Genomic DNA, 71,307 nt, shown 5'->3' on the forward strand with positions numbered 1-71,307 from the left:
CACCCTGAATGAGCTGAGCCGATTCATTGGTCAAATGGCAAGCAAAAAGCAACCAATTGCGAGGCTGCACCTTATAGGCGAATCGCATGAAGAGCAGCGAGTAGCAGGTCAACGCTAAAAGAGAGGGAGAAATAATTACGGTCCATCAAGGTTATCTTATGTGTCAATTGTTTACACAAAATATGAAAAGTGAATACACTACAAATCATATGTCATGAACCGTGGGAGTTAGTATTCAAGTAAATATTAATGTGCAATTATGTTAAGGTAGGCCCCGAACTAGAAGGCTTTTTGCACAGACTGTACTTTATGGATTTTGGTCACACTCGGTACAGAACTTTCAGTCAAGTGTACCCTGAATAGCTTCTGCATTTGCCAATGAACGAATAAAATAAAAATGCATTTACCATACACATTCCAAAGTATTCTTGCTTTATTTTTTTCATATTTCTATGTTTGGGTGAGTGCATGTGTCTCACCAAAGGTCATTCTGCCACTTATAATCTCTGGGCTCTTCTTCATATCAGAGATGGCCGCAATTGGAAGACCCCAGTTTGCAATTGGACCCCAGAAATGCTGTCACACACAGACAAACAGAATTTTTTGACTTTGATTAACAAAAATATATAATTAAGTCAATGAAACCTAGTACTACTGATATGGGATACTTTAAACAGAGTAACACGTTCATTAACAGCATTTAATGAATTGTTAACTTTGTAACATAAGGCCGAAGATAAGTAAGTTACTTACCGTGCTGGTGATTGGAGTTAACATATAAAAGAGATACAGAAGAGAAATACATCAGTTGGGACATTGACCATCAAAAGTTTACAGCAGACCATTGATTTTGCATTGTTTTGACTGTTACTAAGGAAAACATCGTTAGGAATGATTAGAATAATTATTATCCTATTAATCTTCAAATGAACATACCAAGTAAACCTATGTTACCGCATGGCACTTTACTTGTAGGTCGAACGTTTAGAGAATGCAGGTTAAAGCTCTAAATAAATCCGAATCTTACTTTTGTTGTCACCATTCACCAATGCAGTAATCTAATTTCCAACAATAGAACCATGATTAGGATGCTATGCTGTTATGTTTATACGTCAATAAGTCCTCATGTAGAATCACAGAAAGATTTTAACTAAAAGTAACCATTTTAGTCACTAAGTTGTATAGTGGAGGCCGGCTAGCTTCATTTAATTCGTAATGTACTGTATCTAAATACTGTCAGTGTACAGAGCTAGTGCCCACAGATAGCACACCAGCTAGTTAGCATTTCCATCAAAATTACCTCATCAAGTAATCTCTGAAATCCTTGCTTCTCACATGGTCGATGGCTTTTCGTGCAATTACTCCTGCCATGATTAAGTTTGTCGATTGCCCAAATGAAACCTGATTTATTGTTTGAGAGAGATTCGGGCAAACCGGTTTAGAGGACAACTGGTCAAATTGTCACCCTGCCGTCGGCCTTGACGACACTGTCGCAACACCACCGTGAAAACAAAAGCTCTCATTGGTGGCTTTTGGGGGAGTCGTGGTTGCCATGGATTTCAACACCTGCCCCCTGCTCGCTGTACTCTTAAGCAAAGATAGATCAGCAGGGGTCGAAAATATTGTATTGCGGTTAATGGTGGAACTGGTGAATAAAATGTAATATTAAACAAGGAACTACGACAAAAATACAAAAACAACTATAGCCTACTGGCTCGCTCGATTATCTGCGACGTCTGTGATGGTGACTATTTTAAAGTTTACCAAATCAATTTTCTAAAAGCCTGTGAAACGTTATTTACATCCCTGCTACCGTATTGCATCTGCAGAGCTATAAGAATAAATACATGTCAAGCAAACCAATGGATGGAACGATTAGTGTGCGTTTTCTCTATATGTGGTCTCATGTGAGCTCTCTGGGTCACATGAGACACATGAGTGTCTGGGTAAAAGCAGCGGGCGCGGGGATCAACGTGACACAAGGCAGTTTCACTCAGAGATTTAAAGTTCATTGGGATACATAAAGCATAGCCCTATACTGTTAATTCAGAGAAGACTGCCTGGGTGTGAAGAGTCTAAACAGTTATCGTTAGAACGGCCACACAGAGTCTTGGGCTAACAAATAAGAGTGAAGCAAACTAGAAAGGTAAACGGAATAATACGCGTGTGACGTTCGAGGCTTCATCTCGAGCTACTGTTCCGCGAAATGGTTTCACAGTTGGCACATCATTTACCCAGTTCCAAAATCACTTTAATGGCTATTTAATTAATCACATTCATTCTCAGTCATCATGCCTTGTGATACCACTTTAATCTATCAACCACTTCCGAGTATTATTATTACAATTATTACTATAGTTAAGACATTCTCTTTTTGCCAGGGATGACTATAAAATCTTTGCCTAATTATTTATTTTTTACAATGAGCTCGAGAGATATTTATGAGCGGCACACTCATAAACACACATGTCTCACTGAAATTACATTAAATCTCAAATTATTTGATGATGTATCAGCACATGAAGCAATCATCACATGTTGGGTTGGGTTGACTGAAACTCATTTTCTTTCATCATAATTTCTTTCACCACTAGGTGTCACTAGCGTACTCAATTGAATCTTTGAGGTCGAACCACTTTGTTGGTAGACTGGGTAGCCCCGCCTATTCTGCCGGTGATTGGAGTTCGCCCTGCAGAAGGGTCTGGAGAAGAGCAATACATTTCTTTCTAGTTTCGATAATTTTTTACGGGAGCCAATCAGGCCCCCAGCTGTGCTCAGCGGCCAAGCCTGGTATTGCAGGTATTTTAGCGGGCTGTGGACGGGTCCCTCGATTCATGGAGTCCTAGAAGTAGATATTCCCGTTCACTCAGTAAATGTACAGGAAGATGTTATCGCCTGCTGGGCATTGCTGCCTGTCGCACCTCCTCCGGTGCCCATGGGTCAGCTGCAGGGTCATCAGCCAGAAACCACCATTCACCAACATTTCGCTCCTTTAATTCTGGAACGTCTCCTGGTGGCGGAGCAGTGACAGGGACGTCTCCCTGTCACCCCCTGCAGCTGATAGTTGTTCTCCCCTGCTGCTGTTGTCTGGGGTTAGGTGTTCTTTCCCCAACACCTATCCTTCCTCCTCAGCCAGAGCCAAAAGCTCCCTTTCTCAGCCTCCTCTGCCAGGTCCTTTGTTGTCCTCTTTAGCCTCTCTCTGAAAACATCCGGGCTTTAGCCCAGAGGTGGGGGGGGGGGGGGGGGGGCGTCCTGCGTGCTACGGTGACGGTTTCGGTGCGCCCCCTCCCTTCTGTTTGTTTCGTATTTCTTAATTAATTAATTAATTAATTAATTAATTACTTAAGGGCACCACCAGAGGGCACCCCCACATTGGTCGCCTATGCCGAGCGCCGGTGTGGGTGTCAGATTAGCTTTTCATTTATATTCATTCAAAATATTAACATACTATTTTAAAACTAAAGGGCTGGTGTTTTGTTTTATATAATTTGTTTGTATTGTTCAGTAACTATATGCCTACATGAGGTCGTAGCACAGTTAACAGACGAGCTGAGCTGGTGACGTCATTGAGTCCGCTGCTGTTCCAATTGCAGGTGCGTATACTCCAGGCCCCCAGGATAGGCGCATACTTCCGCAATCCACCAGTGCTCAGAGGCCAAGCCTGGTATTGCAGCTGTTTAAGCTGGCTGTGGACGGAGGTCCGTCATTTCATGTGGCCCAGAAGTAGATATCGCCGTCCACTCCAATACAAGTGGGGAACAGGATTGTGTCTCCGCAAAAAATGTCTGGATATCAATCAAAGGCTCATAATTACCTTCATGCCATGTCCTAAAAAAATGTAAGTTTTTTCTTTCCTTAACGCCACCTCAAGCGTTTTATTAGCCGTTATCTCGCTGGGGAAGAGGGGTGTGCAGCTGAAAGGAGTCGTAGTGAAGCAAATGGCATCCGAGAGGGCCTAGTTCAGTGCTCCGTTTTTTGGACTGGTTCATCTGCTGCTCAATAACTCTCACGGTCCTCTGCTTGCGATCATTGTGATTCATCATGTATTGATCCATTTATTCAAAAGATCCAAAGACAAAGAAGCGGTGCATTACGGTATCAGTTCTATATTTCTGCATCCGGTACGTCACGGACTAGGTCACGTGTCTTGGCCACATAACGCGGAAGCAAATCGCTCCTGTATGATGCCCTGCGCCACTGAGCAGTTTCCATAGGAATGAATGGGCGGCCATTTTCGGTCTGTGGTCCATCCTTTAATATGTCCATGGTATACTCCCGTCCTCGTTAGTGTTTATTTGAAGTCCGGACTTGCCAAGTACGAACTTCCAAGTCCGCGAGTCCGTAGTTCTCGTACTTGGAATTGAGAAACGTTACACCTATGGGTGTCAGTCGGCTGCCAGATCGACTCGGCCGTGTTCCAATACCCGTACTTCCATGAGTGTGATGTGAGTGCGAGTGAGTGCTGTTCCAAATCGAGTACTCCGTGGTGCACTAACCGGAAATTACGATCACGACTGCCGCCGTGGCTCCTCCCTCGCAATAAACATCCCGCTTTGAACGGTGAACTCTTTACGCCTAGCAGCTATAAAAAGCTATAAAAACTACAAATGACTCTATTAATGCAGGCTATGTGGAAAATGTGCCGACTTTGGCTCAGCCTGGCTCCGCCTCTTCCGCTACGTAGCTAAGATGGCTGCCGTTGAGTACGGGGAGTGTCCTTCGATCCACACTTCACGATTAGCCCGTTTTGAGTACGGCATCCGGGTCCTTGAAGTATACTTCTTTTCGCCGGATCTGAATTGGAACGTACTGCGTACTCAAATTTTGGCTAGTAAGTACGGACAGTACGGAAGTATTGGAACACGGGTCCTAGATGCGCAATAATGACGCACTTCCTGTAAACGCTGTCTTTTCCCATGTTATTCCCAAGTATTAACGACCTCCTTTTGTTTTCTAATCAATGAATAATAATCGAATGTACAAATTATTGTTGCCTATACTTGGGTTATACAGTATATAAAAGAAGAATCGGTTAACTCCATTCACTGAATGGGGCAAAAGTAACCCGACACTTCTTTGGTAGGCTAGTATAAGGGTCTTAACTTAAGACCCTTATTATACTACCAAAGAAGTGTCGGGTTACTTTTAGCCTTTTAAGTGGTTCAAAATAGCGATTTAGTTTTTACCATAACCAGTGCCCCCATCGTTCCAAGTTTATAGCGTTTTGATAGAATCGGCTAAAAACAGCCAACTGAGGAAAGCGTCAAATACTAAACATATCCCAAATCCATTTTACACCGGAATTACCCTTTAACGTTTGTCAATTGAGTAGGTCCAGACTCTGTAGAAATGAAATGAAGTACAAGATTCTGGTAAAGGGACTGAGGGCTGGGCTCGGAACAAATCAAGAAAAATGTCTGATAAATTAAAACTTTATTTAATTTGCCTGTGTTATGTTATGTCTATTTAATTCTTATTTTATTAGGCGTTTTTAAGTACAACAATATTGTGGCGACCGCGGGTGTGTTCGCTGTGTTCAGGGTGCCGCAAGGGATCCTGGGGGGGGGGGGGGGGGGGGGGGGGGGGGGCAATCGCAAGTTGGACCTCTGGCGCCCTCCTATGTCCTTTGGGGCAGAGACATTGTGTGGGGCTTGTCTCTACGGGTGGGTTTATGTTACTGTGTGTTACTATTCCCATCACCGAGTCGTTTATGTTATTTATTTATGTTGAGTGTGTTTTGGTGTGTCAGATGTGTTCAATAATGGCAACTCTCGGAGTCTTGCGGTGTAAGGGGCGCGAGAGTTGCATGCTTAACCTGGGCTCCTGTCTCGTCCTTCCCGCGCTGCTCGCCACAATATATTTGACCTTGATGTTTTGAAGGTCAAGTTTGATTACAAATGGCTGTGATATATTATTCAACATATTCTAATTGATGTTCAAAGTTAAGACAACAAAGTCATAAGAACTTGCTTTTAGCCTGCTTTTTAGCTGGCTACGGGCATGTGCATGGCCGTCTTAGATGGCCTTCAAACTTAGAAAACAACAGGAAGGGACCTCTTAAGAGGCCATTCCAAGTGAGAAAAACACCCTATCCGCTACAACGTGCTTTCCAGTGCAGGCTTTCCAAAGTGGGTGCTGTGAAAACCGTCTACTCGTGTCACCAAATGTTTCTATCTTTTTCCACTTCCAAAAGTCGGCTGGGTCCGGACTTAGTAATGATTAGCCGTAGGCCTACTTACCTCTCAGTACTCCTCTGTTGGGGTAGGCCTACCAAGCGGTCTGAAAGCAGGGGCGGACTGGCCATCGGGAGGTTCGGGAGATTTCCCGAACGGCCGGTCGATTTCAGGCCGAGCCGGCCGGCCGTAATTCTTTTAGATTTTTTTTTTAAATTTTTTTATTTTTATTTTATTACATATTTATATTATATTTTTTGTTGTAAAAGATGTAAAAAAAAAATGAAAAAGTTAAGTAAGCCGTGATTTGGGACGGCCTGCGGCCGGATATTTGCTTACAGCGCGAAACGGAGCTCTTGCCTGACGGTGAAACGGGGCCGATGTATTACTGTCAATTTAGAGGGGGGAGCACCCCCACAGTGTATGGGGGCAAAGCGAGCGGCCAAAGCGAGCGGCCGAACGGCCCCTCCCAACTTGGACTGCTCCGCGGTCTGTCATTTCTGATTGGCTCAGCCTGACACACGGCCGGGTCACTTACTTCTCGTTGATCTCACTGAAGTTACACCGAAATACGAAAATGTCAAAAAGGTGGTGGAGAGAAAAAATAATTGGGTGGCACTCAGAAGTTGAGGTTGAAAAGGAAAAAAATGTTAGAGCAAGACGCAGCCAAATGTGCTAAATTAACCGACCATTTCCGTGGAAAAGCCAAGGTTGACGGCGACGCCCCTGTCAGCGAGTCCATTGGTGAGGCGGGAACAGGACACAGCAACATAGCTATGACAGGTGCACGCCACTAGCGAGCATGTTTGGCAATATAATAATGACTTAAACTAATTATGGAAGTACCAGAGACGTCAGAGAACTATTCATAATATTGTAATGCCCACGGAAGAGGCAGTGAATGAAGTATTGATTAGAGAGCGATTTATTAGATACCACCGCTAATAAACCATTGGAACACTTCAACACCGGTAACCACAGCAACGGACAACAAACCCCGGCCCGCCCCCATCTCCCAAACCCTGTGTATGTGTCAATGACAATTTTTTTCCACTAAAATAATTATATCTTGCACTATTTAGATCATTTTCAGCCTTGATTTACCTTTCTAGGCACATGCAATTTCTAATATTTTGTACATGGACAAGATTGCTTATAAAATATTTCCCAGTGATCTTCACAATATTCTAAACACATGCACATCCCAACATTGACATGCAGTTGCAATGCACATATACACGGATAAGGACTCATTTTTATTATTTTACACCGGGGCAAATAAAATGCGGTCTCATAAAAGGCCTCTCCATCCCAAAGTCCCGGGCCAAATTTTTGGGCCAGTCCATCCCTGTCTGAAAGGGTCCAACAAGTTCGAGCTGCACCCACCGTCCGTTGATTGGTCAACAGAATTGCCACTTACGTGCGACCAGGGGGATAATAACAAACAATCACCGTACCCGCAAGGTATTTCTAGACAACGGTGAAAGCTTTGTTTATTGAATAAAATGTCGCGCAAAAGTTTGCCATCCTTCTTGGACGTCCTACATTGTTGCGCTTTGTTTATTGTGTGGCGTTATTCTTTTTCATTGTATTTATTAGCAGGCTACACTGTGTTGGGCCGCTATGAGGTTACGATGCTTACTTAACTGCCGCGGTTATCGACCCTCCGGCTTCAACCTCGCCCAACCATAAAGGGTACTCTCTGCGGTGGAAACGCGAGCCGTAACTGAGCTGCGCCCTACATTACAGGATGTTCATAGGTACTGCTTATCAAGAAAAACATGTGCTGTACACCAATAGGTCAAACATCTCTGTTGTATCAAACCCAAGACACACAAACTATTCACAAACAACAAGGTATCATTGGAATCCTTTGGCCAAGCCGAACTCAACGCTCCCTGTAAAGGACCCAATTTCTAAATTTGTTCTAAAGAATACACAGCACTATTGAGTAGTCACAAGCTATAATTATTATTATTATTTTTTTGGTATTTTGTATTTTTTTAATATTGACTTATATACTGCCTTGTTGGAAGGACTTTTATTTTGATATAATGTGCTGTATGGAAACGTAAACAGCGAAAGAAGGATAGCGATATAGTTAAGGTTAAATATTGAATTGATTTAGCACCCGCCGAAGAGGCACAAGGTCAGTGTTCATGTGATAATATACGGTTAACACGTGTTAATGTTATTTGAAATGATTTTGTACTGTAATAAGACATTTCTCACTTGCGTTCATATACCACGTAATTGTACCAAATGTTATGTTAAAGGTCCCATGACATGCTATTTTATGTATTCTTTAATATAGGTATTAGTGGGCAACTAACACAGTATTCAAAGACGTTCCCTAAATTCAGCCGTGGTACAGAGTTACAGCCACTCCGAGCCAGTCGCACATTGAGCTTCCCCCAAATGCGCTGTTTCGGTGGGCGTGTCAAGGAGGAGGGTGGGGGTGTGGCCCTGAGCAGCTTGCAGCCACCATGCGCTCTGTTTACAGTGGATGTATCGCAATGGCGAGCCGCACACAGCCTTTAGCCGTGTTCTGTAAATATTCTAGAACACACGGGAGTCCTGGAGCTCTATATCTAAATATTATCATATAGCCTACACAGATATCTATATCATATAATATATATTATCACGGCCAAAAGCTGTGTGAGCCGATATTATGAATCTCAAACGACCGCGTTGGGTTCTCCGACGTTCCTGGTTCTTCAACGTCCACATCAATGTGAATACACACACTGTAACGCAAGTGTTTCTTGTCGGTTCTTTGACGTGTCTTGTATTTCCACAACGAGACTGTCGTGGGGGTTATCTGAGCCATGTGGTTGAGAAGAAATTGGGGGAAAGGAACTTTGATTTGACTCGCTGAAGTACATGAACTGCGACATGCCGCCGGTTGCCGCGAGGCACCATCGCCCGGCAGCGGGCAGCCGGCAGCAGGCAGCGCGCGGTTCAGTCGACTTCAGGTTGATATGAAAGTGGAAGAACCAGAGACGTCGCGGAACCCGACAAAGTCGTTTGTGATTCATAATATCGTCTGGAGGCGCACACAATATGTTATATGATATAGATATCTATGTATATGATATTATTTAGATATAGAGCTCCAGGACTGTAACGCAAGTGTTGTACACTTCCTTGTTATTTGGATAACCGTTCTGCTGTTGGTGTGATGGCACATAACACGTCGGACTCTCGTATCTGGTATTTCTACAACGAGACTCGTATTGGGGGTTATCTCAGCCAAGGTTGGGAATGAATTGGGGGGAAGGAACTTTGGCTTTGACTCCCTCAAGAACATGAACCACGACATGGAGGAGAAAGGGATTGTTGGCGGCGAATGTCTCCCGCTTGAGCCCCGCTGAAGGACCACCGCCGGAGGCGGAGGTGCATAAGCGCTGCCCGGCAAAGATCCCTTTCTCCTCCTTGTCGTGGTTCATGTTCTTGAGGGAGTCAAAGCCAAAGTTCCTTTCCCCCAATTCCTTCTCAACCATGGCTTAGATAACCCCCACGACAGTCTCGTTGTGGAAATACAAGACACGTCAAAGAACCGACAAGAAACACTTGCGTTACAGTGTGTGTATTCACACACACACATGTGGCGCTCGCACGGTCGAGTCTCATTGGCGGGCCAACGTCTCTGGGCGGGCCAGGCAGAGTAAGGGGAGGAGCTGAGATTCCTCATGACGTCATGAGCACAGATTTCCAAATCAGCGCGCTTGAGCCTCCGTTTTTTCAAAGGCGAGCAGAACAGCTAGTGCTCGTTTTACACCAAACGCAAGTTTTAGCCACTGGGGGACCATAGGCAGGCTAGGGGAACTCATATTTATGTTAGAAAACCTCATAAATTGAGATTTTCATGTCATGGGACCTTTAAGTTAATACATTACACTGGCTAGAAAGTTAATACATTACACTAGCTAGGTAGTTAATGCATTGTATTTGTGCTCTGCCTATAGCTCTCTACGGAAGGATTTCAATAAAACAAGAAAACTATCAGTTTAAGTCTGGACCATTCATCTGTGGGGATGCTACACTCCCAATGTCGTCATTTTGAGCTATGATGGATTTTCCACCATCTTGGTTTATATTATTTTCAAAATACATCTCCTATCAGATTTTTTTTTCCAATCATCTTGAAACTTGGCACAGATGGTCTTCATTATCGAATAGAGACTCTCATTCAATTCAATGGTGACTTTTGGCCTCTAGGGGGCGCTGTAATTAATGAAGATGTGTTTTAACTCCTCTCTCTTCACATTAGTATATTTCAATGTCTAATTAATAACAAATGTTCAATGTCTGGTAATACTTTCAGACCTCACCATATAGCTAGTAAATTATTTCTCACGGAAACATCCGCAACAGCCAATCAAATTAGACAGCGAAGGCATGAAACAGGAAGTTTCATGCCTTTCTCAGCAGCCCGTTGACGTATCATAACCAAACTTGGTACATAGACCCATGACATCATTATGTCATTAATTAATTTGGTGACCTTTGATCTCTAGTAGGCTCTGTAATTAATGAAGATGTAGTAGGCTAGTAGGCTCTGTAATTAATGAAGATGTGTTTTAACTCCTCCCTCTTCACATGAGTATATTTCAAACTTATTTTCAATGTCTGGCGTTACTGTCAGACCTCTTTATAAAGCTACTAAAATTATTTCTCATGGAAACATCAGAATTTTGCCGCCATGTTGAAAGTTGTCAAAATCAATAGTACATATCCAAAGGCCACAAATTCTGTCCAATCTTCATGAAACTTGCCATGTATGATCTTCAGACCAAGCTGAGCAAATTTGTTAAACAGCTGTTTCAAATTCAAAACCATTTGGCCGTGACATCCAATCAAACTTGTCGGCAAAGCCGCCAAACAGGAAGTAAGCCTATTCGCAGCAGCTCTTTAACATATCAAAACAAAACTTGGTACATGTTAGATTATGTTAGATTTCTTTATTGTCCTTGTTCAACAGAGTTAATCAATGAAATTAAGTTTAGAGCATCACCACTGGCATAGTATATAAATATAAATATATTAATAAATAAATAATAAATAAAAAGATAAATAGATAAGTAATTGTAAATAAATAAATAAATAACAATAATAACATGAATGAGAATGCAGCAAGTCCAGTCCATAGTTGTGATGTGTGAGAGTGAGAGGGGGGGGGGGGGGGCTGCAGTCCTGCAATAGATGGAAAATAGTGTACAGTGCAGCAATGCAGTCCAGTTCAGTTATTGAGTGGGAGTTATAGTGGGAGTTATATGACTGAGGGCTTGGGGGTGGGGTGGGGGCTTGGAGGTGGGGTGCGGGGGGCAGGTTGTTCGTTCAGCAGTCTGACAGCCTTTGGATAGAGGCTATTGGTCAGTCTGCTGGACCTGGAGTGGATGGAACGGTATCTCCGTCCGGAGGGCAGTCGCTGGAAGAGATGGTGCGCTGGGTGGACCTGGTCCTTTAGGATGTTGTTCACCCGGCGTAGGCAGCGGGAGGTGAAGACTGTGGAGATCTCTGGTAGGCTCTTCCCAATGATCCTCCCCGCAGCCTTGACCACTCTGTGGAGGGCCTCCTTTTCGGCCCTGGTGCAGCTGGAGAACCACACCAGTAGTCCGTAGGTGAGTACGCTCTCTACTGCGCAGTGATAGAAGTTGACCATCAGTCCCTGTGGAAGTTTAGCTCTTTTTAGTTTCCGAAGGTAGAAGAGGCGTTGTTGTGCCTTACCCACGGCAGAGGTGATGTTGGTCCTCCAAGACAGATCGTCGGCCACAGTCACACCCAGAAACTTGAAGTTGGACACCCTCTCTCCCTCCTCCCCTCCGATTAGGAGTGGAGAGTGGCTGAGGTGTCTCGCCCTGCGGAAATCGATGATCACTTCCTTGGTCTTGGTGGTATTGAGAACCAGGTTGTGATCACCGCACCACTCTACCAGTCTCTCGGCCTCCCTCCTGTATGAGGTCTCATCATTTCCTTTGATGAGGCCAAGTACTGTTGAGTCGTCAGCAAATTTCACTATGAGGTTAGATGGAGAAGAGGAGCAGCAGTCGTGAGTGAAAAGTGTGTAGAGAAGTGGGCTGAGCACGCAACCCTGGGGGGCCCCGGTGTTCATGGGCAGGGTGGGGGAGACATGCTTGCCAATCCTGACATGTTGTGTGCGGGGTGTTAGAAAGTCCAAAATCCAATTGCATAAAGTGGTGTTCAGTTTGTGTAGTTTGCTGTGTAGTTTGTTAGGCAGGATAGTGTTGAAAGCTGAACTATAGTCAACAAAAACGAGTCGCCCATATGTGTTACTGTGCTCAAAGTGTTCTAGTAGAGTGTGTAACACAATGGCAATGGCATCCTCTGTTGACCTGTTCTTCCGGTAAGCAAACTGATTCTGATCTAATGATGGCGGCATGTCAACATATGATTTGCAACATAGACATCATCCTGGGGACTCAAAAACTCGTCAAACAGGAAGTGATCTCCTATCTCTGCAAGGCCTTGTATCCAAACCAACTTGGCTCATAAGTCTTATGACCCTATCCTGATGATGCCCAAATAATTTGTGGACATTTTACCTCTAGGGGGGCGTTGTTAGCAGTCTATTCCGGCCCTTAGAAAGCAACTTCAATGTATTTTCATTGTGATAACCATTTGCCAATAGCTTTCGTTGTAAATTAAATTACTGAGACAGTCATGTAGCCAATTAACCGATTATGTCTGTCCACCGAAATTAGTTTATGGAGTCCTATTCTGCTTGACCCCCACATTGCTGCTTGCAGCTATATTTATATATGTTAGGCTATATATTGAGATGGAAGTGTGAGAAATACTATCAATATTTGGGGGGGGGTCCTCATCCCCCAATTGTTGCGCAATACCGATCTAAAGGTTCTCAATATGCAGTAGGCCTATATAAAATTATTTCATGGATGTAAGCCAAGACAATAAGTCTATATTTATAACCTACATGACAACACACACGCACGCACACACTTAAAATTTTTTGATAATCCGATATATTGTATTCGTAAAGCAACACTGACATAGGAGGCTGCATTGGCTAAAGTTGTTGGGATGCACGCTGTTTTATAACAAGGAGAGGCAAAGTTGTGCATGCAGTTTACGCAATCAGTGTACTTGCAAAAGAGAGCCTGCAGTATGACCGATCGTGTGACATTATTTAACCATCCATCTAAAGCAAATACGGTGAGACTGATACCTCATTGAACACATGCACAAAGCACATTCGTCCAACCACCCCGGATGCTGACAGACAGCCCACAACAAGCCAAACATCACCACGGCAGATTCGCTCTCTGTCTCTCTCGCACGCTCTCTCTCTCTTACGCACGTACACAATCACTCCAACTTCTCCAACGCTGAGGCTAGGCTGTTTTACTAAGACCACAACCAACCACAACTAACCATAAAGTATGCTGAGGCCTGAGAACGGCAACAGCTGAGGTGCGCCGTGCAACAGCCAAGCTGTTTCTTCTTACAGTTGAACTACTGCCATACTGCTGACATGACTGTTCAACAGGTAGCGCCCATGCGCATTCGCCTAATTGGCGACTATTGTTGTTGTCACGTGAAACAGTGTGCGGATCGGATCATATTTATTTCTCCCCTCAAAAATCCGATCCAGCGTAAGGGGCCAATATCGGACCGATACTGAAGCCGTGGATCGGATCGGGACATCCCTACTTTTTTCTACTGCCATTAAGTCAATGACGGAATATGCAACAACCAAGATGAAAACCATGTAAATACCCTTTAATGAAAAAAATAATCATTTATACATATATATATATATATATATAATATGAAGTAGACAATTCTGTTGTTTTAGCAATGATGACTTTTAGCAGTGATGACTTTGGCTGACAGAAAAGGCTGGATGTAATTTATTAACTTATATCAGTATCATTGAATTATAATATACAATAATCTACAAATGAAAAAAACCTTGTTTGTATGATAATAGACAAAAAACGTTTTTTTTTTAGTTTACACCCATTGTCTCAATGAATACATGCTTGGTAAATAACTGCCTGTACCTTCCCATGATCCCGCTCTAAAATTAAATAAAAAAACGTTGCTGTCAAGAAGTGGCTTCCAATAAGTCATTCTTCTTCAATTAGTGTCCACCATTTGGCCTGACCTCGGCGTAATTCTTCACCAGCTGAGAAATCCTGACCACCTTGATGTCTTCAGGTTTTTTATCATAGTCTGACCACAGATACTCTGGAGACAACACCTTGGTGGGCTTGTGGTGGAGGAGGTACCTGCATGGACAAAGACCTCACACATTAACGGAATGAAGGGGTTTTGGCCAATCTGATAAATGACCAAAACACATACAACAGATTTAATTTACACCTGGCATCAGAAAGAGTCTCCAGACTCCTGACGGATATTTGAGAGACCGATCGTTCTCGCTGGGTGCCGAGTGAAAAAACAACATCTGATGATTGCCGACCATAGCAAAATCATTAGCTGTATTGGTTTCAATGTTCCTTATGATAAATTACTGTTGGACTAACCCATTATGTGCCCCTAAATGCATGTTTGGGAGTCAGGTGAATTCATGCTTGCATTAGATATGCTGGGAATTCGGTCTAGATCATTTCCTGATGTGCTTCGACTGATACAATCAAGAATGCGACTTGGGTGCATTACACCTTGCTTTTTAAGGCATTTTGGCGAGTGTGTACTGCTTGAACAAGAAAATGTGGCTGGATGGGGGTAAACAGAGAACAATAGAAAGATGATACGGATCATCAAGAAGAACATGTGCTGTAGATCAACAGGTCTAACATGTCTGTTAAATGTTATGAGATCACATAACATGAGTTAACCAGAAAATGAGGCTTTATTAACACTTTACTTGTTGAGATGGCTTTCTTCTTGCCAGACAGCTTCAATATTGTTCTTGGAATCGATCTCCGACTGCTCATAACAGTACCTTAAAACACACAAACACATACACACACACACACACACACACACACACACACACACACACACACACACACACACACACACACACACACACACACACACACACACACACACACGCACACACACGTATATTATTCCTTTTCCATACTTTCTCCTAACCCTTATCAATCGGCTCCCATCCCATCCAGGCTGTCAACAGGTAGACCTAAAATAAAATCGAAAAACTAACTCACTCGTTATTAAATGAACGAGTTAACCCTAAACAAAGCTTGCCTCTCACATCTCATCAACATTCCATCAATGAGGAATGGCATTATCATCATGTACCATTTTTACCCTCGCAACGAGGTCGCACTGGCAAAACAACGCTGTACTAAAATATATATCCAACCGGAGCACTGTAAAAGGTTAACTACCTGACCAGTTTATACATGTCCTCCAGGTATCCGCCCCAGACGGCCGCAGAGTAATAGTAGTCTCCCTCATCCTTCGGGATGTAAGCCTGAGACTGAGGCCGGCGCTCATATGGGAACTTTTCCCTTGTTTCGTCCTAGGAAGGAGAGGGAACGATCAACTGATGGCTGATACTAAACTCAACATACTAATAGGCATTCAAATGTTCCAGAGGGCACTTGAATAATAACAGGACATCTATGTAAAAACCTTGTAGTATCCTCGATGAAGAACAGCCGACATCCGACTGAGAGATTCAGCTCCGACTCGGCCGTGGAAGAGGCTGTCGATGTCCATCATGAAGATATAATCGGACTGATTACGAATCTAAGAACACAGTATATAACAGTGAAGAAGAAATGAGTACAAGTTGTGTAAGAAATATGTTAAATTCTTTAACATTAAATTATGTTATACTTGAATATGCTAATATTAATTAATTTAATATTATGTGGGGTAAATAGGTCAGATATATTTCTGTACAACAGCTGTCTGGTCAGTTCTATTGGATTAAAACAACACAGGTGTAAAATGAACTAGAGCAGGGAAGAAACGTTGCCTGCTTTTCCTCTTCAGCATTGGTTTATGTTTAAATGATAAAATAAGTAATAATAATAAAAATAAAAATAAGTAATAATTACTGGCTTGGTGTAGAGAGGAGCAGGTTTGCATTAGATGAACATAATGGCGGAAAGAGATATTGTAGAAGAAGCATTTTTTCACCTCTGATCCACAGAGGTGAAAAGGTTTTGTCTGGTTTGGTTTCGAGGTAAGTTAAGGCAGCAGACTCTCGCGAAATTGTAATAAACATCCCAGTCCTCTACAACTCACAACATAAGCGGCAGCTCTGCTCGGGACGCTCGCAGTCCATTAATCACTCGAAACAAGGTTGCTGATAATATCGATATGGAAATAGTCTGTGATAGTAGAAGTCTGTGTGTGAGGGAGAGAGTAAAAACCTAATAAATTCAATTCAGTCCAGTTTTATAGCAGGGAAGCACTTTAAGCGGTGGTTATACTTCTACAACTGCGTAATGCGCTACCCAACTGTGTAACCACGGAGCCCCTCGAACCCGGCTTTAAGGTGAAGGCTGATTAGCTTTTAGTGTAACGTTAGCCCAGCGGTCTACTTTCTCCTTCTCTGGCTCTAGACGCTCAGCAGACTGTAGCAAAACTCTACAACTCACGACTACTAACGTTACTGTGAGACCCAATACGTTAGCAGCAGCTGTCTGTTCCTATGATAAACACTGATTATTAAAGTGAAGATGCTGTAGGCTATTTAGTGTTTTTAAACGTTTTAATCACTTGAAACAAGGTTCCTGATAATATTGATAGGGAAATAGGGAAATTGATAGGGTCAGTGATAAAAGTAAGCCTGCCTGCCTGCCTGCCTGCCTGCCTGCCTGCCTGCCTGCCTGCCTGCGTGCCAGCCTGCGTGCGTGCGAGTAACATGAGAAACTGACAGCAAAGCACCGTCTGTCTGAGAGAAAACTGTCTGGCATTATTTATTTAAATTTTCAGTTGTAAAATATTAACATTTCAGTTCAGGAAAATTTTAGGGAGCCATTTATTTGTTTAAATTTTGTTATGTTGCAAATCTGATAAGCTGTTGTGTTTATTAAACATAAGCTTAAAGGCATTTAAATGAAGTTCAGTGTGGGAGTTCAAAAATCTTACCCCAATATTTTCCCTTTTTCTGTAAATTAATATCGGCTCCAAATATCGGTGATCGGTCCCCTTGACTACTAATAATCGGTATCGGCCCTGAAAAAAACATATCGGTCTATCTCTACCCTAAAGCGACTAGGATGTTCGAGTATTGCTACCTCCTAGTCGCAATTCCCTCCACTGAGTAACCTATTATGAAGACTTTAATGAAATCCATCCAGTTGCTCAAACACGACTAACGTTGGTTTTTGGGGAAACAAAGGAATGCGGATACAAAGAGGGTAACCCGAGCTCTCAGTCAAAATTTTTTGTCAAATACACTCAGTCAAATACACTCAGGTTTGCTTGGATTTTCATGAATCTTTTACACAATGGAGGGACTTGCAACAAAAACCTTTCAACTTCCACTAAGTCGCCTCTGACTATCTCATGTCCCATCTCATTCTAATTCTTATCACCAATACTATTGCTTTAACATGTTCGTAATTTTTGGGATAAAAAGGTGCAAATTCAATGAAAATCCTTTCCTGTTTGATTCTTATGTTTTTCCAGTCTGTAAATGTATCGTCAGGTGTACCTGTTGGTCGATGGCGATGGTGGCGTACTTCATCCTACCCAGCACCACGTCTTGCCAACGAGTGGCACTGGGAACCGGGAGGATGGTGATCTTCCGGCCCATAGCTTGGTCAATCTAGGAGAAACACACAGGATGACCCAAATCACAAATCACTAACAATTTATTAGCTACAAAAGATCCAAGCAATCGATAAGGAACACGGAACAACTTGGCGACCACTTGGTGCACTGAAACATAAAGAACATCTCATTTTAACCTTAATAATCAAGGTTTGTGTACCCAGTTAGTGTGTACCTAAACACAGTGACGCTTTGCATGATAACCCTCACTGCCAGGCTGCTCAATATGTATACACTGTGATCCCAGTTTCAGGTTGTTTTGACAGCAACACCAGCCGTGCCCCTTCCATTCTGTTGGCAGTATCCTCACTGAGGCCTGCTGTGCTCAAGGGCTGAAGGTTTGAGTGTCTTTATTCTTGATATGGGCTAGGAAAAGTCTTTCAACGGTGACTCCAGAGGTCGTGTGACGGGCCTGTAGTCATTAAGGCCAGTAATGCTTGTCTTCTTCGGGGACTGAGATAATGCTGGTGCTACGAAAGCCGGCGTCACAGGTATAGACCTACCCAGATTTCGTCACAGTTGTGGTGCCTGACAGGGAGGTCAATTTCAAAATAAAACCAAAACAAACAATGGATGTAGAATGTTGCATGAACTTACTTTGGGAACCTCATCCACATGGTCTGTAAAGATGTAATAGGTGAGTTTGAAGTCAACCATAAAGTGCTTCTCTCCTGATTCAAGGAAGCCCTTCAAAAAACGAGTGTACCTAGGAAAGATGGATAACATAATTTAGACCTTGATAGTTTTGTGATGCCTTATAGTGTGATGGGCGTTTTCTGTTCATATTGTTAAGTAGAATATGCCAAAATATTCTTAAATTAATGATTAACACACATACTGTATACACAAACTGCCTGCTGTCTACCAGTCTGTGTGTGTGTGTGTGTGTGTGTGTGTGTGTGTGTGTGTGTGTGTGTGTGTGTGTGTGTGTGTGTGTGTGTGTGTGTGTGTGTGTGTGTGTGTGTGTGTGTGTGTGTGTTTTTGGGGTGGTGGGGTATAGGTTAAGGATTAATTTATTCAATCCTGTAGTCAGCAGGCAAATGTGAGAAAGGCCACATATTTTGCTTTTTAGAGACGAAAACAAAACTATTATATAGGCTAGGTTTATTAGCCATGTAAGCAATAATAGAAGGAATAAGTGGGCATACTTGCCAACCGCGAACACTATTACAGCAATTCTTGGATCCATTCTTTTGTAAATGGAATCTATCACCACTGGGTCAAACGTCCCTTCCCACACCAGGGGAGCATTCCAGTTTGTGACAGGGTTAACGTCCATCCGTCTAGGAGTAAAAGGACAGAAGAAAACAGATTCTCCAGTTCAGGCAGCTGGACAACAAACAGGTACATATAGAATGGTACAAGATAAAACAAGATAAAAACACTCTGGATAAATGACGCAAACCCCTATTCGCTAGAGATAAAAAGATGAGATGCCTCTGGGTTATTTGCAGCGACAGGCCTCACGGTTACCTCCGATGCAAGCCCCATGATCCAAGCATACTTGTGTGTGTTACGCACTCCAGGATGCTTTTATTCATGCTGCAAAAGGGGCCGGGGTCAACGGCTGACACACTGATAACAGACGCACACCATCATCATCATCATCATCAGTTTTTCCCGCCGGGCGCATATCTGGCCTTGGGGCGCTACTGCTGGAGAGTTGGAAGTCTCTGTTCCAGCAGCAGCTGTCGAAGACAGACAGGATGTCTGTCTTCGACATCACATCGACATCAGTCAGGGTTAGGCATCTTGTCAAGGACACCTCGACACTCAGCTAGGAGAAGCCGGGGATCGAACCAGCAACCTTCAGGTTACCAGCCAACCCGCTCTACCTCCTGAGCTACTGCCGCCTTCAACACCACTGCATGAGGAATCCGCTAGAAATACAATACCAGTACAGGTTATGCCAAGAGGCGATCGATGGTACTGCACCGGTTTTCAACTCATGGTAGGAAGCCGGTGTCACAGTTCCGTGGCCTGATTCACCATGTAGTACCCCAATATTCCCAGAGGAAAAGGCACCTGTTGAAGGGCAACCTACAGCGGGGCGTTTTTTTATTCAAAAAGGTAAGTGATGCGCTGTATCCTGGAGCACCCGTCGTTCCTGATCCTCACACACTTAGCACAGTTTAATAGTATTGTGAATCAACGGCAGTTTGGCTCATTTAGTACTCCGGGTGGAAAAACATTGACAACAAAAAAATCGAATAATGGTTTTCTTTGAAACAACGGGCTACTGTAGACAGTGGATACTCCTCATCCTCATCCTCATCGTCATCCGCTTATCCGGGGTCGGGTCGCGGGGGGAGCAGCTCAAGCAGGGGGCCCCAGACTTTCCCGGGCCACATTGACCAGCTCTGACGGGGGGATCCCGAGGCGTTCCCAGGCCAGTGTTGAGATATAATCTCTCCACCTAGTCCTGGGTCTTCCCCGAGGTCTCCTCCCCACTGGACGTGCCTGAAACACCTCCCAAGGAAGGCGCCCAGTGGGCATCCTTACCAGATGCCCGAACCACCTCAGCTGACTCCTTTCTAAGTAAAGGAGCAGCGGCTCTAATCCGAGTTCCTCACGGATGGCTGAGCTTCTCACCCTATCCCTAAGTAAATGGTATGTTTAAGTTTAAAGTTGTGTCTGTGGACTTTACCATGCATTTAACCATGTGCATTTGAGTTCTTGTTGTCAAATGTGTATGTGTGTGCAAACCATTTAGCAGTGCAAACCATTTAAAATCTGTCACGGTACAATGTGCAGAGAGATTGCAAGCCTCTTAAGGCACAGGCTTTGTCGTTTGACAGGGCCTATGTCGCTCTCTGCTGTCCGGATTGGAGTCTGGGTGAAAGAAGTTTATGGGTCAATACTGATTTGTAATGATCAGTGCTTACTATTTAAACAGGTTGGTTAGTTGGCTACTGTGCCATGACTCCAGTCTATGCACTCTGGAATGAAGCTATTCTCTACCTTTCTCCCTGGATCCGAGACTGGCCATGTGTAGCCACTAGGCAAGCCCTATTTGTTATTCCCTCTCTCGCTGGAATGGCTGTGTAAACACATATATATCGAGCAGCTGTGGACTGTGTATTGACAATACGTACGTCTGGGCCTTCACCTCAGTCTACTGCACAATGCACACAGGCATGTTGGTCCTTCAGCTGTAGTCACTTTCTAACAATTATCACAATGCATTTTTCTAAAAGGACTCTTTGGGTAGATTGTATCATTCATGTTTAAGGGCACTTCTGCCCAACAGCATCTCAACGCTGTCTCAGCTTTGAATTGGCTATTGATTCTCAATTTGCAATTACCATTATCTGTATGTTTGCTGCTTGCAGGTGCATTCAGACCAAATAACTAAAATGCTGTCTGACATTGTCCAAAAGGTTTTCTTTCCTTATTGTTCATGAGATGTTTCCATATTCAGCAGTCTGACTTTTTGGCTCCTCTTGTTCCTAGGGGCTCTCGCCTCAATTTTGGACCCCAAATGGTTGTGCCAAAAAGTGATTGGTTACCAAACAAGCAATACAAGAGGGCACAGTTGAACCAGGAGGTGACTAAATCAGGTGAGCAGATTTTTGCCTGGGTCCAGGTTTTTGTATTCCAGAGTAGGTAACCCTACATGTATGGTAAATCCTTTAAATAGTCATGACAAACTCTCATATGGAAATAAGCAGACTAAGTAGAAAGTAGACTGTGAATGATTCCTCAAGTTTCCGTTTTCCTACGTTACCACACAACGCTAGCAATATCAAAGATGGGTATCTTGATATTCGGTTGATTCCGTTCTAGAAATATTGACAGCAACTGGTGCAGGTCACAGCCAACGTCACCGCTAACGTCAACGCTAATGTCAGCGTAATGAAAAAGTTGAAAAACGCAGAGAGATAGCCATGGTGTCGTTAGAGAGCTGGACGTTTTGATATTTTAATGGTTTGTGTAGCTGAAAGTATGCAGGAGCAGTTAACTGCACAAAAAACTTAAGAAGAACATTAGATGTGCTTGCAGTAGTAACCACATTAACTATTCCTTTTAATTATAATAATTAAGATGTGCTACAATGTTCTTCTTGGAGGAAGTTTCCCTCTGCCTACCAGTAATGAACTTCAATATCCAACAACAACAATAGGCTGAAGCGTTCCTGCGTGTAGCTTTTGAATTATTTTTAAATTTGTGCACCTTTCTTAAATTTTCCAAATTGTCTTGCTCAACATTGTGTAGATATAACCTCCCCATGCCCATGGGACGCAATGATTGCTATTCTGAGATCACTGACATTTTTCGGTAATCCTCATGTCAACACAAACCCGAATCCTTCAGGTCTATCTGTGAGAGATTCATTACTTTTTAAATTAAATACTTCTACAAGATATTATATGATATACTTATACGTAAGTTAATATGTCTGCCACAGTGCCTCAGTGGTGTAATGAGGATGGATACATTTCTGGTAAAATAAGCTTATTTAAGGGTCCTCATGATTACATTTTCATTTTATTATTTAGCTGATTTGATCTGCCATAAGATACAACTATTTATCCTCCTACTATGCATACTGAAATTCTGTTTATTCTAGTGGCTAAATGGACAATACAAAACACTAAACACTAAATAGAAAATAAACACTAAAACCTTTTATTTTACCGGTCTTCTAATGAGAAGTATTTGCACTTAGTAGCCATTTTGTTGGTGGCCCAAGGCAGTAACTAACGACAAAGGACACTTATTTCTTTCATTGTCTTTGAGTGTATATCTGAAATTGCTTGATACATACGTTTAAACATTTCCTATTTATAAGCACTGATGAATTGTATCATGATTCCCAATGGTTACCAATGGGAGGATTGTTAGTATTTTACGTGTAGGGTATCTATACACACACAGATACACACACACGCATGCCCACATACACACACACACACACACACACACACACACACACACACACACACACACACACACACACACACACACACACACACACACACACACACACACACACACACGCACACACACACACACACAAACAAACACACGCAGTGTTTTGGAGACCTAATCAAGTCCAGTCACACTCTAACACACAGCAGCCTTTGCCCCACTTCCTGCGGACAATAGCTGGCCAATGATGTGAGACAGCAAGAGGAAGAAGCATTTAGCCTCGCGGCGCAGCACTGATGATCTGCTCTCTCATGGCAATCTCTGTCTGCCTGTGTCCTCCCTCTCCCTCCCCACTCTCTCTCTCTCTTTCTCCATCTCTCGCCCCCCGCCTTCCTCCCGTCTCCTCCCTCCCTCCCTCCCTCCCTCCCTCCCTCCCTCCCTCCCTCCCTCCCTCCCTCCCTCCCTCCCTCCCTCTACTCTCTCTGGCGAGGGGTGGGGGGGAGGGGTGCCACATCACACACAGCTCTCTCAGGACACGGGCTGTATGTTCGACATGCGTCTGGTGACATTACCCCTGATCCCAGACCCCCTCCAACCCCCCCCCCCCCCCCCCCCCCCACACACACACACACACACACACACACACACACACACACCTGTTCCTCTGGTTTTGCATACACCTCTGTGGACACCTCTGTGACACGCTCAGCCTTATTTGCCTGTCACATGAATCTCCCATTTCCATACACCGCTCTGACCCAACCATGCAAACAACCTGTTCACAAACAGGCTCTCTCTCTCTCTCTCTCTCTCTCTCTCTCTCTCTCTCTCTCTCTCTCTCTCTCGATCTCTCTCCCTCTCGATCTCTCTCTCTCTTTCACTCAGCAATTACTCTTTTTTGATGACCTGTAATGCACACGATGCAGTGTGAACAGAATCCGTGTACACAGTCATACGTTCTTTGTGTGCAGTGTTAGTTTGTATATTACATACAGCAGTTAATATATTATATTACAATTTATAATGGAAGCAGGTCCGAGTGATTAATAACCTAGCAAGGATTAATGAAGAACACACACACACACTTCCTCATTTTCCAGTTGCTATTGATTTAGAGAGAAGCTTCTATGTTTGCTTTGTGAATTTGCCTGTGTGTGCCTGTGCGCATGGGCTTTTGCGTTTGTGTGTGACTGCCTGTGCGTACGTGTGTGTGTTTTTGTGTGTGCGTAAGCTTGTTTGCTTAGCATGGGGATTTCTGGTGTTGACCTAGCAACGGTCACCAAAGGCCAAGAAAACATAAATGCAAGGATATTGGAGTCAAACCCCTGTTTGAAACGGGACATTCGCCACCGCACTAAACAAACAAACTACCGTTTACCTTGTCTCCAGCTGAGCAACAAACAGACAAACAAAGAACACACATACACAAAAAGCTATTCTCTAAACCTTTCTGCTCTCCCTCTCTCACACACACACACACACCGCTGTGTGTCAGAAGTCATCACTTTCCGATGTCTTGCACACACACATTCACATAATAAACACATCCTCACACAGTGCGATGTACTTGAGGTGAGAGGGTCAAGAAAGAAGGCAATGATCGGCCAGATAATAGAAAGTCTTAAATAGTTATGAATAGGCCAACCACACTAGGGGGGATAATGCTGGGTTCAATAAATCATCGAAGCTAGTTCCAAGCTAGTTAAAAGAAAACCAAACTAAACCTACCACTAAGACAGTTAGGGTCTGATGCCATCTAGCTAGCTAAACCTTTTTCCAAGATTACAAGAGAACAAAATCGTCTGATTATTCATCCTCATCGTCATCCGCTTATCCGGGGTCGGGTCGCGGGGGGAGCAGCTCAAGCAGGGGGCCCCAGACTTCCCTTTCCCGGGCCACATTGACCAGCTCTGACGGGGGGATCCCGAGGCGTTCCCAGGCCAGTGTTGAGATATAATCTCTCCACCTAGTCCTGGGTCTTCCCCGAGGTCTCCTCCCCACTGGACGTGCCTGAAACACCTCCCAAGGAAGGCGCCCAGTGGGCATCCTTACCAGATGCCCGAACCACCTCAGCTGACTCCTTTCTAAGTAAAGGAGCAGCGGCTCTAATCCGAGTTCCTCACGGATGGCTGAGCTTCTCACCCTATCCCTAAGGGAGACGCCAGCCACCCTTCTGAGAAAACTCATCTCGGCCGCTTGTACCCGCGATCTCGTCCTTTCGGTCATCACCCAGCCCTCATGACCATAGGTGAGGATAGGAACGAAGATCGACCGGTAGATCGAGAGCTTTGCCTTGCGGCTCAGCTCTCTTTTCGTTACAACGGTGCGGTAAAGCGAACGCAATACCGCCCCCGCTGCTCCGATTCTCCGGCCAATCTCACGCTCCATAGTACCCTCACTCACGAACAAGACCCCGAGGTACTTGAACTCCTTCACTTGGGCTAAGGACTCATTTCCTACCCGGAGTAAGCAATCCACCGGTTTCCTGCTAAGAGTCATGGCCTCAGATTTAGCGGTGCTGATCCTCATCCCAGCCGCTTCACACTCGGCCGCCAGCCGATCCAGTGAGTGCTGAAGGTCACAGGCCGATGATCCAATGAGGACCACATCATCTGCAAAAAGCAGTGACGAGATCCTCAGACCACCGAACTGCAACCCCTCCCCACCACGACTACGCCTCGATATCCTGTCCATGTATATCACAAACAGGATTGGTGACAAGGCGCAGCCCTGGCGGAGACCAGCACCCACTGAGAACGAAACTGACTGGCTGCCGAGAACACGAACACAGCTCTCGCTTTGGGAGTACAAAGATTGGATGGCCCTGAGGATAGACCCCCTTACCCCATACTCCCGCAGCACCTCCCACAGTTTCTCCCGGGGGACCCGGTCATACGCCTTCTCCAGATCCACAAAACACATGTAGACCGGATGGGCATACTCCCAGGCCCCCTCCAGGATCCTTGCGAGAGTGAAGAGCTGGTCCGTAGTTCCACGTCCGGGGCGAAAACCGCATTGTTCCTCTTCAATCTGAGGTTCGACGATCGGCCGAACCCTCCTTTCCAGCACCTTGGAGTAGACTTTACCAGGGAGGCTGAGAAGTGTGATACCCCGGTAATTGGCACACACTCTCTGGTCCCCCTTTTTGAACAGGGGAACCACCACCCCGGTTTGCCACTCCTTTGGCACTGTACCCGACTCCCACGCGATGTTGAATAGGTGTGTCAACCATGACAGCCCCTCAACACCCAGAGCCTTTAGCATTTCTGGCTGGATCTCATCAATCCCTGGGGCTTTGCCACTGCGGAGATGTTTGACTACCTCAGTGACCTCCACCAGGGAAATTGACGACGAAACACCATCAACCTCGAGCTCTGCCTCCAACATAGAGGGCGTGTTATTCGGATTCAGGAGTTCCTCAAAGTGTTCCTTCCAACGTCCGACGACCTCCTCAGTTGAGGTCAACAGAGTCCCATCCTTACTGTACACAGCTTGGATGGTTCCCCGTTTCCCCCTCCTGAGGTGCCGGATAGTCTTCCAGAAACACTTTGGTGCCGACCAAAAGTCCTTCTCCATGGCCTCTCCGAACTTCTCCCACACCCGCTGCTTAGCCTCCGACACAGCAGCTGCTGCAGCCCTTCGAGCCTGTCGGTACCCTGCAACCGAGTCAGGAGTCCTCCAGGATAACATATCCCGGAAGGCCTCCTTCTTCAGTCGGACGGCTTCCCTGACCACCGGTGTCCACCACGGTGTCCGAGGGTTACCGCCCCTTGAGGAGCCTAAGACCCTGAGGCCACAGCTAGCCACCGCAGCTTCAGCAATGGAGGCTTTGAACACCGCCCACTCCGGCTCAATGCCCCCAACCTCCACAGGAATGCCAGAAAAGCTCCGCCGGAGGTGTGAGTTGAAGATACCTAGGACGGGGGCCTCCTCCAGACGTTCCCAGTTCACCCGCACTACTCGTTTGGGCTTACCAGGTCTATCCGGAAATTTCCCCCATTCCCTGATCCAACTCACAACCAGATGGTGGTCGGTTGACAGTTCCGCCCCTCTCTTTACCCGAGTGTCCAAAACATGCGGCCTCAGATCAGATGACACGATCACGAAATCGATCATCGATCTTCGGCCTAGGGTACTCTGGTACCAGGTACACTTATGAGCACCCTTATGTTCGAACATGGTGTTTGTTATGGATAATCCATGACTAGCACAGAAGTCCAATAACAAACGACCGCTCGGGTTCAGATCAGGGAGGCCGTTCCTCCCCACCACGCCTCTCCAGGTGTCTCCATCGTTGCCCACGTGGGCGTTGAAGTCTCCCAGCAGAACTACGGAGTCCTCTACTGGAGCCCCATACAGGACTCCATTCAGGGTCTCCAAGAAGGCCGAGTACTCTGAGCTGCTGTTTGGTGCATACGCACAAACAACAGTCAGAGTTTTCCCCCCTACAACCCTTAGGCGCAGGGAGGCGACCCTCTCGTCTACCGGGGTAAACTCCAACACCGCGGTGCTCAGCCGGGGATTTATGAGTATCCCCACACCCGCCCGGCGCCTCACGCCCTCGGCAACTCCGGAGAAGAATAGAGTCCAACCCTTATCCAGGAGTACGGTACCAGAGCTGAGACTGTGCGTGGAGGCAAGCCCCACCAGATCTAACTGATAGCGCTCCACCTCCCTCACAAGCTCCGGTTCCTTTCCCCACAGACCCTGTTTGGCCCCGACTGACCCCAGACTTTTTGACGACGCCCCAGACGTCCCCGGTCAGAACCAAATGACCAATGGAAATAATTCCTTGCACAATTTGAATTGTGTTTAAATATGCTACAGTGGTCATTTGTTTAGTCAATTCATGTTAAACAATGAGGGTTTTGATTGACCCGACCCGGCCCGGCGATATTTCCCACCACAATCCTTGAGCCGGGTCGGGCCGGGCCTTTGATGGAGCGTTTGTGTTTTTTTTGTTTTTGTTATCATTGCTTTATTGGCCTAATCTGAGGAGAAATCTATGCCATAAACAGAAATATTATAGGCCTTTATTACACGGGTCTTCTCAATGCCATGGAACGCTCCGTTCACTTGCATGGGTAGTAGTCCGGTAACAACCCCAGCGTCTTCGGTTGCTAAGCGACGTCAACGTCTTTGGCGGACTATTTCACAGCTGATCAACACTACGAATGCTGGTAACGAATCAATTTTAAAAAGACACACCATGTGAAGTTATTTTCCAAATAAGATTTTAAAAGCTGAAAACCACCTCCGAGGGTGGTTTCAGAAGTTTATGGTTTCGGTCAGCGGATTCGCCGACTTCGTGTGGACGGAAGGCCGAACCGTACAAGACCTTTGAGGTTTCGCCATGAAATCGGCTTCGTGTGGACGGGGCCTAAGAGTGCACTCACACTAGGCCATCTGGCCATGGCCGTGGCCATTTTCACACCTAACCGTGCTCAAATCTGCCAGTGTGAGTGTGGCCAGTCTGGCCAGGCCAGGCCAACTTGGCCACTTGGGAGAGGTGTGCTGCTACGGTACTGGCCGCCATGGTACAGATGCTAATGAGCCGACACGCGCACACGCACGGCTACGCAGCCTGAGCTGGATGACATATAGTCCATGCGCCGACCATGGACATAATAAAGGCGACGAGCCTTCTTTCCCATTAAACGGTAAATATGGCATCAAGCGATCTTTACGCTTGTTTGCATACTCGAAAAAACCAGCAGCGAGAGTGGGCTCTATCTGAGAACGGCTCCAAATAAGCAATAGACTCAGCAAAGTGCGAACTGTGTTCTCTGTGTTGTTGTCCATTGTTGATAAAAACTCTGATTGGCGGCCGACATTATTATGGTCCATGCAGCGGACGCTTGGTGATGACGTGTGATGACTCACACGGCCAGATAGCCTAGTGTGAGTGCAGGCCAGAGAACAATGGGTCCAGTTGACCACGGTTAGGTGTGAAAACGGCCACGACCAGATGGCCTAGTGTGAGAGTGCACCATAAGAAGGGGGCGGTCCAGTCTGCGTAAACGGGAACCCCCACCACACGAGAACGCCCATTTGTGTCTGCAGTGGGATGATATTGTACTCGTCTCTCAGTAGGCCTACTCCTCCGTTGGGGTAGCCTACTGAGACGCCTGAAAAGTTACGGGCAAGTTCGAGCTGCACAAGCCGTCTGTTGATCGGTCGACAGAATCGCACTTCCGTGTGACGGGGGATAATAACAAACAAACATATTACCTGCAAGGTATTTCTGGATAACGGGAAAGCTTTGTTTATTGATGAAAATGTTGCGCAAAAGTTAGCTGTCCTTCTTGGACGCCCTACATCTTCGTGCTTTGCTCATTGTGTGCATTCTTCTTTTTCCTTGGATTTATTAGCAGGCTACACTGTGTCTGGCTATGGCAAGCCGAGCGTGCCACAATTTGCCTACGACACGATGGTGTGTTACAATGGAGCAACCATTATCAATGTGACCATTTTGTATCCCTTTCTTTTTCATTGGTAGCCAATGCCCCCAAAAAATATATAGGCCTATATCATTTAAATTCCAAACATTGTAACAAAATATAATTTGTCAACATTAATTTAGCCTGTGTGATGGATAGATAAATAGACTTACCCGTTCATTACACTAGGCTTGGTATACTTAAGCCTGAAAAACAACAAGACCAATATTTAGACTTTTCTATAACGAAACCCAACCTTTAATATCATGGGTAGAATACACAGGTTTCAAATAGATTTTGAAGTAACCTTACCCCTTCTCCATGATTAGCTCAGTGATCCTCCAACTGTTTTGGTCTTCATTTTTATCTCCATTTTCTGGGCAAACTCTGGGCAAATCTTTGGGCAAATCTCTATTTTCTGGACAAAAACTTTAAAAACAACAAATAAACTATTAGCTATTAGTCATGTGTCTTATCTTAGCCTTTGCCATCTATCTCATAATTTTTGGAGACCTATTAAATTATAAATTGTTCAAAATGGATTTGTTATGTATATTTATTATTAATAAATATTTCATTACCTTTTGAATTGGATGTGATCTTCTTGGTAGAAATATACCCCCCTGCAAAGACAATGAAGACTTGTTGAAATATGCACGAATAATTGGTTTATACAACTGGTTACAGCAGCATACAGTGCTTATTGGTGACAGGGTTATCGGTGACATGCCTGATGCACTCGCTCCCAAGCAGACTTATAGACTATTTCAAATATGCCTTTAACCACAGAGGAATTCATTATCCTTGCTCACATATTTATTGGAATTCCAAATGCTATAATATTAAAAAGCATGCATTTTATAAGTGGATTTTCGGGGCAGATTAGTCTATTAAAAAGAATGGGAGTCAAATATTAACTATAGCGCTATATTGGCTGATATTTTATGCATGTATTGTGGTATCCTTGGGTTGGAGCAACTTGAGATTTGCTGCTCACTCATTGCTTTGGGCAACAGCAACATCACAATAAAAGGATGAGCTAAAGGAACCAATGACCTGTAGTATGGGGAGGAGCTAATAACCTTCACCAGAATATGATGTAAAACTGTTTTGAGGATCAACCACCACTGTAGCAGATTTATAAAGAGCTAATTATGTATATATGTTGCCATCATATTGGCCCATATGGGCCAACATATACTCCGATATCGATATAGGGCATCTGTATAGGGCAATATTGGCGGAAAAAATCGGCCAACCTATATCGGTCAGGCAAACACAAATTAAATTCAAAATACAAGGAAACCTATGCTTGATATATGGCAAGCTGGTGTTCCCGTATTTTTTTTTCCAAGTGCCAAAAAGCCAACAAATCCTTTATTTTGCTGACCACTTTTTTTTATCCCGACAAATGCCTCGCAAGGAAAGTTCCTCTGGTAGGCCTACTTTCTCATAGATCGCACCATCTTTCCCCATCTTTGTTTTATGCAAATGCATTACCTTATCTCCCATGATGGTCGCTAGCTAGCGGATTTCACCGTCTCTCCAGTGAGAACTACTCATGATGATATCAATGCGTTGTCTCTGCTGTAGACAGGGCTCTAAACTAACTTTTTTCACTGGTTGCACTGATTCGCCTAACTTTTTTTCTTAGGTGCACCAGCACAAAAGTTAGGTGCACCCAAATTTTCGACCATATCGCATTCAACACTGCAATTTTACAGGTTCACGTTTTTTTAAATAGCTGCCCATATGGGCAATATTGACTTGTAAATGATGAACTAAGAATCTGGTCAACATAAAGTTCTTTATTTGAATGTTTGCACAAGAAAGGTAATTTCACAGAAAAATGATGGTGCTTAAAGTGCTTCACTGAGCTGAAATCTAACTAAAAATATCTCAAGATAAATGAAATAAAAAGAAAATCTAAATTAAAAGTGCAAGTGTTTTAAACTGAAACTTCAAACTGAACATCTCATGGCTCTATGTCTTATGGACTATACTCAATTGCAGTCACATGCCGTGAAACACGCCGTGAAAAATCATTAAATATTATCATAAATAAATATCGTAAACATCATCAAGTTTTAATTAATAATAATTACCAAGTCAAAACATATGAGTATATTAATATTATAGGCTACATGACTCAGGGCATCAGCTAATCAGATGGTCTGCATAACTACTACAGTCATTAGTTACCCACGCAGCCCGACACAAAATACAGAAGTTAGCCTAACACACACAACTATCAACCATTGATTTATTATTAATTAATTTATTATTTTTAACAGAGCAGTCTTCCACCTCCCCCTCTTCCAAAACAGAGCCACATACAATGTCATCATCTGGTAATCTCATGCTAACGTTAACGTTACAGCGTCACTAATGACAGATATGTTAAGCTTGCTGGTAGTTCTACCAGGAGGACTCAAATCACGCGCGGCTGGCCGCCAATCACCAATCACCAGCTACCAATCACCTGCCTACACCTGCTCTATAAAGAGTAGTCTAACATATGTCTTTGCTGCTCAGGTCTTCGTTCGACGCATGCTGCTGCTTTACTGTGCTTCTGATTATCTCGCATATCTCGTCGCTTAGTTGCTACGTCGGTTAATACACACCAAGAGGTCATAACTTCGGATTCGTGCTGGTCGGCCTACTACTTCTGGTCCCGGCAAGCGAGCGCAGAAAGCCGTTCTTTTCGGTCCCCGGTATCCTCAACAACACCACCAACAAGTTCCCAACACGGACATCCGCCCGGTTCTACAAACCCTCGCCGAGTTGGTGCAAAGCATTGGCGCCAGGATGGACGCCGTCGAAACGCCATGCAGAACTCCCGGACGGGTCCAGGCCCCAACCCGCTGTCGTCGGTCGCCACGGCGCCTTTCTACTTCCAGCAACCATCAGGCTCTGCTTCCTCCGCCTTCACAGGCTACGCACCTTGCACGTGCCCTGCTACAATGGCTACTGCAGTTCCCGCGTTAGCCCCCGCAGCGTATTTTCTCTCTCAGCTCTACCAGTCCAGCTTCAGGATGCGGCTCCCTCGGTTGGGTTAGGGGGTTTCTTCCAAGGGCAATGGTTTGCTGAGGGATGGCCAGTCGAAGCTGGTACGTTCGCCCTCGGGTCAGAGTCGTCTGCGCTGTTCGAGCTTTACCCTATCGCAGCAGCTAGCGTTCTGTGGGGCAAAGCATGGCGGTGTTAACGTCTAACCATGTTTTGCGATAACAAAGCAGCGTCAAAACGGCTGGGAAGGTGGTCTTCCACGGCATACGGATTTTACATCCGGTTGAATTCATTGAGTTCGTTGCACACGTCGGTGTGGTACAACACAGAACTCTACGTTCGCAATCAAAGGTTCATAATTATCTTTATAACGTGCACTGTTTGGTTAACTCCTTGTGTCTGAGGTTTTTCCCTTCACTTTAACATGAATGAAGTTGATGGGTTTTAGGCACTGTGGTAACTGATTATTACTAAAGTTTTTATTGACGAAGGGCCTTTTAGATTGGTTCAGCTGCTGCTCACTAACTCTCAATGCGATTCACATATCGTTCAATTTATTCAAAAGATCCAAAGACAAAGAACAGGTACATTATGGTATCATTTTATATGATTATTTATGGTCTTATTGTTAATAGCTTCAGTCGCGTTGGTATTTAATTTTTCATTTGCTCGTTTAGCTACGTATGACAGTTAACAATGTTGGTGTAGGCCTATTACAATTATTTACGCGTGTAGGCCACTCCAACTCGCTCGATATTTCAAAACGATTAGTGTGCTCTCTCAGAGCTGGGAGATATCATCCTTATTTTAACATATTACTCGAGACAGTGTTTTCTCACAGTTCTACGGGTTCATGCGTTCTCGGGTTCATGCATTCATGCGTCCACGTCTCCTACTCAGACTTTTCCCCTACACAGGGTATTTAATTTTTCATTTGCTTGTTTAGCCATGTATGTCAGTTAACAATTTTGGTGTATTACAATTATTTATGTGTGTTGGCCACTCCAACTCACTCGATATTTTGAATAGATTAGTGTGCTCTCTCTGGGAGTTTTCATCCTTATTTTAACATATTACTCGAGTCAGTGTTTCTCACAGCGTTCTACGGGTTAATGTGTTCTACGGGTTAATGTGTTCTACGGGTTCATGTGTTCTACGGGTTCATGTGTTCTACGGGTTCATGTGTTCTACGGGTTCATGTGTTCTACGGGTTCATGTGTTCTACGGGTTCATGTGTTCTACGGGTTCATGTGTTCTACGGGTTCATGTGTTCTACGGGTTCATGTGTTCTACGGGTTCATGTGTTCTACGGGTTCATGCGTTCTACGGGTTCATGCGTTCTACGGGTTCATGCGTTTTACGGGTTCATGCGTTTTACGGGTTCATGCGTTTTACGGGTTTATGCGTTCGCGGGTTTATGCGTTGGGTTTATGCGTACACGTCTCCTACTCAGACTTTTTCCCCTACACAGGGCCTGACTTTCGCTGATGTCACCTTCTCTGCAAGGTATTTTTCATCTAAAAGCGATAGCCTAGGAGCAGCTGTTACTATTATCATTTCAAGAATCAACAACTCTCTGTCCTTACGCTTCCATGTTCCTTTATCTGAAGCTTCGGCAACGCACGTCCCCGAATCACCTGTTTTTTTGCGGCCTGCCAATGACTAAAGGGTGGTTCAGAGTCAATCTCGCGACGGTGGTAGAAGGGTGCGGCCCACCATCTCCCCCCTACATTGGCCACTCCTTCCGGATTGGAGCGGCAACCACAGCCGCTGAACAAGGGTTGCCGGTCGCGTCTATCAAACGGCTGGGAAGGCGGTCTTCTATGGCAAGCCGAGTGTGCCACAATTCGACTTCAATTAAACGCGTTCTGAAACGCCAGCACGCGTGCCCAGAACGCGTTTTGGTTTTCCAGAACGCGTTCCGGCGTTTCAGCGCGCGCGCCCAGAACGCGTTCCGGCGTTTCAGTGCGCGCGCCCAGAACGCGTTCTGGCATTTCAGCGTGCGCGCCAAGAACGCGTTCCGGCATTTCTGCGCGCGCGCTCAGAACGCATATTAGCATATTAACAGCACGCGTGCTGTTTTTTAATTATGTTATCATAGTTGCCACGGCATTTACCATACACAATGTTCGGTCAAGTAGCTTAGATAGTGTATAGTCAAAGTGTACTTGTAGTGTTCACCACCTCCACATTAACCACCTAATTTGAAACATCTTAACATCTTTCGACTTTAAGAACGACACAACAGAAAAGATTCGCGAAAGAAGAGCTCTGGTCTCGACTGATGTTGTCTGTGTGTTTGCCCTAGCATATGATCAGGTGAAAACGGCTCAAATCTATTGGCTGAGAAAATTGAGGGGAGGAGCACATTAGCATATTAACAGCACGCGTGCTGTTAATATGCGTTCTGAGCGCGCGCGCAGAAATGCCGGAACGCGTTCTTGGCGCGCGCGCTGAAATGCCAGAACGCGTTCTGGACGCGCGCGCTGAAACGCCGGAACGCGTTCTGGGCGCGCGCGCTGAAACGCCGGAACGTTCTGGGCACGCATGCTGGCGTTTCAGAACGCGTTTAATTGAAGTCGAATTGTGGCACACTCGGCTTGCCATATATTAGCATATTAACAGCACGCGTGCTGTAATGCGCTCCTCCCCTCAATTTTCTCAGCCAATAGATTTGAGCCGTTTTCACCTAATCATATGCTAGGGCAAACACACAGACAACATCAGTCGAGACCAGAGCTCTTCTTTCGCGAATCTTTTCTGTTGTGTCGTTCTTAAAGTCGAAAGATGTTAAGATGTTTCAAATTAGGTGGTTAATGTGGAGGTGGTGAACACTACAAGTACATACACTTTGACTATACACTATCTAAGCTACTTGACCGAACATTGTGTATGGTAAGTGCCATGGCAACTATGATAACATAATTAAAAAATACTTTTATTTATAGCGTATCGTTTATTACATTTATTTATTACAGCATTACATGAGTCAGCTTATTCGTCTTCTGAGTACAATAAAAACAATAAAAGAGTTCAGAAGTTAGAGTTAAAATTCCATTAGAAGTAAATAAGTCCGTCTGAAGTATTAACATGCAGTTGCAGGTTTTAGCCTGTACGTGGTAGTAGCCTATAAGACGAGGTATAATTCACTTCATCAGTTGGAATGAGACAGATAGAAAAAACTATATATATATAATATAGGGAGGTGAGGAGATAGATACTACTACAACTGATACTATTGGTAACCAACTGGTAGGTATTGGTACCCAACAGACCAAGCCCTTTAGGAAGACTTCCATCCCGCTCCTGTCACATCACATAAATAGTTGGTGTATAGCCTATATAAATGTAGAAAATATTGCAGCCAAAATTGCCCCCAAAATGTTCACAACATTTACCATTTAACCATCCCTTTTCACATTAAACTGGCCTCTACTCTTGATACATTTGTAACTCACCTACAAACTCACTCATAGCCTTTAATTTAGTGAAACGTTTTGGTCACCTTTTTCCTATTTCTTTTTCACAGTGTCTACACGTCAGGTCATGGTGAGGAATATATTAATCATATATTTATATTAGTTAGTTAGTATGTTATTACTATATTGTTATTAAGTGAACATCAGTCCATGTGTTACAAACAGCAGAAATCAAATGCCGGGAGGAGGGAGAAGCCTGTCTGGGCAGGCTCTATACACTGCGGTCCCAGTCCAACCAGCACCTGCCGACAATCTCCTGATTAGGAGTGAGAGAAACACAGGCATACACACAGCAGGGGCCGGGTCAAAGACCTGCCTGGGTCATCACACCTGCAACTGAACACCTCCAAGAGAAATTGTGGTGGATTACAGGAGGACTAAATGACATATGCTACCAGTCTCCATTGAGAGGGGACAATGTGGAGGGGGTCACCACGTACAAATGCCAACACAGATGCACTCTAGAAAGAGCAGAGCCGGCTGTACTTGCTAAGGAGGCTGTGGTCCTTCATATGATTAGGTGAAAACGGCTCAAATCTATTGGCTGAGAAAATTGAGGGGAGGAGCGCATTAGCATATTAACAGCACGCGTGCTGTTAATATGCTAATATGCGTTCTGAGCGCGCGCGCAGAAATGCCGGAACGCGTTCTTGGCGCGCGCGCTGAAATGCCAGAACGTATGGCAAGCCGAGTGTGCCACAATTCGACTTCAATTAAACGCGTTCTGAAACGCCAGCACGCGTGCCCAGAACGCGTTTTGGTTTTCCAGAACGCGTTCCGGCGTTTCAGCGCGCGCGCCCAGAACGCGTTCCGGCGTTTCAGCGCGCGCGCCCAGCGTTTCAGCGCGCGCGCCCAGAACGCGTTCTGGCATTTCAGCGCGCGCGCCAAGAACGCATTCCGGCATTTCCGCGCGCGCGCTCAGAACGCATATTAGCATATTAACAGCACGCGTGCTGTTAATATGCTAATGCGCTCCTCCCCTCAATTTTCTCAGCCAATAGATTTGAGCCGTTTTCCCCTAATCATATGCTAGGGCAAACACACAGACAACATCAGTCGAGACCAGTGGGGTGTTCCACAAAGCCGGTTTTATCACATAACCGGGTAAGTTAACCCAGGGTTTGCTGTAACCCTAGGTTTTCCGTTCCAAAAGGGGTATGTTAGTTGCTATAGCAACATATGCTCTGAATCAAACCTGGTCGGACCAGGTTTTGCGCAGGTTAAGTTTGAAACATAACCCGGTTTTGGGTATTTCAACCGGCGTTCACCGCAGATTTCATGTGTTCACAATGGCATGCCCTTTTGATGAGTGAACTGCTGATATCAGAGCGCAAATTATACGTGCAATCCACCGGGAGCGATTGATAAGACCACGGCTCGACATCTTGGCATATTGGATGACTTTTTGCTGGAGTGGAGAGATATAGATTCTCGCGCAAATCTTTAATATATTTAAATAGCCTTGCATAGCCAACACTACCAATCGAGGACCTGGCCTCAGTTCACTCCAGACTATTTGCGTAGCCCTCCGTTTTTTTCAAATGGTAGTTTTATCTAGGCTATAATGCTGGAGATGCTGAGCACATCACAGTCGTTTCAGATGACCCATCCAAGATTTGTATCGGCCTCCTATCATACAAAGAGCAATATTGTCTGAGTACTATGCCGAGAGGCATTTACAACATAAAGTATAAAATAGTCCTAACGGACTTGCATCCACTGGAGAATGTTCGATCGTAGCCGGCGGCTTCATTACAAGCACTGATCCATCTTGATCTGTGAAGTTGATGAATTGTCACTTTTAGGTTTTCTACCCAGTTACCAAAAAAAGAAACATTTGGAATAGGCCTAGTATGCGCTGTGGCAAGCACACGGTTTGCATGTGTTACTTCGAAGGCAAAAAAAATCTAAAATACAAGAAAACACAAAAACCTACATTCAACCAGTGTGTATGGCCCATGACTCTCTGAGGTGGTAGGTACCTCCAGGTAGGCTACCCCCTCCATGCCAGGGCGCCCTGAATTTATGTTTATTAACAGCTCCTCCACCGGGGTCAAGACAATTTGAGGGCCAGATCCAGTCTGCCGACTGTCGGCCTTTTCACGATTGGCTTAAAAAAATGGCTTATTTAAATTTATACCAATACGATGGTGGGAAAAGCTTACCAGTTTGTATGTTTTTTATACTTCATTTTTATACTTGATCCTCTGACCGCTTGGAAGCAATCGGAGTACATGTTGTTTTAGAAGAAAGGGGTTATGTGGTAGGATCTTTAAGAATGCTTAACTGGGATATTTATATATTCATGGCTCAAATATTAAGGATCATGCTTTTGACGTGTAACTAACGCATTTACGCGGTCAGCGATCCGCTGCCAGGCTTTGGTTCTCCGGGTTCCAGAGGTTTTAGCGTTCCCTTTTCTTGTGATAATGTCCTTCTCCTCGTCATAGCTCTCCAGGAGAACCTGGAGTTCCATTTCATTGAAATAAGCGGCCCGTTTCGCCATATCGATCAGGGTTTTCATGATCCATACATCACGTCTTTTTAAGTTTGGCGTGGACGCGCACAACCCTGTGTTAACCAACCCCGAGTTGATTGAACTAATGCATAACCGCTGCTGTGGAACCAAAAACTCTGGGTTGGTCGGCACAGGGTCAATCAACCTAGAGTTCAGCGTTAACTCAGTGTTTGTTAAACCTCCGTTCGTGGAACACCCCTCTGGTTATGTGATAAAACCGGCTTTGTGGAACATCCCACTGGTCTCGACTGATGTTGTCTGTGTGTTTGCCCTAGCATATGATTAGGGGAAAACGGCTCAAATCTATTGGCTGAGAAAATTGAGGGGAGGAGCGCATTAGCATATTAACAGCACGCGTGCTGTTAATATGCTAATATGCGTTCTGAGCGCGCGCGCGGAAATGCCGGAATGCGTTCTTGGCGCGCGCGCTGAAATGCCAGAACGCGTTCTGGGCGCGCGCGCTGAAACGCTGGGCGCGCGCGCTGAAACGTCGGAACGCGTTCTGGGCGCGCGCGCTGAAACGCCGGAACGCGTTCTGGAAAACCAAAACGCGTTCTGGGCACGCGTGCTGGCGTTTCAGAACGCGTTTAATTGAAGTCGAATTGTGGCACACTCGGCTTGCCATAGTCTTCCACAGCTTACGAATCCTACATCCGGTCGAATTCATGGTTCTTCCTTCAAGCGCACACGATGCTCTAACGTCGGTTAAGGCAGGTTTATCACGTTTGCTACTACAGCTGTTTTTGGCGGCCTGTTTCCATTCTAGTTTTAGTCTTTGTGTCAAGGTGTCACTTTTGTTTTTATTAGTTTAGACACGTTCATACTCTTTCTAGTGATATGTGATAAGTATTTTAAGGAGCTGCATTTTCCCTCACATAGCCACAAGGGGAGCAAGACCTTATTGAAGGCTGCTCCACCACAGAAGGAGCCGAAGCCTTTACGTCACCCCGGCCACGCCCACTAGGCCACGCCCACTTGACGTCCTCTCTAGCGGGTGGTTTCGAACTCGAGAGGCCAGAGAGCCACCCCGGGCCTAAGCCCGGGGGCTCGAAGTAGATCACGGTATTTTCCTCTCACACGCGTTAGATACAATTCCCTCCGTTAAGCTTCAGTTACCATACCGAAACATGCCGACTTTATAATAAATGAAGTCAGTTAAAAGCATCCCGGGATTGGACAACTTTCTTCAAGAATATGCAACATATTGAAATTCCGTTTAGGTATTATCAAAGATAAAAGTGCGTAGATTTGTTAAATAAGGTAAACGGTCGAAAATTGATGTTGTTATGTCTTAAACAGTTGAAGTTCAGTTTGGACAAAACGTTATTACAGTTTATCACCTAGTTTAGGTCAACGGAAATGAAGACATTTTAGCAGTCTTACTTTGTAAAACACTTTCAGTCTCGTTTGTATTCGCCAACAACATCGCACTACGCATTTAATTATAGTTATTGTCATATGACCAGCATTGTTTTCCTCACGCGATACAGGTTTGTCGATGACGACATTTAGTCATAATTTTCGGTGTCAAAAGCAACACTATTTGCAACTACTGGTGGTGGTGGTGGTGGTTATCAGGTACTAAACTCATAAAGCAAAATTCGGCTATATAACTCAAGGTTAACCTGCAGCAACCCCGGCAAGTTCGACCACGTCGGTGGATCATCTAGTAAACAATCTTTGAGTTTGGTGTCACGTTGGTGGTATATCATGGAAAAAATAAAACTCGGTTCGCTGCAGTAACCCCGGTGAGTGCGTTGACCATGTCAACGCACAACTGGGGCACAACTGGGGCACAACTCAGGCACTAGTCGTGAGTTCGTTGCACACGTCTGTGCGGTACAACACAGAACTCGACGTCCTACATCCGGTCGAATTCAAGATTCTTTCTTCAAGCGCACACGATGCTCTCTAACGTCGGTTAAGACCGTTTGCAACCATAGCTGTTTTTGGTGGCCTGTTTCCTTTCTAGTGTTGGTCTAGTCTTGTGTCAAGCTGTCATTTTAGTTTTGATTAGTTTTAGTTACATTCATACTCTTTCCAGTGTTATCGTATTTCCATTTAGATATTATCGAAGTTACAAGTGCGTAGTTTTGTTAAATAAGGTAAATGGTTGAAAATTGATGTTATGTCTGGAACAGTTGAAGTTCCAGTCGAACAAAATAACGTTATAAGTCTTTATCGCCTAGTTTAGGTCAACGAAAATGAAGAGACATTTTAGCAGTCTTATTTTCGTAAAACACTTTTTAGTCTTGGTTTATTCGCCAACTATATTGTACTATGCATTTAATCACTGCTATTGTCACATGCCCAGCATCCACGTTGCGTCCAGTCTCGTTTTTCTCACGTGATAAAGGTTTGTTGATGACGACTTAGTCATAATTTTCATTGCCAAAAGCAACACTATTTGCAACTACCGGCGGTGGTGGTTATCAGGTACTAAATTCATAAAGCAAAATTCGGTTTCATAACTCAGGTTAACCTGCAGCAACCCCGGCGAGTGTGACCACGTCGGTGGATCATCTAGAAAACACTCTTGAGTTCGCTGTCACGTCAGTGGCGTAAATAGGAAAATAAAACTCAAGGTTGCAGCGGCAACCCCGGTGAGTGCGTTGACCACGTCGGTGGTAACAACTCGGGCACTCGTGAGTATGACCACGTCGGTGGCACGTTATCTAATACTCATGGTTTGACTGCAGTAACCCCGGTGAGTGCGTTGCTCACGTCGGTGGGAACAACTAAAGCACTCGTGAGTTCGTTGCGCACGTCGGTGCGGTACAACTCAGAACTCTAGTTCGTTGCAGCAACCCCGGTGAGTGCGTTGCCCACGTCGGTGGGAACAACTCAAGCACTCGTGAGTTCGTTGCGCACGTCGGTGCGGTACAACACAGAACTCCACGTTCGCTGCAGCAACCGTGGTAGTGCGTTGACCACGTCGGTGGGCACAACTCGGGCACATGCAAATTTAATTACCACGTCGGTGGCATAATATCAAACACTCAAGTGCAGGGCACTCAGAGTTCATTGAACACGTCGGTGTTCAACACGGAAGTACACAATATTTGCTGCAGCAACACCGGTGAGTGCGTGACCACGTCGGTGGCACATCAAGGGCACTCGTGATTTCGTTGACCACGTCGGTGTTCAACATAGAAGTTCACAATACTTGCTGCAACAACACCGGTGAGTGCGTGACCACGTCGGTGGCACATCAAGGGCACTCGTGAGTTCGTTGACCACGTCGGTGGTTCAACGCGAAAGCACTCAGGTCACGCAGCGACCCCGGAGAGTGAATCGACCACGGCAGTTGGTACAGCACGAAAGCACTCGTGGCTCGCTGCGTAACAGCTGCAGAGTGCTCTAAATTTTAATTGATCTCGTTTCATTTCATGTCAACTGCTTTTACGTGATTCATCGATCTCGCTGACGGTTTCACGAGGATTTGTGGCGGAAAAAAATTCGTTCGAGTTGAAATATTTGAACTTTGACGCGAATTTCGTGTGATGACAACCAATCCGCGTTCAACAGCGTGGCCACTGAGTCACATGTGTAACGTAACAGCCAATCAGCGTTCAACCGTCAAACTCAGTGCAGTTCAGTCCGGGGTGAACTGCAGCATGTAGTATAAAGTCAATGTTACCGTTTGCGACTCCCGGAGCTCTATATATAATATAATAGTATATAATATAATATTTGTATATATAATATCACGGCCAAAAGCTCTGTGCGCCTCCGGGTGGCCGTAGCGCGGGGAGCTCTCGTAGGGATTGGGCTTCTCGGGGTTTGTTAACCGGCGTTGCTATGTTTCCGGTCTTGTTCGAACAGTTTATTAGGTAGGCCTATCAAATAAATCTCTGTCTATTCAATACTTCATTCACTGCCTCTTCTGTGGTCATTACAATATTATGAATATACTGTCCCTCCCTCTTCCACAAAAGGTAAAGACAATAAATGGTGGTTATCTTGTTGTGGCGAGACAAATTCGACAAAACTTCGGCGACAACGCGAACGGGCGAAAAATTTCGCGTTTGGTGAGAACACACAGCACACGCATTACACAGGAATATCTGGACCACGACCAATCAGAGGGGGGTCCCGCCCTTCATTATCTCTGATTGGTTTAGACCATGATATGGGCCTATGTGTGTGTTGTTGAAGGTTGACCCACAGGGAGACTTTCAGAGTCGCGGGAGGTTTTTTCTTTTTGAACAGCTGGTTGCACCGGTGCGACCTCTGCTTTTTTTTTAGTCGCACCATTGAGAAATTAGGTCGCATGTGCGACCAAATTGGTGGGTTGTCTTGTCCATGGTTGAGAAGGATTTAGGGGAAAGGAAGTTTGGCTTTGATTCCATGAAGTCCAGACTGAACTGCGTCCTGGATGAGAAAGGGATTGTCTACCGCCGGAGGGAGAGCTCCGGCTCTGCCCCGGGAGTCCGCCTCTCCTCTGGCGGGAGTCTGGGAGTCGGCAAACGGCAACTATCAGGGACAAGCAGGGTCGAAACAAAGGAAGCATCCGGGAAATAACACTAGAGAGCTTTGCATGCTGCTGAAGACAATCTGGCAGAGACTGAGGCCACGTTTATACGTAGCAGGTTATTTATAGGTTATTTATCCTTTTTCAAAAATAACATTGTGCACACAACATTGTTTTCAAAAAAGTTGTCGTTTACATCAAAACGCATAAATACGCCGTCGAGCGCCATTATATGCCAAACCTATAGGCGGCAGTGTAGGGAGAAGGATAAAGCCATGCAAGCCAATCAGAATCCTCAGAATCAACAACAACGAATAACACGAGCGTCTTCCTGTAACAATCAAACTGTAAACATAGGGCACTCATATGACGTTAAGCATTTCCTGGCGCATAATGTGACGCTTCCCCGTTGACACGACCACACATAACCGGCGTTTTCGGAAATCTCCACTTTGGCCAGAGTTTTTAGAAATGATCGTTTTCTGTGATAAAAACTGCGTTTTCGTGTAAATGAGAGGCCAAACCGCGTGGAAATATCTGCGTTTTCCCTTATTGTAAACGGGGCCTGAATGGAAAGAGTGGGTTTAAATCAGGTGAGGGAACGCAGGTGAAGGTGGTTGCGAGAGGTGGGAGTGGCAGGTTTCCCTCCTGTGTGATTACTGCTCCCTCCCCTAATGTGTTTCAGCTTCGTTGCGTGCCCTGTGTGTGTTTGGTATTTAAAGGCCTACGTGCAGGTTAACCGGAAGTTTTGATTAATGGGTACATAAAGCACTCAAAATAGGTGTATCATTTATAAATTGTCTCTGAATTGCGTTAAAGTCCAGTTTTTGGCGTTTTTGGCAGTAACGGGTGTTTTCTATGAATGGAAAGAGTGGGTTTAAATCAGGTGAGGGAACGCAGGTGAAGGTGGTTGCGAGAGGTGGGAGTGGCAGGTTTCCCTCCTGTGTGATTACTGCTCCCTCCCCTAATGTGTTTCAGCTTCGTTGCGTGCCCTGTGTGTGTTTGGTATTTAAAGGCCTACGTGCAGGTTAACCGGAAGTTTTGATTAATGGGTACATAAAGCACTCAAAATAGGTGTATCATTTATAAATTGTCTCTGAATTGCGTTAAAGTCCAGTTTTTGTCGTTTTTGGCAGTAACAGGTGTTTTCTAACGCAATTCGGCGATGACGTCACGTTGGGGGGACGTGGTGGAAGGTAGCCTCAGCCTAGTACTAGAACTATGGCGTCTAATGGTACGGCCACACCAACCGCGTTACTCGCGTTGGATAACGCGAGTAACGCGCCTAACTTGACGCTTGATCATTGTGTGTCATAAAAATGGTTCAACGCGCCTAACGCGCCTTGTGGCTGCGCTGGATTTAGGAGTCCGAGGTAGGAAACCCAAACGCCGCCGTGTTTGGGTGCATGATAGAGTTTAGATCGGGTTAGATTAAATAATCTCGGATATAAATAACAATAATCGGGTTAAATAACTTCACATGGTGTGTCTTGTGTGTTTCCAGCATTCGTAGTGTTGATCAGCAGGTGCCATGCCGTAATTCCGACGTCTCAATGGTCCGAAATATTTCCCATGCCACTATGCCGACGGTTCAATGTTCCGAAAACGGAACCCATTGGTCCGAAGGTCCGTTTGTCCGACTTTTCAAAAAGGAGGCAATTCCACATGTGTGATTATGAAACCAAAAATAAAAGACGATGTAGGCTAAGTTCCAGCAGTGCACTTCACCAATCCAGACTATTGCTGTGGGCTTGAACGGTCACAAGAGGTGAATTTATGCAGCACACGTTATACAAGGACTACTTTTCCCGTAAAGAAGTCAAACGGTGAGTGAAAAACAAATACATTTTTTATCTTTAGTAGCTGTGTGTGGGCCTATATGTGTTGTTTCCTGTGTTTACAGTGGGCTTTTAGCCTAAATCATTTCGCTGGTATTGATTTGGTCAAACTTATACCTCATACCGTGTAGGCCTACTTAGTCGTGTGTGTGTGTGTGTGTGTGTGTGTGTGTGTGTGTGTGTGTGTGTGTGTGTGTGTGTGTGTGTGTGTGTGTGTGTGTGTGTGTGTGTGTGTGTGTGTGTGTGTGTGTGTGTGTGTGTCCGGCCTATGTTGTATTTTGGAGAGAGAGTGAGAGAGAGCGAGAGCGCGAGCGAGAGAGAGCGAGAGCGCGAGCGAGATATAAAACTCTTTATATGTAGGCCTATTCGGCCTTCGGCATAATGCACCTCCTTTTTGAAAAGTCGGACAAACGGACCAATGGGTTCCGTTTTCGGAACATTGAACCGTCTTCCTGCAAATAATAAAACATATTTAATTATCTTTCTATCTGTCTATCTATCCATCTATCAACGCATGGGTCTAGTTTTAATGTGATGTATTTTGTGTATGTCCAGTCAGACTTGACTAGGCTATTTATCTATCTAGGCTATTAGTCAACAATTATTCGCCGAAGGCGAAGTGAATGGTGGGGAATAGCCCCCGAGAACGAAGGTTTATTTCTTGTTAGCTGACACTTTGCGATGAAAACAATATCGAGTTTGAGATGTCAATCATGGGATATTGTCCAATATCCCGAGATAGCGAACCAATCAAATTGGGCCATCTTTGGAGGTTCACGTGTAGCATATACTAACTATATACAATATCTATCTATGTATCTGTATAATCTGCTGAACACTCTCTTACTAGTCTCTACTCTCAAGGGTCTCAATGCGGCTTTGGTCCGTGTCTCCCCAACGTGACGTCATGCAATCCATTCTGGGGGAAATGAGAATCAATAGCAAACCTCTAAAATAGTACCTACTTTTTCGTATAACATTCAATTTTGTGATACCTAACAACATTAAATAAAATAAATTACAGTTTAAATCTTAAATACCAGCAAGCAAATTGCTCAAATTCGTTGGAAAATAAACCCTGCAACACAGCCTTTAAGCCCTTGTCTTTCCTTTGTTCCTTTTCGGATCATTTTAGTTCGTGGTGAGTTGTGTCCCGTTTGTTCCCTGTGTTCCCTGTGTTACCCGCGTCACCCGTGTTCCTTGCCTTTTGCATTAATAAATTATCCTTTTATCTAACTGTCTGCCATTGTGTCCTACCTGCCACCCGCTAACCGTGACAATCATACTTGTAACTTGCGTGCTTATAATGAACAAATAGGACCGTGGGTTTGAGACAGTAAAACCCATTACAAGATATACTTAATACACTACGTGTGGGGGATTCGGTTGGACTCTTGACAGTGTGTTGGTCGTGTATTTTTTTTTACAGACATTCCTTCTGTATTTAATAAATAAGACTGGGAAAAGCTTCTTTATGTCATGATTAGTTATCATTTCAATCTGTGATGTGCGCCACTGAGTAAGTAGGCCTACTTGAAATGTGAATATAATAGGATAGCATATATCGCTGTTATTTAGGCCTAAGTAAAAGCAACAATTTATTAATTTCCCTTTGAATAATGTTCATGTTTCAGAGATAGCAGTTCCAATTCTGATGAATACCAAGCATTGGACTATTATTAATACAAAGTTTAAAGTCTTACCCCAGAAAGATGAGAAGGAAGGCTACAAAGACAGTAAGATGGTACTTGGAGACGAAGCACAACATTTTTTTACTTATATTATCATTCACTTTAAAGATGTAGCCAAAGATCATCAATATGGTGGAAAAATTGTAATCTAAAGTAGGCTGAAAAAAGCAACAAGCTCACTGGAAGAGCAGTAGCCTGTTGGAGTAAGAGAGAGTAGGAGGGACTTGGAAGAGAGGCTCTGCCTACACCTGCACTTTCTGGCGGAAGATACCCTGATGGGGGTTGTTCATAAAAGACATCAGACTTTGGAAAAAATGGAACGAGGGCCCTACTCATTAATCTAACCGCAGCAACAGTGACGCGCAGAGGTGGAACAGGAACACAACACTTAAAAGCCCAATATGTAGACCTATGTTATATATTTCCCGTTATTTATTCACATTTTTTATACAGCTTGCCCCTGCAGAGGGGTTTTAGAGAGCAGGGCATGCATTAGGGCATCGTCTGTTCTCCAGGATTCTGAGACCTTTAACTGATTTAACAACCCACTTCAGACATTGCTAAGCTTAAGGAAATCCATACTTTTAAATACTCGCCCAATGTCCCAATCCCAGATATTCTTACTTGCCAAATTGGACACCTCTCTTATTTTTATTTTGTGCCTCTTCTACTTTATATGAATATGTTAATGAGCATTTTTCAACAGCTCCCATATCATATTTGCTTGGAAACCATCCTGATCACGAGTCCTCATATTCTGTTTTGCTACATGGGTGTTACCCGGCTAACACTTATTGAACAAAGGATATTACAACTTTCCTTTATTGGTATTTTCGTATTGTGCTCACTCATGGAAACTCTCTCCCACAGGGAGGTCATCTGGCAATAAGTGATCCATTTATAGGGATTTATTGATGCACCACAGTGTTTAATTGCTTTTGTCAACGGTCTCTCCTGCAGCACTGATAAGGTTAAGGCTGCACACATTGCAAAACATGTGGTAAACCGTGTATGGGATTAACGGTATATGCAAATTATGCCTCTAGGATTCAGAGAGACATCTCCTCATCTTCCCTTTCATGCCCTTTTTGGATGTCTCAAACTCAAAGAGGAAGAATCACGGAAAATGGCTGATTATTTTCTTCTTAGCAGTGTCGTTTTGAAGTTTTTTTAGGAACAAGTTTGATAGAAGAGGTTCCTAAGGGAACGTCTGTGACGTCATGTCTTGGGAATTTGCATAATCCATCTTCTCTCAGGTGAATAACCACTCTCGTTCCAAAGACATTAGATGTTCTGTGAAGAGCGTGCAGAGCTCTGTCTGGGCAACAGTTGATTGCGGCCGAGAGAAAGTTGACCTTTTCACTCACATATAACGCTATGGTATGTCTAGATGGTGAAGCTGCTTCTGCACATTCCCCGAAATCCCAAAAACGACAGGACAGAGGGGATCCCTTTATTTTGAATGGCAACGTCCCGACCACAGTTAACACTAACCCTAACACTTATTTTAGCATGTGTGATGATAACCACTTCATGTCGGATTGCCTCCTCAACGAGGGCCGGTTCACAGCCGGATTCGCACCTATGTTGAATGTCAAGGAGTGGCACCATTATGCTCCCCCTCATAGGCCTACTTCTAAAGGTAAAGCTAGTTATCAATATTCCTTTGTTTCCAGATCGATCATTACTCAGAGTAAAGTTAGGCATGCTGAAGTCGGCTCCAATCAGTTGACAGCTCCATGAAGGTGGCTGCATTGAGGAGTTTGTTCAGAGAACGTATTGACATGGAGCTTAGACATGAAACAATCCAGTACGAAAAACCAGCAAAAGAGGGTGTAAGTGCGGCCTTAGTTTCCTGCTTAGATAAATAGGCGGTCTGAGCCTTAAGTACACACAGCACCAGGTATAAATAACTCACTACACTGGGAGTAGGCTGCAACAATTGAACACAACATGATAGGTATTGACATTTTAATAAATACTTGACATTTTTTCTTAAGAGTTTTCAACTGATGCAGTGAGTGGTTGGGACATGCACTCAACCTGTCGAGTCAGCCCCGGAGTACCAACACCCCGAAACCAACCAAACAAACAAAACACTCTTCTTTGGATAGTTATACCAGAGGGACAGAATACAAACTCAAGGTGCGGCCACACTGAACGCGTACGCGCGTTAGATTACCCCCGTGACACGCCTAACATGACACTTGATCATTGTGTGTCACAAAAATGGTTCAACGCGCCTGACGCGCCTATGCAGCAAGATGAGCCCGCCCAGCGGAGGGGTCTGTTTCACCCTGAAGGTGCTTATTTTCGATAATGACCGGCGACCTTCTATACATTATCCCGCTTATTACGGCTATACTTGCCAAAACGAAAAAATAACTTCACATGGTGTGTCTTTTTACAATTTAGTCGTTACCAGCATTCGTAGTGTTGATTAGTAGAGAAATAGTCTGCCAAAGACGTTGACGTCGCTTAGCAGCCGAAGACGCTGGGGTTCACAAGTTACTATTCAAGTGAACGGAGCATTCCTTTGAGAAGACCTGTGTAATAAAGGCCTATAATATTTCAGTTTATGGCATAGATTTCTGCTCAGATGAGGCCAATAAAGCAATGATTAAAAAACAACAAACGTTTGATGAAAGGCCCGGCCCGAGGATAGTGGTGGGAAATATCGGGCAGAGAATCTAAACTCTAGTGCATGACATCCTCCGTAGGCGCTCACAGCTGGGTGAGATCCACCTCCTCATCGTTTCAGCACACACTGAAACGATGACTTGGTCGTCCACGTTCTTTCCGCTTCTGTGCGTCCTCCGTCACTCAGCCAGTGACATCGGGTCAAGCTCAACGCTGATTGGCTATCGAGGCGCGTCAAAAGTAAAAAAAATTGGAATGCGCGTAGTGCGTTGGGCGAGTTGGGTGCGTTATTTAGGTGCAAAAGCGCGTTAGATTACGCGAGTAACGCGCCTAACCTGACGCTTGATCATTGTGTGTGACGCTACGGCCACACCAAACGCGTTACTCGTGTTGGATAACGCGAGTACCGCGCCTAACCTGACGCTTGATCATTGTGTGATGGTTAGATCATTGTACATTAGTTCACATTTGGGTTTACGAACGCACACATTTTGGGCATGTTCTCAGATTATGAAACACGGGTGTGCGAATGTGTTTTGCACCAAGTGCGCTGCAATGATTGTAGGATTTGTGCACCTGTAACACAGACTTGCGTACCCGTAGACCTTATTTTGTGTTTACAATGGTAGAAAAAATATTTACGACTTCAAATGTACGGTTACACATTTGTGACTTTAGAGTACACATGCAAAATAAATGTTTACGACTTCAAATTTACTGTGACTTTAGTGTACTCATTCAAAATCTGCAGTTACAGGTGCTAAAGACTTTTGCCACAATAATACCTTCATACATTTTGGGCATGTTCTCAGATTATGAAACACGGGTGTGCGAATGTGTTTTGCACCAACTGCGCTGCAATGATTGTAGCAAAAAGATTTGTGCACCTGTAACAGACTTATTTACTTCAAATTTACTGTGACTTTAGTGTACGCATTCAAAATCGTAGTTATCTTGCAGTTACAGGTGTTAAAGGCACCCAGTGCAACTTTCGAGGCTTAAAAATAAACATTCAATTTCTAGTCTTTTTTACACATAGTAAGTTTCAATAACTCCATACCATTACATACCGACATTTAAGCAGCAAAGATGAGACGTCGTTGTGTGGTGAGAACTGATACAAAATCGATAACAACAATGCCGCCATTTTCTTTATTTTTTGTAACCTACAATAAATAAAGCAGGCTTCCAGTCAATGGAAAAATGGCTTCTCCCCACCGGCGATTGTTGTTGTTTACGATTTTCTATCAGTTCTCACCACACAACGACGTCTCATCTTTGCTCCTTGAATGTCGATATGTAATGGTATGGAGTTATTGAAACTTACTACGTGTAAAAAAAAGACTAGAAATTGAATGTTTATTTTTCATTGAATGTTTACATAAAGTTGCACTGGGTGCCTTTAAAGACTTTTGCAACAATAATACCTTCATAGACTGATGGGCGGTCTAACCTAGGAGGTTATTATTTAGACATTCAGAGCGATGGTTGAACTCAGAACGGCCTTGTGTAAACTTCCCTCTGGTGGTCACATGAACACATTACCAGTCTGTTTGAAGTATGCCTCTCCCCGTACAAAAACGTTGCGTGTTTTCATAAATAATGTCACTCAAGATTTGTTATTTTCAAGGATATCTCAGTCATTTTGGGGATTGTATGGGTCCTCAATGTATTATTCTTGTTTTAACCGTGTGTGCTGGTAAATCCCCATCCGTTTCCTTTTCTCCCCTTTGTAAATCCCAATAGATGAAAGGTAGACGGATTACTTGTGGGAACAACAAGGGAACAATCGCACCGCATTGATTCAATATGTGCAATTTATGGTTCAATACGGGACGATCCAGTACATAGGCGAATCCCCTTACACTTTTCCTCTAACTCCTCTCATTCACACTCCCTCTTCTTCTAGCCCTCATTGCTATCCCTTTTTTCAAATGGGTCCACTCCCCTGTGGCCCTTTTATGCATCAGATGGTTGAACAGTCAAGCTTGATATTGTTTACATACTTGAGGACTGTGCAAATTGTGTTTAGTTGTAATGACTAGAGTCCTGAATATGTAATGGATGTTTTCCAAATAAAACAGGTTTCTCTGCTTTATATTTGTCTTAGGGTTTCTCAAATCTGCAGTTTGTGTGAAAACAGGTGAATAGTGCTTATACATTTGTCAAAAGAGGAGAAATGTAGTTAATGTAATAGTTTGGGGGCGTGAAAAGGAACTTGTGAGAAAGTCTGAAATAGTTTTAATTAAATTGTGCTCGGTGAATAACAGACATAATTTGTATTTTCGCCTCTGAAAGCTTCTCGGGTTCGAGGGACTGGAGCATGGGGGCAAGACTCAGAAGAAAGAGCTCCTCAGGATTGGGCTCCTTTAATCGAGTGGAGAGGCTTGGGGACTGATAGGCAGCCCTCATCGCTCGCCTTGATCCTTCAGCTGGCGAGGTGAGGTGAGGGGTGGCTGTGGGGGGGAAAAACAGATTCTTTAGAAACATGGGGACAATATCTCAGTATTTCAATAAACAATGGAAACTTGGCAGAGTAGTCATTAAAGTTTCACAGTTGCTCAATAAACTCCAGAAATTCATCTTTGTTCAAATTAGAGTACAATAGAGTTTACTCGAGCACTACTAAATAACGCTCATTCTAAACCTTCTGTATCTACAATGTGCCTAAAGTGTGAATCTACAGGAGGCTCTCTGGGTGAACTCTTGTTTCTGCCACAGCGACTGACGTTACTAAATGCACATTAGTATATCGGTGACGTAATTCATTTAATTGGGACGCGCTCGCTAGAGAGACCTGACTGACCCCCTATGAGACTCGTCAGGACAGAGGGGCAATTTAGATATCCTCTTAGGCATTATCACAGAGCGTTTAAATTGTGTATTGCAGTACCCATAAAAGTATGTTATACACGTTATATATAATAATTGAATTGCCGAATATCTCAAATAGCCATTTATAGGAATACAATTTTTACTAGGTTTAATGCCATTATGAATATCTTAAAGGTGACATATTATACCACCAGGTGTGAGTGTGATTAGCCGTTTTGAAAATCAGCCTCTTCTGACATTACAAGTGGGCGTGTCCACCTAGATGTGCGAAGGATAGATGAGTAACGTTTGCAACAGTCCGCTTGGTAGGCTGGTAGACTATTCTGTCCAGCACAGATCTAGGTGGACATGCCCAATTGTGATGTCAGAAAAGGCAGATTTTGAAAACGGCTTGTAAAGGCTAAATCACACTCAGATCTGGTAGCATAATATGTCACTTTAAATATAATTGTGAATAATGAATCACAAATAAGGTAAATGTATAATAAATGTGTGGGAAGTTTAAATTTTAAGGATTTAGGGATAGCTTCTATTAAGTTTTGAATAGTATAATCAAAGCTGTTGATATCTGGAATTACTATCTAAAATAAGAATTTTAACGTATATATTTGTAATGACCATTCTGACTAGTGAGTGACTTATTCAAAGTTAAAACGTTAAGCCTACAGTTAGTGTACTGTAGTGCACTAACTGTAGGCTATCTGAAACGTCTGTGTGGTAGCCTGGCTCCGCCCGCCTAAGTACTTAAAGGGGACCTATTATGCTTTTTCGACTTTTATGAACTATAAACGTTGTTATAATGATTGATAGTCATGTTTAACCATACTAAATGTCAAATAATGACGGACATGCATTTCGACGTATTCCCTGCTGACAGTCTGGGGTGGCTGTGCAGAGCGTTTGCGATTCAGTTGTTCACATTTCCGGGAAAACATCTACGTTTTCCCGGACATCTGCCGCTCCCCCATATGCCTGGTCAAACTGCCCGTGCGCGCGCTTCAAGGAAGGTAACCAATCACAACGGAGATGGGTTGGCAGGAGGGGAGCGAGGGGGCGGAGAAGGACGAAACCGAGCGTTGGAAGAGAAGGCTGAAAGCGCCCAGATGAGAGGAAGAGTTTCCCGAAAATCGACATCGTTTTTTGTGTATGGTTAAACATGACTATCAATCATTATAACAACGTTTATAGGTCATAAAATTCGAAAAAGCATAATAGGTCCCCTTTAAGTTCCGCTCAATTTTCACATCCCTTCAGTACTACTCTGTGCATGCAAGTACGAGTCTGATAGTAGTAGGCCTACCATGTGTGGCAAATGTTTAATTATGGCAGTTGTGAAGTATTCGGCCTCTAATAATTATTACTTCCAACTAATATATATTTTTTAACATCACAATTCATAATCAATATGGAAAGTGAACAATTGATGATGTTGGACTGTTGGGACTTACCGATAGGTTGAAACTTGGATTCCAGCATGGAGTTGGCCGTGTCGAGCTCTGTTGCTTTACTCTCCAGTCGGTGTCCGTAGATAGCGTCCATCATGTTAAACCACTTCCACATCTTCCTGTAGTCGCCATTCTGGTTGTTGTTGTCTTTAGCCTTCCGATACTCGGCGCGGAGCTTCTTGGATTTCTGGCGACACTGCTCAGTGTTCTTCTCGAAACCTGCATCCAACAATTTCTGAGATACCAGCTGGAAGACCTTCTCATTCCTCACTGCTCCATCCAGATCCCTCTGAACGTCTTCCTCCCCTAAGATGCAGAGGAACGTTTCCACCTCCCGGTTCGTCCAAACCATACCTTTGCGAGACATTTCCGTTGTCCAGAGATACCTCACGGGTACTGTGTGTGTTTGTTTTAATCCACTGTTGCCCGGAAGTTACGATTCTTTCGACCAATCAACGAACGGGAGTGTGTAGCTCCACCTTTCAGCTCCACTTCTTGGTACCCCAACGGAGTAGTACTGAAAATATAGCCTCGTTAACATCGAGCGGAGCGGCTCGGTTCGGCATAGTCCGCCTAGATTGGCGTTCCCATTTCCAAAAGTTGGGCAGTGTTCCCAAAATAAGGGCGCTGAGACGTTTCTATTTTCAGTACTCCTCCGTTGTGGAACCAAGCCGTGGAGCTGAAAGGTGGAGCTACAAACTGCCGTCCGTTGATTGGTCAAAAGAATCGTCACTTCCGTGCGACAGAGGGATACAAAATAAACACAAGCCGTGGCTGTTTCCCAAAGTGAAGGCTGCAGCCTTGCTAGGACGCGTCCTTGCTAGTCGCGTCCTATGGAGATGAGACTAGAGTGCTAGCTCGAGTGCTTCCTAGCGTTTGTAACGTCGGACTTTGGGAACGACTTGGTAGTGTGGAAGCGCTTCCGCTTCCGCTTTTTAATACTGCGTGTCCACTGTCCGCTTGTAAACACATGTGCGCTTATGAATAAAACATGGCAGCAATCAAGCTGATCGATATTTATTTGACTTTTGTCTGTTATGAATGCGGTCATGTCTCCTTCGCATGGAGCCTATTTGGGGAAGTCACAAAAGCTTTGTTGTGGTTGATCGAATTGTCTTTATTAAAAGGAAAATCCATTCAATTTTTATAAAACTAAGTGAAATTGTCTGAGAACTTAATTCATGCATCACATTTACAGTACGGTTGATTACTATTATGCAGGGGGAAAAAGACAAAAAAGAGATGATAAACGTGTATATATTTGGATATATTATTTAACTGATCTGATTCATTCATTTATATATGCCTACAATCTACCAGTGCTTTGAACACATAAGTATATCATATAAAATACAATTATATACGTTCATTAAAAATTACAAACATTGCAAATGATCGGTTGTGCATTAATTTTACAACATTGGATAGTGGCACTATCCCTTCCACCGGTAAACAAATGTTTGTGCGCCACCCTAAGGCGCACAAAAGCCTCTGTTTGCTGGGCGGAGTCAAACATTCCGTTTGATTCAACACAAATATAAATAGGTATACATAAATAATGTAATCTTGTGAGCGAGTAAATTGACATTGGTGACAGTGGTGTTTAACACCAGCTACGTCCATGCAAAATATAGCAACGTATCATTAAGCTGCAAAAACGTTTGAAAAGTGGCACAGGTCTTTAGGCTTGATTATTTGCATTAACATGATGAATCTATAAAAAGCAATACGGCACAAAATATTTCTGAAAACTAATATAACTTCACTTCGTTTGAACGTGTACTACTCTGCCATTTTCAAGAACCCGCCCAGTGAACGCAGAGGATTGTGGGTAGTTTTGGCTCGTCTAGGATGCAGCGATGCATCCTTGAAAAATCTCGGAATTCTCAAAAACAAAGGACGCAAAAATGGCGCGGCTTTCGAGTGTCCTCAACATTGGAACAGTGCTTGTCGGCGTTCTATGACGTAGCGTCCTTAAAAGGGCGGCCGTTGAGCATGCTTCCTTGACATTGGGAAACAGCCTCGATCTCGCCGTTTCACCAAGCATGCATCGGAGGTGGCTCGTGTGTGCTTGCATTCGCTATAAATCCCAGGATGCATTTCGCACTCGCAGCAGTACGATGGCGGACAATATGGAGAAGACGCACAACTGTAGCTTAAGTTACTCTTAACTTATATATTTATATAATATAATAATAATAATAATAATAATATAAGATAATATATAAATATATATAAAGTCGTGTGTGTATAGCTTATACACATGACAGGACACGCATATCTTTTAAATTTTTATTCATTCAGAATATTTACATACTATTTGAAAATGAAAGAGGCTGGGATTTTGTTTTATATCATTTGTTGATATTGTTCAGTAGTATATGCCTAAATGAGGCCGTAGCACAGTTAACGGACGAGCAGAGGTGGTGACGTCATCGAGTCCGCTGCTGTTCCAATCGCAGGTACGTACTCGCGTGCTCGCAAGTATGTGGTTGAAGTACAGACTTGCCAAGTACGTGCTTGCAAGTCATCGAGTCCGTAGTACGCGTGCTAGGAATTGAGAAACGGCCACAGGCTGTGTCCCAAATCCTAGGACGCATCCTTGGAAGGCTGCATTCGAAGGATGCGTCGACGCAGATTGCGTCACAGCGACGCGCCAAGTGCTGTCCCAATTCCAAGGGTCCTACAAATGCGGCCTACGAATGCAGCCTTCTTTTCCCTGATTTGAAGGATGCATCGGCTGTATCCTTCACGGCCCAACGTATCCCTCCCAAGATTCATTGCGCACTCAATCAATGGAGATGGCGGAGAATGGCGATTTAAGTTATGCATTTAAATCAGGCCCCCAGGATAGTCGCATACTTCCGCAATCCACCAGTGCTCAGAGGCCAAGCCTGGTATTGCAGCTGTTTAAGCTGCCTGTGGACGGGGGTCCGTCATTTCATGTGGCCCAGAAGTAGATATCGCCGTCCACTCCAATACAAGTGGGGAACAGGATTGTGTCTCCGCAAAAAATGTCTGGATATCAATCAAAGGCTCATAATTATATTTCTACCCTGTTCTAAAAAAATGTAAGTTTTTTCTTTTCAAAACGAATTGTGTGTTTGGTCAGTAGTTCAGTTGGTTGGTCACATATGTTGGTTTGCTGTTCAGGTTTGGTTTGTTGCATTTTGTTTGGGTATTTCCAATATGGTAAAGATGGTTTGTGGTTCCCAGTATTTGTTTTGTCTGTCTGGGTAAGTTTCCTCCGTTCTGGCTCGGTCGGTCCTTGTGATTTTGGTACTGGTTTTCTGTCCAAACCATATAATCGCACATTTTCTAATCTTCCATACGCTACACTAATCCCTTTACAGATTTCATGATACTTACTTTATTCTAATAAAGAACTTTATCCCTTATCATGTGTGGATCCCGATCTTTGCTCTGACCCGGGCCTCGTCTTAATGCAGCCAAGGAGATGGAAGAGCGTTATGAATAATTATTAGATGATTGTGTTGTACAATGAAAGACAGTAAAGATTCAATATGAATGGCAAAATGAGGATGGGATTTTATTTGAACAATAAAATATGTGTTGGGCAAATTATAGAGAGGCTGAGATTATAGATTTCATATTCAAAAGGCGAAGGGGTGAAAAAATTTAAGAAATATATTTAAGAAATATAGGCCTACTCAAAGCCCAAATCATTGATATCATACCCTATCCAATAATAAAGAAATTTGAATTTGAATGGTAACAATTCCGTTAAATCCTCGTGTTAAAAAAGTGTGTTCTTTCTGATTAGCTCTTAATTGAGATCACCTGTCACGCACCACTTTATTAAAGGTGAACACAATGGGTTTGGTTTACTTTTCGCATCGGCCTGTGTCAATCGAGGTTGAGTTTAGTGAGGGTTGAAAGTTTTCGATCTAGATGGCAGATGGCAGATCACTATTGTCACTTTATACAAACTGAAAGTATGCGTTGTTGCGTGTTTGTTTTTGTGGGCATTTGACTGAACAGCCCAGACAAATATTGCTACCAACATGGCACTTCGAAACAGACCACCGCAGTGAGTAAAAGTTATTTTCCTTTATTAATTGTTGACGTTTTTGGGCTGTCTCCTCAGACACAAGCCATCAGTATCCCTGCTCTTTGCACCTTGACATGCATGTCGCCGCTGTTTGTTAACCTAGCTTTGCTAGGCCCAAAGGGGGGGCCCCCTTTGGGCCCCCCCATACCAACTTAGTCTTCAAAGGAATCTAGTGCCATTGGACTCCAGTGTCTTCATCCTCGGAATACATGTGTATGAATGGTCCACCGAAGGGTTGATCTGGAAGCCACCACGGTCCACGCAGTAATCTGCTGCGTGGGCCGTAGGGGCTTCCAGAGCCATCTTTCGGTCTTGGTCAGGATTTGTTACAGTTTCCCTTCAATGTAGCAGGCTACGGGTTTCTGAAGAAGCCTGCTTTACGTAGCATTGGAGTACAAATATTGTGCAAAATGCTCATGTAATTGCACTAGCACTAGTAACCTGTAGATTAGCTTAGTTTAACGTCATTCCGTGCTGTCTCTGTCAAATGTGTGGCTTACTTTAAGTCCACAAGGCCCTCTGGTAAACCACGTTGGAACACCCCTGGACAAGGTGATTAGTCACTGGGTGTGTGCTAAAGTTTTGTTCCATTTTTCACTAGTTGGTTGAGGTTTGGTAGAATTGTTTGGATGCTAGCGACGTGATGGCGTATGTACAAGAGCCTACCGTGGCCAGGCCACAGTTGTGACGGCCGCGGCCAGATGGCCTAGTGTGAGTGCAACCTTGATTGCATTTGTATACTGTTTACGATTGGATGTTTATGCAATTTGGCTTAATTCATCCGCAGTAAAGCTGCATTTGACTATTCCAGGGTCGTTTTGTACAGGCTTTCAATTGACCATGTTGACTAGTTTGTGGGATTTTATTTTATTTTTTTTACCCTTGCTTACAATCCAACGGTTGTGACCACTTATGCAACTGGGCTGTGAACCTTGCTATTCGAGTTGCATATTTGTACACGCAAGCTTGTCTATTTCTATCGCCATCACTAACACTAGCTTCAGCATTTCCTTGTAGGCCATTAGCTGACTTGTGTATTGGAGCGAGGATTTGGGTATTTTAAGATGCTTGAAAACCTAAAATAAAGCAAAATGCGTGTCTGGTGTGCAAGAGCCAATTTGTTGGCTTTCAGTAGTCGAGGAGTTGCCGTAGGTCGTAAGCCATCTGGAGGTTGTGGCAATGGAGGCTTGTGGTAGATCTGCCATCCAAGAAAGGTTAATTCTTCTGAAGCATGATTAATAGTTTAGTAAATTGATTGAATCTATTCATATAGAACTATAAAATCCAAGACTGCAGCCAGTAACTTGGATCGCAATATGTGGAAAGTATTAGTCTTCATTTGTAACAACAGAATAATTAACATGACTAACTGGGTTTCTTCCATTTTCTAACTAGGGGGACTTGACTGGTGAGTCTACTGGATTAATCAGTGGCGGTACTTTGCCTAACAGATTTGATGGCATGACTACAGGGTGACAAAGACAATTATTCCTTGCCTATCAAAAGAGACTTCTAAAACATATCTGCTAGAACAGTTCCTATACTTTTTGTATAATTTGGTCATGCTGCAAATTTACTTTTTGTAGTTGCTCCATATTTAGTTCTTTGACAGCCTCACCTGCTAGAAAAGTCTATTCAAATCGGCTAAATATAATGAACTAAATTAATAGCCATGAAATGTTGTCACTCATACTAATACAAATACCCTCTTTCAGTTGGTGGTTCAACACTGATGTCTCTCTAGGCTTGAGGGAGAGCTCACAAGTAAATTACACGAATGTCCTGGAGCAATTGGGAATACACTTTTATTTAGTCTACCTGACCAGGGACATCTTTGAACTATAGGTCACCTAACCCAAACTTTTCACTCTTGTTAGGTTGTCCTTTTCTCTTGTTTTAACCCGAAAGGGCTGAAATATCAACATTTCAGGAATTCTGTTTGGATAATGTGCAAAACTTGTGGCTTCACTAATAAAAAAAATTAACAAATGTATTTTTCTTAATGTGGTTAAACTATTTAAAGATTGGTATGCTAAATATTTCTGCTCAATTTGTGGTCAATGAAACTCTGACATTTTTTAATTTGATTAAACACAACTATGGGTTAAAGGTATTTGCTTTGGGCATCTTTTGATATTTTTAGAATCTAGCTCCATTGCCGTTAGAAATGGTGTCTCCCAGCGCTGCAAAGTGCTTCCACAAGTTTAAAAAAGAATGGGCAGAAAAGGAACTGCCAACTAAATCTATTTAACATGGGTAGAAAGTTTCCATGGAAGCTCTTGGCTGCTGGTTCCCAACACAGCTCCACTGTTAGCCTGTGACCTTGCGTTTAACTTTTTTCGACTTTTGGTGACTTTCACAAAAGAGAAATGAACTGGTTAATACAATAAACGGTACCCGTGAGGTATTTCAGGGCAAGAAAATGTCTTGCAAAAGTTTTGATGGTGTAAACGCGGCATTAAAGCGGGCTCAGCCTTTTTCAATATTTTGTTCCAATCTGTCCTCGGGTAGTTTTCTGACTATGTCGGTCTTCGGGTAGTTTTCCTACTATGTTCTGAAGAAGCACGCACGGAGAGTAGAATCATTGTTGAGTTTATGAGAAATGATTTCAGTTAATGTATGCATGAATCAATGTACTTAATACTACTATCAAGTACATTGATTCGTAATGAAACCGCTAAGGGTCTAAATCAGATTCTCTACTTAAACGCTGCGTCCAAAAATGTTTTGCTTTTAGTATTTCTCATGTCATTCCAAGCTTGTGAAAACGTGATGCATAACAGTAGAATGCTCATGAAGATACGGGATCAATCGCACCGTATTGATTCAGGATGTTCATTTTATGTTTCTATACGGGATGATCCAGTACATAGGCGAATGCCCATACACTCCTCCTCCTCTCCTCCTCTCATTCACGCTCCCTCTTCTAGCTGTCATTGCTATCCCTTGTTTCAAATGTGTCAACTCCCCTGTTGCCATTTAATGCATCAGATGGTTGGTTGAACAGTCAAGCTTGGTATTGTTTACATCTTGAGGCCTCTGCAAATTGTGTTGAGTCAACCCTGCTGGGTTAGGTGAATGTCGAATGTCAAAATGTTATGTCAAAAAATCTAGAGACCTAGCGGCTTGACTCATCCACTCACAGCACGCTGGGATGCAGCAGATTAGCAAACCTGCTAGCAACATGTTAGTTTAAGCAAGACAAGGCAAGGCAACTTTATTTATATAGTACTTTTCAAACACAAGGCAGACTCAAAGTGCTTCACATATAAACATTGTCATACAATAAAATAAAATAATAGACAAGTAAAAGAAAACATATGCAAAGAAATTAGTAAAATAGAAAGTGCAATGTATTTAAGATCAGATCAACAGTCTCTCTGGAACCCACGTCGGGACTCCAACCCGACCTAAAGGAACTTGGTACTTTCTCTGGGACTCCAACCTGGACTCTATTCTAGGACTCTAACCCAGATTCTAGGACTCTAACCCAGACACACGTCGGCACTCTAACCACGAACCAAAGGCCTTATTCTGGGACTCCAACCCAGACAGATGTCGGGACTCTAGGTTGCAGAGCCTAGAAAAGTAGGTGGGTTAGCTGAACTAGTTTGCCAGGATGATGTAGCACGTAACGTAATGCTCACACTGAGGCGCTGTCACACCAAAATTGTAATAATAACCAATCGGAGGAGAGCCATTCTAACCATTCACAGACAAATCAGAGGCGGTACTTGCCCCTACCATCCTACGAAAAAATTATTTGCTTGTGGGATCCTAGGTTCCCTGGTCACATACAAGGGCGGCAGTAGCTCAGGAGGTTGGCTGGTAACCTGAAGGTTGTTGGTTCGATCCCCGGCTCCTCCTAGCTGAGTGTCGAGGTGTTCTTGAGCAAGGCACCTAACCCTGACTCTTAGCTCCCGACAAGTTAGCTGTCGCCTTGCATGGATGACTCCACCGTCGGTGTGTGAATGTGAGGCAATATTGTAAAGCACTTTGGGAGGCCAATGGTTAGAAAAGCGCTAAATAAATGCAGTCCATTTACATTTATTTATGCGGGGAACATAGGACCCGGGGAACATAGGTACGCTCCCGCTGCGAGCACTAAAACACGAGTCTGACATGGCACCTACATCTAAGGGTACACTCACACTTGGCAAGTTTGCCTGTTCCGTGCTGCAGGAAGATTCAGCACGATTCCCCCCCTCCCCAAACCCCCCGCTGGCCCGTGGACACACTGCTCCCAAAGGCCGTGGCCTGGGCACGATTGCTCCTTCATACATACGTCGTAATACGATAAATATGTAATCACCAAGCGTGGTGTCCAGCTGCGACTGAATGCTGTCGTCGGCCCAAATTTCAAGTAAACACTCGACTTCACTATTGCACCAACGTAAACCCACTCGTAAACCGCTTGCCGGCAATGTTTATAATGATTTTTGTGGGGAAGAAGGGCATGGACCTGTAAAGAAAGAACGGTCGCGCAAGGACTACGTCATCCAGCTCACGTTGCCTATCCGCGCGTGTCATCTCATTAGCATCTGTACTTTGGCCACGGCACGCCTCTCCCAAGTGTGCCGTGGCCAAGGGGCTGTTCCGTGCTGGAATACGGATGGGGTGGTCACACTAGCCAAACGTTCTAGACTTTAGTATGTAAATAAGTTTGGGCACGGGGCCGCGGCCCTAGTGTGAGTGGCCCCTAAGTGTACTGTGGTGCTGAAAAATCGCTAATTTCACTAACCTCTTCAGAGCATATTGTTAACCAGACTCCCTCTTAAATTAAGAAATCGAAAGTGCTCAGAACAGGATTTATGAATATAAATTTGCTTTCATCTAAAGCGCTCCTGGTCCAGGATTAAGATAGACATCCTGGGCCTATAGTGAAACTGGATAAAAACCAGATGAGTTTCTAACGTTAAACGAAACTACTCCCCCAACTACGCTGGCTCCCAATTATCTAGAGAATTTAAACTTAAACTGAAAAAAAATAATCCACTCATTGTTTGAGGTGATCACTTTCTGCTCATGAATTGCTCGTTAAACAAAACGAGTTTCAGACTCATTCGTTTTAGCGACTTAGTGGTCTGATCTTGTTACGTATTCAGACAATGTTTTGCTTATTGGGGATTTCAACATTCATGTGAATCCCATCTGATTCCCTTACAAGGGCTTTTCTGTCCATTACAGATGCGCTTGGCTTTAAACAGCTCGTCCAGCACCCAACCCACATCAGTGGAAACACGCTGGACCTAGTCTTGACCCACGGTGTTGACATCTCAGTCCTGGTAGTCTCTCCCTAAACCTCGGCTTTATCAGACCATTTTCTGCTCACTTCTGAGGTGGTGGTATTTTGCCCCTGCGACGACCACCAGGCTTCTTAAAGCTGTCGTCACATCACCCCTGCCACCCCTACAGCTATGGCAGATAAGTTACCCCTTTCACTTTCTCTGTAACCATAAGGGCTCCGTGGATTGTCTTATGGATGATTTTAGAAGTGCCTTGTCTGCTGCCATAGATTCTGTGGCTCCAGTTCGAGCGATCAATGAAGAGGGGGGGGGGGGAGACGTGGCCTGGCGTCAATTGACCGCTTAGCGCAGTGTGCGGCTCCTACCACTAGGGGGTGGTAGAAAATATGAAAGAAATAATAATAATATTTTTTTCATTCCCATGGGCCCCCCCTCTGCCTTTTGCCCCCCCCAAGCCTATCCACCTTACACCCGCAGTTCGTTGGCCCTGCTCCTACCTCTCGGCAGGACAGAGAGCGTTCGCCTATTGAGCGCCCTATGGAATAGTCTGCCACCTGTAACAGGGGGGCAGACTCTGTCAAGCTATTCAAAGAAAAGCTGAAATTGAAACCTCTATAGCCCTTCATTTGGAACCTAGGGGAGCAAAAACAATGCTGATGTCGGGAATGATAACAATTGCGTGGATGCTCTGTGTCGGCGTGTGTCTGATCATAATGTTTCAGACTATCGATGCGTGTTTGTTCGTGCTGTTACAAAAATTTGCGGAAGTCTACTTTTCCACTATGCACTTCTCCCTTCTAATTCATTATTCTGTCTGTTGTAGCGTTTTGCGCTGACTTTGACTGGATGCCTGGGGACTCATTTATCAGCCGTGTGTAGAAAAGGCTCTAAATTCTCTCTAATGAATGACATTTAGTATGTGCTTCAGTGGAAACAAATGCGTATTCATCAAATGTGCGCATGGCAATCAGTAAGCAATCAATCCTGATAAATCCCAACTGTTCTTAAGTACCATGAGCGTTCACGCTCAGGCCATTTGCATTTAGAAACGCCTCCAATTAAACATGCATGGACTCATAACGAATCACTTTATCAACCATAGGAATGTGTTTTCACTTCTCCAACGCTGAAATGGAAACAATCGTAAACACGGTTGAAGTAAACCACAGTTACTTTAGTCTTGCTTTGTGCAGGAGGCATTACAAATAAAAGAAAGCTTGCTGTACAGGAAAAAGAGGATTTGACGTTAAACTACACTTAATTTTTCCGTTGAAAATTAGACAATGGAGAAATTGAATGTTTTCTTATTAAAGGAAACATGGGACATATGTGGATGTTTATTGCTTAAAGCATACATTGACCGTCTTAAATGCATTGTATTTAGCTTCTAATAACATTATTTGACCTCTAGATAATGTTCTTAAGCATGGCAAGAGCTGTGCTTATATTTACACATTCACTTTGGTAAATTCCATACTTTGTGTGGCAATGTTCTTACGCACTCCTTATGCACAAATCAGTGCGTAAGTACGTTTTTTTTATAAATGTCAAAGACATATGCTTCTTGTTAATTGATACCTATACTTACTAGGGAACTACGGACCTGGAATTAAAGTAGACGCGTTTCATTCTCGTATATGAATTTGGTAGGATATGTTTATGTGGAGAAAGGGAACTTGCCATGTGTGAAATACTTTTAATTAAATTTTGCTCGGTGAATCAAAGACATAATTTGTATTTTCGTATCCGAAAGCTTCTCGGGTTCGAGGGACTGGAGCATGGGGGCAAGACTCAGAAGAAAGACCTCCGTGGGATTGGGATCCTGTAATCGGGTGGAGAGGCTTGGACACTGAGAGGTGGCCGAATCCTGACTCAAGGCCTTTGTCGCTCGCCTTCTTACTGCAGCTGGTAGCGAGGTGGCTGTGGGGAAAAAATAAGATTTCTTTAGACACATTGTAGGGACATTTATCTCAATACATCAATAAACAATGAAAACTGGGAAGAGTATTCCCAGTCCCAAGTTTCACAGTTGCTCTATAAACTTGAGACATTCATATTCAAATTACTAGAGTTTAGTAGAGCATTACTTAATTACCCTCCTATGGTGATTTGATAGGTTGAGTTGTATCATATTAAAATGTGTAGCATAATTTGGCATCGTTTGCTGCTTCAAAATGTACCCAAAGTGTACAAATTGCACCCGCTATAAACAATCTAGCACCCGCTATAAACAATTTAGCCCCCCCCCTCCCCCTCCCACGTAACTCCTGCAATCCCAATTCTTTGGCGCCACTACTGTCCATGGTAGAAGATGTATATTTAAATACCACTACAGCTCTGCTGTTCTTTCAGACCATTTCTCCGAGTTTTTTTTTAAACGGAAGGAAAGAGATGGAAAGTTGTGTTTTCGGCTGACACTTAATTTACTTTATAATATCATAATGCTCGGGTTTGATTGAGTGTGTATGTTTTTCTAAGGTGACTAGTTGTTGCTAGACAGCAGGTGAAAAAGCTACAACGTTTGCCAAGCCAGAAGAGCGTTAATCGCGCAATAGAAAAAAATCAACGCCGTTAAATTTGGATGAGTTAACTTCGTTAATAACGCGTTAAACTGACAACACTATAACGCATCACTTTATCAACCATGGGAATGTGTTTTCACTTATCCAACGCTGTAACGGAAACAATCGTAAACAAGGTTGAATTAAACCACAGTTACTTTAGTCTCGCTTAGTGCAGGAGGCATTACAAATAAAAGAAAGCTTGCTGTACAGGAAAAAGATGATTTGACGTGTGTGTGATGTATTAAATATACAATTCCAATAAACAAATACATCTTACAGTTTTTTTCCTTCAATCATTTTTACATCACAATTCAGAATCAATTTGAAAAGTAAAAAATTGCTGATGTTGGAATTTTAAACTTAGGCCTACCAATAGGCTCTAACTTGGATTCCAGCAAGGAGGTGGCCGTGTCGATCTCTTTTTCTTTACTCTCCAGTCGGTGTCCGTAGATAGCGTCCATCATGTTAAACCATTTCCACGTCTTCCCCTTGTCGCCACTCCTGTTGTTTTGGTCTTTCACCTTCCGGTAATCGACCCGGAGCTTCTTGGATTTCTGGCGACACTGCTCGGTGTTCCTCTCGAAACCCGCATCCAACAATTTATCGGATACCAGCTGGAAGACCTTTGCATTCCTCACCGACCCATGCAGCTCCCTCTGCACGTCTTCCTCCCCTAAGATGCAGAGGAACGCTTCCACCTCCCGGTTCGTCCAAGCCGTACCTTTGGGGAACATTTCCGTTGTCCAAAGATACCTCGCGGGCAATGTATTTGTTGTAGTTATCCACTCTGTCGCCCGAAAGTGACGATTCTATCGCCCAATCAACGGACGGCAGTGTTTAGCTCCACCTTTCAGCTCCACTTCTTTGTATCCCAACGGAGGAGTACTGAAAATTGAGCCTCGTTTCCAACGAGCTGAACGGTTCGGTTCGGGACGGGACAGCTCTGTTCCGCTTAATCGGGCTCGCATTTTCTTCGATCAACGAGGCTTTCGCCGTTGTCCAGAAATACCTCGTGTTTTTTTTTAGCCCCCGTCGCAAGGAAGTGACGATTCTGTCGACCACTCAACGGAATGCTCCGCCTTCGAACTCCTAGGTCCATGTCGTAAAATAGAAGCGGTTTGATCAGAACACAGCCCAGCGCGCGTATTTTGGGACCCTACCCAACTTTTAGCAATGGAAACGAAAACGCCAATATAAGCGGACCGAGCCGAACCGCTTTGCTCGGTGGAAACGATGCATAACCACTGTATACCAACAACCTGTTTGAAAATAATAGGCTAAATATAAATAATATTAGTTGTTGGCCAGCACGTTGTTAACTGTGCTCTCAGGTCTTCTCTGCATCAATCCTACTTCTATATTTCGTTTTTATGATGATAAGTGAATAGAAGTCTTTCGCGCACTGACATCTCTCTCTTGGTCTCTCTTCCCCTGTCTTCCTCACGGAGAACAAATCTGTCTAGGTCTAGATGGAGGGAGTGTTTGTGTTGTGTGGGTGAGTGCGTGTGCGTGGATTTGCGTGTGTTATTTTTTATGAAGATGTCACCAGCCTTATGTAGCCTATACAGAGATGTGAGCCTAGAAATATTTATCTACGGACAGTACACAAAACTCCATGGTGCATGTATCATTTGTGATTTCTACATTTTCACTTGAGTTTCCCCGCTTGGTCTGTGTTCCAGCTTTCCTCTCAGCATGAACTGGAAACTGATCAAATGATGCTGTGGTTAAAGGCACCCAGTGCAACTTTCGAGGCTTAAAAATAAACATTCAATTTCTAGTCTTTTTTACACGTAGTAAGTTTCAATAACTCCATACCATTACATACCAACATTTAAGCAGCAAAGATGAGACGTCGTGTGGTGAGAACTGATACAAAATCGATAACAACAACAATGCCGCCATTTTCTTTATTTTTTGTAACCTACAATAAATAAAGCAGGCTTCCAGTCAATGGAAATATGGCTTCTCCCCACCGGCGATTGTTGTTGTTTACGATTTTCTATCAGTTCTCACCACACAACGACGTCTCATCTTTGCTCCTTGAATGTCGATATGTAATGGTATGGAGTTATTGAAACTTACTACGTGTAAAAAAGACTAGAAATTGAATGTTTATTTTTCATTGAATGTTTACATAAAGTTGCACTGGGTGCCTTTAAAATAAAAAGGGAGAGTCGCCAGGCAGGGGAGGGGAGAGAGAGAGCACTCGGGATCGAAGGTGAGCAGCAGTCTGCTATACTGACTATTCGAATCCGAGAAAGAGAGAGACGATCCACATACAGGTTTTTTTTTTTTACCTGGCACACAATAGGCCTATTTCCGAGAAACCATATTATGAAGAAATGTTTTCCGTACTGTTTTTAAGCCTGTAGGTTTCTAGCTTCTAAAATAAAATCTGTACTATTATAGAACACTACTTAAATTCACAGTCTTGTTTCTTTTCTTCATTTGTAAAACGAAGCAGGCCCATTTTCCAAATTATCTGCGGTAGGCCCTAGTGGACAAAACACGAGATCCGGCAATGTCATTTTATAAAACACTGATGAGTGCATTATATAAATTAATCATACATTTTAAAAAAAATGTGTATTTGTGGGTCGTAAAATATCCATATTGACCTATATTTACCCAGCAATAATTCAAAATAGTTGGATCGGAATACAAGTAATGTTTGTCTCTTGGTTACAAATAATAAATTCCATCTGAAAGATAATTATATTCAGAAGGGGCGTTAGGTTCCCTTGAACACACTGAATAGGCTATATCCTATATGTAGGTCTATCTGGACAAACTTAAACATCTCTCCGAGTGATACTGCCTTCTGTCACATTCAATAGGAGTGCTCACTTCTTTGCGAATAAAGATTAATCAGATAACTCAGTGACATCGAAAGATAGACAAAAGATAAAATAATATATACGGTATGTTGAAGGTTTCTTTTAGTTTATTTATTTTAAATATTTTTTTTCTTTGCCTTGGCATGAAATTCCGATCTATCAACTCTATCTCTATGTCTAGGCTGTGTGATGCTACTACCCGGGCCTAAGCACGCATGCGCGTCCTTTTCAGTCCATCCGTTTTGCTGGACGGGTTGCATTTGTGCTAAGGGATACCATCAAGGAGACAAATGCCGTCCAAAACATCATTTACCGCCGAAGTTCCGGACCTGGACATTGACATGGACACTGCCGTTGAGGTCAAACGCACAAAGGTGAGGTCGTGTTGCTCATTCCATTGAACTGGTATGTGAATGGGTATTCTGTTCCGATGTTTAACAACACGAGGGTACCTCGCTAGCTAGCTAGGTCATTGCAATTTGCCATAGAAAGCCTCGAATTACTAACAATCACTTCAAAACACGGGGCAGAATTTAACAACCCTCGAATTTGAATGTATCCAAATTCTGGTTCGATTGAGGGTAAATATACACGTGTACAAGACATGATCGCATGAATCCTCCACGTGGTATCTGGTTGAAGCCTCGTGCCCAGCTGACTCGGCACGTGACCCAAGTGTTTTGTCATTGACTGTATAAAAGAGGCGTGGTCTAGGTATGGTTGTTGTCTTGACGCAATTTCCACTAATATATCGTATTAATTATATCCTCTAATAATTATGCATTCAATTGGTATTAATGTTTTATTCTCAATGCTCCATTATTTGACAGAAAATTAAGAACAAGGAGGGCAAGAAAGCAAAGAGTGTCCTCGTGGATCAAGCAGTGGAACCAGACTGTGAACCACCCACAAAAAAGAAAAAGAAGAAATCCACCCTCGCAGTAGACCCAGTCAATGGCCATGAAGACAAGACCTCTGATATGAACGGCGATGATGCATCAACCCAGGAACAGAAGACCACTGACACAGAGGCACCTAAAGAAGTAAGTCTTGTGTATTGCGTATCTACAGTATAAGTAGGTCATTTAAAATCGGGTTTGCTTACACATAAACCGAAAACCAAACAATGGTATAACCTGGGTACGAAAAAAATATAGCTTTAGCCATAAAGGCCTTGCAATGCTAAATGTGGACCTCCATCTTATTTCAATATTCTGAATTAACTTTTGGAGTTAACTGTCTCTAGATGTTTTACCTGACGGATCTTGTATTGTACATTTGTTGCCCAATTAAGAAAAAAAAGAAACAGAAAAAAGCTTCTAAAGAGACCAACGGTGATGTGCTCAAGACCAACGGACATTCCAGCCCTTTGAAGACCCCAACCGAAACTCCCTGCCCTTCAAGCATCGACTCCGCAAGTGACAGTGAGAAAGATCTGGTAAGACTTTTTATATAAATATACATACATGTAAGAACATGTCTTCAAATTGTTTCAAATGGCTCGTGGCCTAATCAAACATGACTTCCGTTACTGTCTGCTCCGAAACGGCATTTGGTGTCAATTAGGGCTGGGATAAACGATTATTTTTTAAACGATTAATCTAGAAATTATTTTTTCGATGCATCGATTAATCGAACGATTATTTTTTTCAGTCCGATTTCGATTAGATTATCTCCCCATTAATTGACTAATGGCAATGTTGATTTACATACCTGAATGAAAAAAACATGAATTCCTTAACATTGCAATACATGTTTATTGCCTTAAAATTCCAAAATAAAAGTGCAAAGTAAAGCATTCTTAGAAGTCAGAGGTAGCATTCAATAAAACCTTGAAGCCTTGAAAACACAAAGGCCTTTCGTCCTTCCTGAACCAACAGAATTGAAGATGTTGACATATCACGGAATCGTTTCCTTTTACATTAAAGAATTCCCATACTTTAGAGGAACGTTGCGCCTTGCACTTATGAAAGTCTGAGGAGCCACTCGCGTTGCTACTACGCTCCGGCGCCGCCATCTTTGTTTTGGGTTTTTCGAATCAACGCGCATTTTTCGCGTCTACGTAATTTATGCGTTGACGTCATCGATTACGTCAACGCGTTGTCCCAGCCTTAGTGTCAATGGGGTTGGATTAAATGACCCTGACAGGTTTCATATAGTAATACCAAATGGAAGCAATACCAACCCAATGAGAGGACGGACAACAACGCTTAAAACTGTGATGATAACACAAACTGTTTATGCTTTCAGCTGACAAAAGAGCAGAGAGACGGTGCTTTCTCTAAATTCAATATTTCCCAGGATACCATTGTGCGACTGAAAGGTAAGCAATGTTTATTTATATTTTGGAAACGGCTCAACCAATTAAATCAGCAAGGAACACACCAATAATGATTTTAAATTACTTAACCCATTTAAGCCGGGAAAGCATTGCCGCTGTTCTACCTTTAAAGCCGGGGGCGCTGTTGCGTCATTCTACCTTTAAGGACGGGAAAGCGTTTGCGTCGTTTTTCTGTAAAAGGGGGGTTTTTGCCCAAAGTGTCGGCCTCTGGGTCAATGAAATGCATCAGAATAGACACATATAGGTGTCAACTTGTTCCTCGTGAGTTTAGTTCAGAAATTTCTTCAAGCAAGTATGGCGGAATTTGAGACTGAAGACTTTTCTGACGGTAGCGATTTCGAGTTTCTCGGCTTCGAAGATGTTGATGAGGCCGAGTCCTTTGATGACGAATACGAACCGATTGACCGGGAATTATGGTTAAGGCACATGTTCGTGAATGACGACGAGGAAGAAGAAGTATGGAATGGGGCTATGGGAATGGGGCTGCTTGTGTTGCCGGTGCGAAGAGATTACTGGCGACAGAGTAAGAATCTCTTTCGGACGCAATTCGCCAGAAATATGTCCCGGGACAGATTTGCGGCCATCTGGAGGCAAGGACAATAGTAATACTTATTGATTGGGATGATGCTGTAATAAGTAATTACTACAGTTTATATGTAAGAGATGTATTACTGTCCCGGAGATGCGTAAAGCACCCGGGTGCGTAAAACCAGATAAGCTTCTCTGGAATGTCACTTATACTTATCAATAGTAATACTTATTGATTGTGATGATGCTGTAATAAGAAATGACGACAGTTTATATGTAAGAGATGTATTACTGTCCCGGAGATGCGTAAAGCACCCGTAAAACCAGATAAGCTTCTCTGGAATGTCACCACCAGTGGCGTAACAAGGCAACGACGGGCCCGTATGCAGGATGTTCAAGGCTCTTCCAAAGAATAGAGCTTCTTTGGATTTCACACCTAACTGCGATCTCCAGAACAATAAGGCCAAGGCTACTATACATTCCCAAATTATAGCCTGTATCTTTTAATTACGCTACTTCTTAGGATGGAA

The 71,307-nt window shown here is 43.8% G+C and overlaps 5 protein-coding genes across 7 annotated transcripts in view; 1 reads left to right on the plus strand and 4 right to left on the minus strand.

Annotated features, from left to right (window-relative positions):
• mpc1 (mitochondrial pyruvate carrier 1) overlaps nucleotides 1-1,505 on the minus strand; it is a 2,537-nt gene extending 1,032 nt beyond the window's left edge. Inside the window, exons 1-4 of the mRNA XM_060070851.1 lie at nucleotides 1,301-1,505; nucleotides 754-757; nucleotides 480-576; nucleotides 1-114 (exon numbers count right to left, since the gene is read on the minus strand). The exon at nucleotides 1-114 is cut by the window's left edge and continues 19 nt beyond it. Coding sequence (XP_059926834.1) covers nucleotides 1-114; nucleotides 480-576; nucleotides 754-757; nucleotides 1,301-1,371 — 286 coding nt within the window. The 5' untranslated portion in view covers nucleotides 1,372-1,505. The remainder of the gene's footprint in view (nucleotides 115-479; nucleotides 577-753; nucleotides 758-1,300) is intronic.
• A 12,414-nt stretch (nucleotides 1,506-13,919) lies between these two features.
• On the minus strand, nucleotides 13,920-46,570 carry LOC132472006 (globoside alpha-1,3-N-acetylgalactosaminyltransferase 1-like). 3 transcript variants are annotated; one of them, XM_060071398.1, is made up of 11 exons: nucleotides 46,279-46,570; nucleotides 29,842-29,883; nucleotides 29,573-29,689; nucleotides 29,434-29,466; nucleotides 19,097-19,231; nucleotides 18,546-18,654; nucleotides 17,830-17,943; nucleotides 15,792-15,908; nucleotides 15,545-15,678; nucleotides 15,055-15,132; nucleotides 13,920-14,452 (listed from the first exon to the last, which is right to left on the minus strand). In XM_060071398.1, exons 1-11 carry the CDS (start codon nucleotides 46,389-46,391, stop codon nucleotides 14,305-14,307), a joined length of 1,140 nt encoding a protein of 379 aa, XP_059927381.1. In that variant the 5' UTR covers nucleotides 46,392-46,570; the 3' UTR covers nucleotides 13,920-14,304. The 3 variants fall into 3 exon arrangements, with proteins under 3 accessions (XP_059927381.1, XP_059927382.1, XP_059927383.1); XM_060071399.1 differs by lacking the exons at nucleotides 29,434-29,466; nucleotides 29,573-29,689; nucleotides 29,842-29,883 and having other exon boundaries at nucleotides 46,279-46,568; XM_060071400.1 differs by lacking the exons at nucleotides 29,434-29,466; nucleotides 29,573-29,689; nucleotides 29,842-29,883; nucleotides 46,279-46,570 and adding an exon at nucleotides 19,422-19,793.
• Nucleotides 46,571-51,130: 4,560 nt separating this feature from the next.
• Nucleotides 51,131-53,903, minus strand: LOC132471854 (zinc finger protein with KRAB and SCAN domains 2-like). Its single transcript, XM_060071175.1, has 2 exons — nucleotides 53,190-53,903; nucleotides 51,131-51,362 (listed from the first exon to the last, which is right to left on the minus strand). Exons 1-2 carry the CDS (start codon nucleotides 53,551-53,553, stop codon nucleotides 51,148-51,150), a joined length of 579 nt encoding a protein of 192 aa, XP_059927158.1. The 5' UTR covers nucleotides 53,554-53,903; the 3' UTR covers nucleotides 51,131-51,147.
• Nucleotides 53,904-63,657: 9,754 nt separating this feature from the next.
• Nucleotides 63,658-66,106, minus strand: LOC132472304 (zinc finger protein with KRAB and SCAN domains 2-like). Its single transcript, XM_060071856.1, has 2 exons — nucleotides 65,439-66,106; nucleotides 63,658-64,424 (listed from the first exon to the last, which is right to left on the minus strand). Exons 1-2 carry the CDS (start codon nucleotides 65,800-65,802, stop codon nucleotides 64,201-64,203), a joined length of 588 nt encoding a protein of 195 aa, XP_059927839.1. The 5' UTR covers nucleotides 65,803-66,106; the 3' UTR covers nucleotides 63,658-64,200.
• Nucleotides 66,107-68,116: 2,010 nt separating this feature from the next.
• Nucleotides 68,117-71,307, plus strand: part of ddx21 (DEAD (Asp-Glu-Ala-Asp) box helicase 21) — a 10,105-nt gene continuing 6,914 nt past the window's right edge. The window contains exons 1-4 of the mRNA XM_060071821.1: nucleotides 68,117-68,282; nucleotides 68,739-68,951; nucleotides 69,203-69,346; nucleotides 70,159-70,231. Coding sequence (XP_059927804.1) covers nucleotides 68,199-68,282; nucleotides 68,739-68,951; nucleotides 69,203-69,346; nucleotides 70,159-70,231 — 514 coding nt within the window. The 5' untranslated portion in view covers nucleotides 68,117-68,198. The remainder of the gene's footprint in view (nucleotides 68,283-68,738; nucleotides 68,952-69,202; nucleotides 69,347-70,158; nucleotides 70,232-71,307) is intronic.

Source organism: Gadus macrocephalus, chromosome 14 (assembly GCF_031168955.1).
Source record: "Gadus macrocephalus chromosome 14, ASM3116895v1".
NCBI classification, from domain to species: Eukaryota; Metazoa; Chordata; class Actinopteri; order Gadiformes; family Gadidae; genus Gadus; species Gadus macrocephalus.

Excerpts from the sequence above, each read along its gene's own strand:
- LOC132472006 (XM_060071398.1), bottom strand. The coding sequence starts at position 46,391 with ATGATCTTTGGCTACATCTTTAAAGTGAATGATAATATAAGTAAAAAA. Across the intron at positions 18,655-19,096 it reads ATAGTGTTCGCGGTTGGCAA|GTACACTCGTTTTTTGAAGG; the intron begins GTATGCCCACTT and ends CATCTTTCCTAG. Across the intron at positions 15,679-15,791 it reads TTCATCGAGGATACTACAAG|GACGAAACAAGGGAAAAGTT; the intron begins GTTTTTACATAG and ends TCTCCTTCCTAG.
- LOC132471854 (XM_060071175.1), bottom strand. The coding sequence starts at position 53,553 with ATGTCTCGCAAAGGTATGGTTTGGACGAACCGGGAGGTGGAAACGTTC. Across the intron at positions 51,363-53,189 it reads ATCCAAGTTTCAACCTATCG|CCACCCCTCACCTCACCTCG; the intron begins GTAAGTCCCAAC and ends TCCCCCCCACAG.
- LOC132472304 (XM_060071856.1), bottom strand. The coding sequence starts at position 65,802 with ATGTTCCCCAAAGGTACGGCTTGGACGAACCGGGAGGTGGAAGCGTTC. Across the intron at positions 64,425-65,438 it reads ATCCAAGTTAGAGCCTATTG|CCACCTCGCTACCAGCTGCA; the intron begins GTAGGCCTAAGT and ends TTTTCCCCACAG.